The sequence below is a fragment of the Oncorhynchus kisutch genome, linkage group LG20 (genome assembly GCF_002021735.2).
Source record: "Oncorhynchus kisutch isolate 150728-3 linkage group LG20, Okis_V2, whole genome shotgun sequence".
Taxonomy (NCBI): Eukaryota; Metazoa; Chordata; class Actinopteri; order Salmoniformes; family Salmonidae; genus Oncorhynchus; species Oncorhynchus kisutch.
The window spans coordinates 38,941,613-39,012,565 of record NC_034193.2 but is presented as its reverse complement, the minus strand read 5'-3'; the positions used below and the strand labels follow the sequence as shown (position 1 = coordinate 39,012,565).

Here is a 70,953-nt window from a genome sequence, read left to right as displayed (position 1 = left end):
TGGAGTCTCCCGCCTGTTTAGCGCAGCCAGAGCCTTTCTCCTCTACAGCGCTGCCGGAGTCTCCCGCCTGTTTAGCGCAGACAGAGCTGCCAGCCTGCATGGAGCAGCCAGAGCTGTCAGTCTACATGAAGCAGCCAGAGCTGTCAGTCTGCAAGGAGCTGTCAGTCTGCAAGGAGCTGTCAGTCTGCAAGGAGCTGTCAGTCTGCAAGGAGCTGCCAGTCTGCAAGGAGCTGCCAGTCTGCAAGGAGCTGCCAGTCTGCAAGGACCTGTCAGTCTGCAAGGAGCTGTCAGCCTGCATGGAGCAGTCAGAGCTGTCAGTCTGCAAGGAGCTGCCAGTCTGCAAGGAGCTGTCAGTCTGCAAGGAGCTGTCAGTCTGCAAGGAGCTATCAGCCTGCATGGAGCAGTCAGAGCTGTCAGTCTGCATGAAGCAGCCTGAGCTGTCAGTCTGCAAGGAGCTGCCAGTCTGCAAGGAGCTGCCAGTCTGCAAGGAGCTGTCAGCCTGCATGGAGCAGTCAGAGCTGTCAGTCTGCAAGGAGCTGCCAGTCTGCAGGGAGCTGTCAGTCTGCAGGGAGCTGCCAGTCTGCAAGGAGCTGCCAGTCTGCAAGGAGCTGCTAGATCCGCCAGTCAGCCATGATCTTCTAGATCTGCCAGTCAACCAGATTCTTCCAGATCAGCCTGTCAACCAGAATCTTCCAGATCCGCCAGCCAGCCAGGATCTACCGGAGCCTACTACCTACCTGAGCTTCATCTCAGTACTGGGCTTCCTCTCAGTACTGGGCTTCCTCTCAGTACTGGGCTTCCTCTCAGTACTGGGCTTCCTCTCAGTACTGGGCTTCCCCTCTGTTCCGGGCTGCCCCTCAGTTCCGGGCTGCCCCTCAGTTCCGGGCTGCCCCTCAGTTCCGGGCTGCCCCTCAGTCCCGAGCTGCCCCTCAGTCCCGAGCTGCCCCTCAGTCCCGAGCTGCCCCTCAGTCCCGAGCTGCCCCTCAGTCCCGAGCTGCCCCTCAGTCCCGAGCTGCCCCTCAGTCCCGAGCTGTCCCTCAGTCCCGAGATGCCCCTCAGTCACGAGCTGCTCCTCAGTTCTGTGGGGTTCTGGGTGAGGACTATTAGGCCATGGTCGGCGGCGAGGGTGGATTATCCCAGGACGCGAAGGGGAGGAACGAGGACATTAATGAAGTGGGGTCCACGTCCCGAGCCGGAGCCGCCACCAATGACAGACGCCCACCCGGACCCTCCCTATGGTTTTGAGGTGCGTCCGGGAGTCCGCACCTTGGGGGGGGGGGTTCTGTCACGCCTTGGTCTTAGGTTTTTGTGTTTTCGTTATATATTTTGGTCAGGCCAGGGTGTGACATGGGTTTACGTGTTGTATTTCGTATTGGGGTTTGTAGTATTTGGGATCGCGGCTGATTAGGGGTGTTGTATAGGCTTGGCTGCCTGAGGCGGTTCTCAATCAGCAGTCAGGTGATTCTCGTTGCCTCTGATTGGGAACCGTATTTAGGTAGCCTGAGTTTCGCTTTGTCTTTCGTGGGTGATTGTTCCTGTCTCTGTGTAGTTTCACCAGATAGGCTGTAATTAGGTTTCACGTTCCGTTTGTTGTTTTCTGTATTTATAAGTTAGTTCATGTATCGTTCCGTCATTTGTTTCATTAAAGATCATGATTAACCACCACGCTGCATTTCGGTCCTCTCTTTCAACAAACGAAGAACGCCATTACATATTCAATGAACCTGACCATAAGTGGTTTTTCTTCAGATTTATTTTCATGAAAATACTCAAACTAAATGTATGCATCTTATGCATCTATTCATGGTTTCATTTACAAAGATTAAAAACAATTAAGAACAATTAAAAACCTCTTCTCCAAGACGTTTGGAGTGGACAGATAGTCATTGATGCAGAGAGAGAATAATAAGATCAGGGTTGAAGGATATCAGGGATGGAAGACCTAGAAGTATTGGACAAAAATGGAAACAAATGAGGGACAAGAAGATGATTATTGGATGACTGTTTATGCAGTTAGAGCCAGGGGCATTGTCATATTGTCCATCATTCATCCAGGTTTTTCTATATTTGGGTTCACCACATGTACCTTTAATATAACAGTAGAGAGGGAAATTTGAAACTGTCTTCACACAGGCTTTAGGAAGACAAGTTGAACTAACGAAACAAGAATAAGACTACAGCAAATGTGAACCAGCTTTCAGGTAATTCATTAAAAGTTGTTTGTGCATGGCGTCTTATCCACAGAGGGCCGGCGAGGGTGCATGTTTTTGTTATAACCAAGCAGTATCACTGACTCAACTTATCAAGTCTTGGTTGAAGTCTATGATTAGTTGATTAGTCGAATCAGGTGTGTTGGCATGAACAAAAGCCTGGGCACACATTGTTCTCTGCGGATACTATTGGACACCCACTTTTATGAGTGCTACACCCATGATGAATAGTATTGATCAGTTGATTTTAATAACTTTAGGGGAGATTACTATAATTTAAGTTTACATAAGATATGTCAGTTTGTAAGTTTTCAGCATTAGGAAATATATTTAAATAGATCATTTTAGAGGTGGGCTTATTTGGAACACCCATGGGCTTAAAGGGTACATTTTAGTACCCATTAAACCCAGTCTGGACTTTCCACATATTTTATCAAATATTTTTCTCTTATATTATTAACAAATGGTATAAATCAAGTCATACAATTTCACATGAGAGATTAATCTTTCATATTATCTCCACTTTTCTTACAACAATTAGGGCACGTATATGTTAGAAATGTCTAAACTTAGATTTTGGTGGGCTTAATAGGTACACTTATCCTATAGTCCGGAATCTCATCTTTGACAACTCTCTCACCTTACTCTGACCCAGACATTCTATAATCAAGCATTCAGTGTCTGCTGACCTCGGGACCACTTTTCTTTATCAGAAGAAACTCTCCTCATCTGTCCTCTCTTTCCTATTACTTTTTTTATTTTATATCTCAGTCTTTTTTAAATCATTTCTGTCTCTCCTATTAGTTTGTTTTAATTTGGATGTTTTCTCATTGTTTTTAGCATTGGCCAATAGTAAATGAAAAGATTATTGTTCAGTGTTAGTTGGACATTATTCAACTACGGTTTGTCCCAAACAAGCAGCAACACCTGCTTGGGGAAATAACTGTAATTAACATTAAAACACACACACTGTTGTTGTGTTAACATGTTTGATACAAAATAGAACAGGGATAACTTTGTAATTTCAAAGACATTGCATTCATTTTTTTAAGGTGGCATTTTCTCACATTGTGCACTAAAACAAAAACCCATGTGGTAAATGGATTGATATTAGCCCTTGTGCAAATCACGCTTCCTCTTTAATCAAATGCTATAAGCATGTACCAAACCTTAACCATCCATCTATGTTTGGCTGTTGGTGTGGCAAAAGCATTCTTATTCCCCCCTAAGATAGTGTTAAAATTATATTACTTCAGGTAAAGCCTACAGACCTTTTCTCCTGTGCTGTAGTTAGCAATATTATGCCTTTGTGACACCTTGTAAAACCACCCTCTCGCTTCTTCCAGGTAACTCATCATCATCACTTAAAGTGATGAATGTGCCAACACGCTACTTTTTATTGAATGAATGATCAACTGTCCGAAGCACCCATTTTTAATATTCTATTCGTAACCAAGCTAATTATAGAAAGGACCATCCCCCCCAAAGAACCATTGTAGTGTAGTGAATATAATGATCTGTTGCAACACATTTCTATGCTTTATCCATTGTGTTATTTTTACTTAGTCTCCATTTGGAGTGGACCATTGATATTCTTAACTAGGCAATTAGCAGGAAATGATAAAGAACTGGCAATAAGAACTAAGCCATAGAGCAGTGTTTTTGCAAATCGTAAAGGTAAGTTGTCTTGTTTGTGTATTTGATATTTGTGTAGAGGATTGCGAAGTTAGCATCTCACAGTGACATCACCTTCCAGGAGACCTGAACTACTAAAGTCCTGTCCAATCATGCCATGTTTTATGGGATGGCGGTAATGTCTGTGTCTTGTGAGTATTGCAGTGAGTGAGTATAGTATCAGATCCTGCAGTAGGATGGCACATGCTACAGATGCAACACATTACCATTCACATACAATACAAATTTGAAGCATCTCACTTCTCAAAACAACTTTTCCCCCTCCAACCAGACACCCTCATTGCCTACCTGACATGTCCAGATCGAGGTAACCAGGTATCCGTTGTCCCGGAACACATTGAAGATCTCCAGGATCCCTCTGGAGTAGCCGAAGACGGAAATACTGGCATCGGAGATGGCCAGGTTAAAGGTGAGATAGTCCGTGGGCTGCAGCGACGCACGCTGCTTGTACAGGACGAAGATCACAATACTGTTGCCAAACCACGACAGCCAACCTGATGAGGAAATAAAACATTGACATGCTAACTGATTGGCTTTATATAGCTCTTTTCCAGAAGCTAAAAACATTACATAGAGGGAAACTCACCACATCTATTACCAGTGTGTCCCAAAGTGCCTATGAGCAAAGGCCTTGTCAGTTTTGTGAAATGTAATGGAATTGTAGTCACACCATACAAAACGCAGCTCATAAAGCAGCATGATGCATTGAGGTGACAAAGTGCCTCATCTGTGATTTTAACCCTACTGACCTCTCTTCAAACACTGCATATTCAAATACTAAAATTAGCATAAACCTTCCTTCATGAAATTCCCTTTAGAGCTAATAGTAGGTATTTGTAAATAAAATGACAGTCACACTATTGATTTCAAAAATCAGGATCAAATTAAATAAATACAAATACATTTGCACCAATTAACAGGTAAATTACACGTCTTTCTGCCCTCTCTTAAAGAACGTCAGATTAGCTGGCTGCCATTCTTTCTTGATTGACGATTTCCACGGCTTAGACAGGATCTGAATGGTTGCAGGAGTCACCCCTCTTTGTCCTGGGCTACTTATATCACCAAACCCACCAACCGTTACCCATACACTACACTGACAGTAACAATAGTATAACAACTGCATTAACAACCGTTTCTGTTATTGGTGATTTGTATTCTGCAGTGCAATCGAACTCTTCATCCAATCGTTGTTTATTGCGATATCAAAATATGGTAGAGTAAAAAAAGATCAAGATAAATGTAGACTACTCTCTGGATTCTTTTTTGTTGTTGTAAATTAGTAAAAACTACTGTCATTCATCCTACCCTAACGTTTAGGTAATAAAATAACAATTATGAAGTAGTAACTAGCCATTAGTGACATATTTCCAGATTTTTTTGCCATGAAAGCAAAACTAAAAAGTATTTGCATCATAAAAGCAAAGCTACATTTTAAAAACGAAATTACATTCCAACAACTACATAAGCAAGTTCTCCCACCTAGCACCAGCAGGTATACTCCTATAATGGTCTCCCCTTGATCCGAGAACGGTGGGTCTTTATTCGACATGGTAAAATTGTTATTCCTCCATGGAATGTTAGCCACTTGAAAAGCATTATTGGCTGACATTTTGCTGTCCGAACGTTCCAGCTGCCGAGACATACACGGAGCTGCGCGCTCTCTACTTGCTAGGACACAAAGATGCTTCCTCTGAGAAAACACTTGACCGGCTCCTCTTTCTCTAAATCCAGTCTAAAAATATTATTCGGCGCACAGTGTGTTGTCTGAGAGGGATGACGTGTATTTAGCTAATCCCAATTATACCCCGAGGTTGATACCCTGCGGGGGGAAATCACTTGTTGTTTCTGACTTGAGCTATGTTGTTTTGTCCTCGAGGAATTTGATTTGCAACTAAGGAAACGTCCGTGTGTTATTGTATTTGGGTGAAGTTGTAGGCTAAGCACAAGTTGTTGTGGGTTTCATTTACTACATGATTAACTCAATTTAATAAAGCCCCGTGTATAATGAAAAATATTAGTCGAGTAGCCAGCCTACACGTTTTACAGGGACGCGCTGCCGTCAAATTGAGAGCAAGTCAGCAACTGCAGAGAAGGACTCCCATGTAGCCTAAAACCGCTGTCCAAGGTGCTGAAAATGAGAGCGCTTTCAATAAATTAGGCTTTTACTTGTCTAGATAGTCTAAATACGTTGTGTGCAGTGACCTAGTCAAATCAATGATATCAGATCAATTAGACCTACATTTCTTATGCCAAAATTATTTTAGGCATCTTAAATTCACGATGGCTTGGTACTAAAATAGTCTGTGTAATTTACCTTTTCGCCTTTAGAAAATGTATTTCAAAGTAAATACTTCAATCTAAAAAAATGTATTAAGGCTGCCAATAATATTTTTTAAGATTAACGGCTAGGGGTTCCGCTAGCGGGACCCCTCACGACATGAAAAGGCAGCATGTGAAATTCAAAAATATTTTTTAGAAATATGTCACTTTCAAACATTAACAAGTGCAATACATCAAATGAAAGAAACTTCTTGTTAATCTACCCATCGTGTCCGATTTCAAAAAGGCTTTACAGTGAAAGCACAACATATGATTATGTTAGGTCAGAGCCAAGTCACAAAAACACAGCCATTTTTCCAGCCAAAGAGAGGAGTCACAAAAAGCAGAAATATAGATAAAATGAATCACTAACCTTTGATGATCTTCATCAGATGACACTCATAGGACATCATGTTACACAATACACATATGTTTTGTTCGATAAAGTCCATATTTATATCCAAAAATCTCAGTTTACATTGGCACGTTACGTTCAGTTAATGTTTTGCTTCCAAAACATCTGGTGGTTTTGCAGAGAGCCACATCAATTTACAGAAATACTCATAATAAACATTGATAAATGTAACGGCATTCGTCTGTTGAAGGAGAGTCGGACCGAAATGCAGCGTGGTGGTTACTCATGTCTTTTAATGAAGAATAGCGATACATGAAATAACTATATATATAAACAAAACAACAAACGGAACGCGGAAACCTATTACAGCATATCTGGTGAAACTACACAGAGACAGGAACAATCACCCACAAACACACAGTGAAACCCAGGCTACCTAAATATGGTTCCCAATCAGAGACAACGAGAATCACCTGACTCTGATTGAGAACCGCCTCAGGCAGCCAAGCCTATGCTAGACACACCCCTAATCAGCCACGATCCCAATGCCTACAAAAAAACCAATACGACAACACAATAAACCCATGTCACACCCTGGCCTGAACAAATAATTAAAGAAAACACAAAATACTAAGACCAAGGCGTGACAATAAAAGATACAACTGTTATTCACAGAATTAAAGATATACTTCTCCTTAATGCAACCGCTGTGTCAGATTTTTTAAAAACTTTATGGAAAAAGCAAACCATGCAATAATCTGAGTATGGCGCTCAGAGAACAAAACAACCCAAACATATATCCGCCATGTTGGAGTCAACAGAAGTCAGAAATAAAATTATAAATATTAACTTATCTTTGATGATCTTCATCAGAATGCACTCCCAGAAATCCCAGTTCCACAATAAATGTTTGATTTGTTCGATAAAGTTAATCTTTATGTCCAAATACCTCCTTGTTGTTAGCGCGTTCATCCCAGTTATCCAAATTCATGACGCACGAGCAGACGAAAAGTCAGAAAGTTCCGTTACAGTCCGTAGAGACATGTCAAATGAAGTATAGAATCAATCTTTAGGATGTTTTTATCATAAATCTTCAATAATGTTCCAACCGGAGAATTCCATTGTCTTCAGAAATGCAATTGAACTCGAGCTAACTCTCACGTGAACGTGTGTCACGAGTTCATGGCACTCTGCCAGACCACTGACTCAGTCAGCCCTCATTCCCCCTCCTTCACAGTAGAAGCCTGAAACAAGGTTCTAAAGACTGTTGACATCTAGCGGAAGCCTTAGGAAGTGCAATTTGACCCCATAGACACTGTGTTTTTGATAGGCCAAGAGTTGAAAAACTACAAACCTCAGATTTCCCACTTCCTGGTTGGATTTTTCTCAGGTTTTCGCCTGTCATATGAGTCCTATTATACACACAGACATCATTCAAACAGTTTTAGAAACTTCAGAGTGTTTCCTTTCCAAATATACTATGCATATATATGATATACATATATTAGCAACTGGGACTGAGTAGCAGGCAGTTTACTCTGGGCACGCTTTTCATCCAAACGTGAAAATGCTGCCTTCTATCCCAAACGGTAGGCTATCTATAGGAGATGATGATAGGCTATTATAATGCCTTATAATGCACAGATAGGGCTACCCTAATTTCGTTGCTAGATGTTGTGTTAACTGTGCTAGTTCAGTGCTCTTAAAGGTTTAATTTTCAACTTTTATGCTAACGTTCCAGTTTTCCATGCTGCATGTAATATAGTGTGTTACATTTGTGTATTTGTGTGCTGAATTTCCATGTAAATGGACAATAAATTATACTGAACAAAAATATAAACGCAACATGCAACAATTTCAAGGACTTTACTGAGTTACAGTTCATATAAGGAAATCAGTCAATTGAAATAAATCAATTAGGCATTAATCTATGGGCAGGGGTGCAGCCATGGGTGGGCCTTGGAGGTCATAGGCCCATCCACTTGGCAGCCAGGCCAAAAATACCCACTGGGGAGCCAGGCCCCGTCAACCAGAACGAGTTTTTACCAAAAAATGGCTTTATTACAGACAAAAATATTCCTCGGCACCCCTCCTCAGATGATCTCGCAAGTGAAGAAGCCGGATATGGAGGTCCTGGGCTGGCATGGTTACATGTGATTGTGAGGCCGGTTGGACGTATTGCCAAGTTCTCTAAAACGACATTGGAACCAGCTTACGGTAGAGAAATTAACATTCAATTTTCGGGCAACAGCTCTGGTGGATATTCCTGCAGACAGCATGCCAATTGCACGCTCCAACAAAACTTGAGACATCTATGGCATTGTGCTGTGAGACAAAACTGCACATTTTGTGTAATTATCATGCTGTTTAATTAATCAGCTTTTTGATATGCCACAGCTGTCAGTCAGGTAAATAGATTATCTTGTCAAAGGAGAAATGCTCACTAACAGGGACAGGGATGTAAAACAAATGTGTGCACAAAATTTGAGAGAAATAAGCATTTTGTATGTAAGGAAAATGTCTGGGATTTTTCGTTTCTGCTCATGAAACATAGGACCGACACTTTTACATGTTGCGTTTATATTTTTGCTTAGTATATATTGTATCCTCAAAAGCTCAATTGAACATGGTAGACATAAAGCAGGGCTATTCAACTGAGGGCCCGCGGGCCAGATCCGGACCGTTTATTCATTTTGACTGGCCATTTGATCAATTTTGAACATGAATAAAAGATTTGCAAAAAAAATCCCCTCCAAAATCTAAACAAAAAAAGATAGAAATGCCAAAGGGGGTGGAGTTGCAATCTACTGCAGAGACAGCCTGCAGAGTTCTGTCATGCTATCCAGGTCTGTGCCCAAACAGTTCGAGCTTCTACTTTTAAGAATCCACCTTTCCATAAATATGTCTCCCACTGTTGCCGCTTGTTATAGACCCCCTCAGCACCCAGCTGTGCCCTGGACACCATATGTGTCCATACCATTAATTACCACCCATTTATCTTCAGAGTGTGTACTGTTAGGTGACCTAAACTGGGATATGCTTAACACCCCTGCCGTCCTTCAATCTAAGCTAGATGCCCTCAATCTCACACAAATTATCATGGAACCTACCAGGTACAACCCTAAATCAGTAAACATCTACCCTCGTAGATATCATGATGACCAACCTACCCTCTAAATACACGGCTGCTGTCTTCAACCAGGATCTCAGCGATCCTGCGTCCGTAATAGCTCCGCGGTCAAATGACTACCCCTCATCACTGTCAAATGCTCCCTAAAACACTTCAGCGAGCAGGCCTTTCAAATCGACCTGGCCCAGGTATCCTGGAAGGATATTGACCTCATTCCATAAGTAGAGGATGCCTGGTTATTCTTTAAAAGTGGTTTCCACACCATCTTAAATAAGCATGCCACATTCAAAAAATGTTGAACTAAGAACAGATATAGCCCTTGGTTCACACCAGACCTGACTGCCCTTGACCAGCACAAAAACATCCTGTGGCGTATTGCATTAGCATCGAATAGCCCCTGTGATATGCAACTTTTCAGGAAAGTTAGGAACCAATATACACAGGCAGTTAGGAAAGCAAAAGCACATTTTTTCAAACAGAAATTTGCATCCTGTAGCACAAACTCCCAAAAATTCTGATACACTGTAAAGTCCATGGAGAATAAGAGCACCTCCTCCCAGCTGCCCACTGCACTGAGGCTAGGAAACTAGCCTATGATAATCGAGATTTTCAATAAGCATTTTTCTATGGCTGGCCATGCTTTCCACCTGGCTACCCCTACACCGGTAAACAGCTCTGCACTCCCCACAGCAACTTGCCCAAGCCTCCCCATTTCTCCTTTACCCAAATTCAGATAGCTGATGTCCTGAAAGAGCTGCAAAATCTGGACCCCTGCAAATCAGCTGGGCTAGACAATCTGGACCCTCTCTTTCTAAAATTATCCCCCGCAATTGTTGCAACCCCTATTACTAGCCTGTTCAACCTCTCTTTCGTATCATCTGAGATCCCCAAAGATTGGAAAGCTGCCGCGGTCACTCTGGACGGTTCTGACTTAGAATATGTGGACAACTACAAATACCTAGGTGTCTGGTTAGACTGTAAACTCTCCTTCCAGACTCACATTAAGCATACCCAATACAAAAATTAAACCCAGAATCGGCTTCCTATTTCACAACAAAGCAGCATTCACTCATGCTGCCAAACATACCCTCGTAAAACTGACTATCCTACTGATCCTTGACTTCGACGATGTCATTTACAAAATAGCCTCCAACACTACTCAGCAAACTGGATGCAGTCTATCACAGTGCCATCTTTTTTGTCACCAAAGCCCCATATACTACCCACCACTGCGACCTGTATGCTCTCGTTGGCTGGCCCTCGCTTCATATTCATCGCCAAACCCACTGGCTCCAGGTCATCTATAAGTCTCTGCTAGGTAAAGCCCCGCCTTATCTCAGCCCCGCGCTCCAGCAGGTATTTTTCACTGGTCACTGTTAAGGAATTTTTTATCTATAATGACTAATTATGTATACATTTCAATCAGGATGTACTAATCAGAATACAATTATGGTACTGTATATGTACTAATCAAAATACTAAATGTTACTGTATATGTATGAATTTTCTTATCTGATCCCAGTACTGAAGTGAATGTGGTCAAGAGTTTAGTAACAATGACAGTCTGTTCATTGGTACAAATGAATCAGACTGGCTAGAATGCTTATCTACACAAGAAAACCTTGACTCGTAAATTATATTAAATTGGTAGGGAGACGGATGTGGGAAGGCTTGAGACACAGCCTTGTGGTACTGGAACGGAGGTGTGTGAACGTGGGCAAAAAGTAGAACAATGACGGTCTGTTCCTTTGTACAAATGAATGAACTATCTCCAGATGGCAGGGACGGACTATCTCCAGACTGTCTAGAATGCTTATCTACACGGACTGACCTTGGCTCTAGGCGAGGAGGGAAGGCTTGAGAACTATAGGGCCTTTCTACCAGTGTCAAGAAGAGACGGAACATTTAGAAAACGCTGACGTCATTTTCAGTTTATAACCTGTGGTAAAATGTGTATGAAGGTAGTACTCTCCTGAATTAAACGCTGTTACCTGACTTTTAAGACCGGGGCTCTGTCCATTCTTATTAAATAAGGGTCTTACAAACCCTTAATGCATTGACAGAGTGTTTAATTTTGATTGGGAATTAAAACAGAGGAATTTAGAATTCCTTCAACAGTCACCCCCAAAGCCAACTCCTCCTTTGGCCGCCTGTCCTTCCAGTTCTCTGCTGCCAATGACTGAACGAATTGCAAAAATCACTGAAGCTCCCTCCACTAACTTTAAGCATCAGCTGTCAGAGCAGCTTACAGATCATTGCACCTGTACATAGCCCATCTGTAAATAGCCCACCCAACTACCTCATCCCTATATTGTTGTTTTTTGCTCCTTTGCACCGGAGTATCTCAACTTGCACATTCATCTTCTGCACATCTATCACTCCAGTATTTAATTGCTAAATTGTAATTATTTCGCCCCTATGGCCTATTTATTGCCCTACCTCCCTAATCTTACTTAATTTGCACACACTGTATATAGACTTTTCTATCGTGTTATTGACTGTACGTTTGTTTACTCCATGTTTAACTCTGATGTTTGTGTCGCACTGCATGGCAGTTGTAAATGAGAACTTGTTCTCAGCTGGCCTACCTGGTTAAATAAAGGTGGAACTTTTTTTTTTCTTATGTTCTGTTTCAAAATGACAAGCACTACTGTGGTTATCTGTAGTGTGGCTTCTAGCGCCTATGTGGCATGTCGATTATTTTTTCTTCATATGAATTTGGCTCTAGCGTTTAAACGGTTTAAGTTACAAAAACTTATGACCCCATTCCTGAAAGCTACGACTCTCAGGAACCTGTACATGCTTTCTATTTTTCTTTCTGATGCTCACAAGGAAAAGTTGAAAGTTGAAAGGGAGTGTGAGGGAAATTAATTCAAAGCATACTTCCTTCAGATTGGAATTTGGCATTACCTGATTTGAGATACTTAGCTTTCAGATGATTTTAAAATGACCTAATTACTTTTAGTTAAAAAGCTTTTAATAGTTATTTAAATAAAAGAAAAATGGTGGGCGCTCGTTGTGCCTTTTCCTTTTCAATGATTGTTACGGATACAAGTGTTACGGCTACAAGTATCCTGTGTGTGTATCCTGTGTGTGTGTGTTTCTTTTCTCTCCTTCTCCCCTCACAGGTGAAAATCATCACTCCCCAATCAGTCAACAATCAATCATCAATCAGAAGACACACCTCCACCTATTTCCTACCCTATCACAGTTCCTTCCCCATGGTTTAAAAACCCCATCATTTGTTTGCTCTGGAGCTCAATCTCTCTGTAAATGCCATGTATGTAGATCTCTGTGTTTCACTCTCTCTTTGTGTCTTAAACCTCTCTTTTGTTTGAGCAGCGCCATAGCACTTTGTCAAGTGCCCATGGGCATACACTACCCGTAGGTGAACTTTTGTTAAATACACTAGTTAGAACTGGGCGGACCACCCACTTTTTGGTTAGTTAGTTAGCTGTTGTTAAAGTAGGCTAGTCTAGCTTAGGGGTGTTTTTGTATATTTATTGTTTCTTTCCTTGGGTCCAGCTCAGCCCCTTTTCCTGCTCCCCCCATTACCGTGTGTTTATAAATAAACTTTGAGTTTGACGGTAGATTTCAGTTTTCCTGGTTATTTCGTTCACCCTTTCACTTTGTCACAATAAAAATTTGCATGAGTTATGTTACGGGTCTCATTACCATCCCCCCTAGACTGTCGGGCCAAAAGGGATTCGTAACAATGATGATCAAATGTTTTGGTTGCACCTCGACTCATTGGTTGAGCACTCTCCACTTCTTTCCTAATGACTTTTATCAACATTTAATTTGAAGAAAAGTGCTTTATTGGTGTGTGTGCGTTGCTTTTTTTTTATACTGTTCATCCAAAGAATAATCGCATGTGGAAACTGTCTGCGGCCCCCCTGGAATTAACCTTTTTTACATCTGGCCCTTGTAAGAATATAGTTGAATATTTTTGGGGGATTTGAAACAATCTGCAGACCTTTTGTTTAGTTTGACCTTCCTTTGGTATCCGCAGTGCAATAACAAAACCATAATGAATAGCCTATGTTGTGTTGATTGTGACTTGTGTGAATATAAGATGCCAACTGTATTTAAGACCCAGTTTGTGGATTGATACATGCAGTAGCTGGTAGACATTTTATATAGTGGAAGATGCTCCGAATTCTTTGCCTTGTGAACTGCAAAGGGAAAAGTCCAAATGTGTACATAGGTCATCCCTTTACTGTCATGGCCTCTCTGCTAGGGTTAGACCCATTAGGAGCTTACTGAGCTAATGTGACCTCAAAGAGACATACTGCTTAAACTGATTGCTGTAGAGTAATGTTTAATGTTTAACTTTGGCACGGTGAACTGATCACAGAACTGTGCCTTGGGGCTACATACTTTCTACCTGGAGTAGAGCGGTGTGCAATCTCAGAACAAATTTTACACTAGTAAAATTTAAGCTGTGACATGGAAATGGACCTCATGAGCTGAACACACACACCAGCTGTGTCTTGATATCCATTGTTACACACACACACCAGCCAGCTCTTGATAGCCATTGTCCCTGCATGTTAACATCTGTAGCTTTCAGACTCATAGCAGCTGGGTTCATTCATAAAATGAATTATATTAAGTCATTCTATCAGACGTCAGCCATAACCAGGAAGCCCAGTCCTCCCTTTCACCTCAGCCAGTCTAAGTGCACTCCTAGACCACCTAATTGCACGTAACAGCTAGCCGAGCGCACCAAGCTTATGCACGGAAGTCAAATGAGGGCCCTTCATTTGATGAGTCATGGTTTATGAGTAATGTTCTGATGAATGGACGCCGCTATTCCTGTGTAGCAGTTTTCAATGAGGGCTCTTACATGCGTCAGCACCCAACCCATGCCTTGACCGCTGATTCTCTTTCTCTGTCTTTCTGTCTCTTTCTCTTGGACTCGTGGGTCTTTTTCTTTCTCTCTTCCTTTCTCCCTTAGAAGCCACATGTTTTTATTGAACTGTGTAACATATGTTGGAAGTCCTTGAAATGCTAAAAGGAAATTCACAAAAGAATGCACTATACACCATAAATACAAAAGAGTTTTCAGTTTTCTTGTACAGAGCATTTCCTACTGTACAAAGCCTCAATTTAGGCTAGCAATTTAGGAAGCTTCTTCTAAAGTTTAACTGTACCATAGCAACTCAAAGGAAATTGCTTGAGAAACAATTATATTGAAGATATTTTTACATAAGAAAAGTAACACAATTAATTGTCAAGAGTAGGTGTTATATCCAACTCCAAGTTGAAAGCACATTGAATGTGAACATCTGTCTCTCTTCACTCTCTCTTGCTCTTTTCTCTTTCCTTTTCTCCCTTTCTCCTTTCTATTTCTACAGTATCACCTTTAATGTGTCACTACAGGATTTATGTTCTTCTCTCTTCTAATGCGGTCGTACACGAATTCCCCTCTTTCTCCGTCTGACGGGCACAAATGGAAGCCGTTTGGCCTTCGCGAGGGGTGTTAATGACTCCCCTCCTGTGGCGTGTGTGGGGAGGAAGCGTGGGATGAGGGTTTCGGGAAGGGGGGGGGGGGGGGGGACAGGTCAATTTAACGGTGCAATTCATTAAATCCTACAATGTGATTTTCTGGATTTTTTTTTTCTTATTTTGTCTGTCATAGTTGAAGAGTACCTATGATGAAAATTACAGGCCTCTCATATTTTTAAGTGGGAGAACTTGCACAATTGTTGGCTGACTAAATACTTTTTTGCCCCACTGTATAATAAACATATATATATATATATATGAGTACAGGGAACATAGGGTTGAATATATTATTATGACCTACTAGATCTACTGTCTCTTTTATATTATGACATTTCAGCTAGATCTACGGTCTCTATGATATTATGACAGACCAGCTAGATCTACTGTCTTTATTATATTACAATAGACCAGCTGTATCTACTGTATCTATCTCCATTTCACTTTGGCCATTGTTGTGGGCCTGCCCTCCCCTCAACAGCCTCAAATAGGCTATTTCATGTTTTTTAATTTTTTTTATTTTGCCTTTATTTAACCAGGTAGGCTAGTTGAGAACAAGTTCTCATTTGCAACTGCGACCTGGCCAAGATAAAGCATAGCAGTGTGAGCATACAACAAAGAGTTACACATGGAGTAAACAATTAACAAGTCAATAACACAGTAGAAAACAAAGGGGGGGTCTATATACAATGTGTGCAAAAGGCATGAGGAGGTAGGCAAATAATTACAATTTTGCAGATTAACACTGGAGTGATAAATGATCAGATGGTCATGTACAGGTAGAGATATTGGTGTGCAGAAGAGCAGAAAAGTAAATAAATAAAAACAGTATGGGATGAGGTAGGTGAAAAGGGTGGGCTATTTACCAATAGACTATGTACAGCTGCAGCGATCGGTTAGCTGCTCAGATAGCTGATGTTTGAAGTTGGTGAGGGAGATAAAAGTCTCCAACTTCAGCGATTTTTGCAATTCGTTCCAGTCACAGGCAGCAGAGTACTGGAACGAAAGGCGGCCAAATGAGGTGTTGGATTTAGGGATGATCAGTGAGATACACCTGCTGGAGCGCGTGCTACGGATGGGTGTTGCCATCGTGACCAGTGAGCTGAGATAAGGCGGAGCTTTACCTAGCATAGACTTGTAGATGACCTGGAGCCAGTGGGTCTGGCGACGAATATGTAGCGAGGGCCAGCCGACTAGAGCATACAAGTCGCAGTGGTGGGTGGGGTGGGGCGGCAGACACACGCATCTAACATTTCATGATATTACATATTTATATATTGCTTCTAAAATGTAAAAAAATCACAAATAATAGGGCATTAGCATGATAAGAACTTACCAGTCCAAAACAATGTCCTCTCCCGTTCAAAGAATATTCCTCCACAATCTCTAAATTAATTGTCCTACAACAATCTGTCTCACTTTCCCAATCAATTTACTCTAAAATTGTGTACATCTGTATATCTAGTCGTAGATTTAGCTTTCCCTGACTTAGTCATCATACTGATTGATATATAAACAGCTGAATTTGTGCGTTTACCAAACAATGCAGTGCGTAATGTGTTTCTCCTTCCGGTATGAAACTTCAATAGCGAATTACTAAATATGACCTATTGCCGTTTACCTCAGCTCATTGGCTATCTACCCAGCTAGATTTCAAGACGATCAGTTGTCATTGCGTTAAAATACAGTCAATCAACGAAACAGCGGGCAAATCATTGGTGCACAATGATGTCATGACTTGTTGTCTTCAAATCGGTTTCTTTCAGTCAATACGAAATGACCCATCAGGTTTGATTGTGTTACAAACAAACCAGTTGATTGCAGTGAAACCAAACATGACTGGAAAAGTCACGTTCTGTGTGGATTATTTACCTGGAATGTGCCGTCAAATGGAATGAGACGGAAATCACGACACAAGCGGTTCACAAAATGTTTCGTTAGGCTATAAAAACAGATTTTATCAAACAAAAGATCATTCATTGTGTAACAATGAGCATTGGAATTGCAAACAGACGAAGATCGTCAAAAGTAAACAATTTATTTAAATGCAGTTTGTGATTATGTTACGCCTGTGCTGGTTGAAATAGTTGGTTTTTATGGGGCTCTATGCTCAGATAATCGCATCGTATTCTTTCGCAGTAAATCCTTTTTAAAATCTGACAACGCAGTTGTCAGTTGGATTAGCAAGATTCTAGGCTTTCCATACATGTGAGACACTTGTATTTTCATGAATGTTTAATATGACTATTTATGTAGGATCAGCGTATGTTGTGGAATTTCAGCCCGCTACCGGGTTCCATGCTCAGAGGTTAAAACATTCACTGCCTTTTTGCAGTGGAGGATTATTTATTTTTATTTTTTTGGTCTTTACAAAGATCAAACCATTGTCTGTTATGGAATAAAAACAGCCGTTTTGGGTAGCGGTCAACCGATTATGATTTTTCAACCCCGATACCGATTATTGGAGAACCAAAACATGTATATATATACAGTATATGTATATTTACTGTATATATATGTATATACAGTGTATATATATACATATATACTATATGTATATACAGTGTATGTATATACAGTGTATATATATACATATAGTGTGTATATATATATATACATATAGTGTGTATATGTGTATATGTGTATATGTATATATGTGTATATGTATATATGTGTATATATATATATGTGTGTATATATACTGTATATGTATGTATATACAGTGCCTTGCGAAAGTATTCGGCCCCCTTGAACTTTGCGACCTTTTGCCACATTTCAGGCTTCAAACATAAAGATATAAAACTGTATTTTTTGTGAAGAATCAACAAGTGGGACACAATCATGAAGTGGAATGACATTTATTGGATATTTCAAACTTTTTTAACAAATCAAAAACTGAAATTGGGCGTGCAAAATTATTCAGCCCCTTTACTTTCAGTGCAGCAAACTCTCTCCAGAAGTTCAGTGAGGATCTCTGAATGATCCAATGTTGACCTAAATGACTAATGATAAATACAATCCACCTGTGTGTAATCAAGTCTCCGTATAAATGCACCTGCACTGTGATAGTCTCAGAGGTCCGTTAAAAGCGCAGAGAGCATCATGAATTCAACCAGGAAGTGGCCTCTATTTTGAAAGCTCCATGTTTGATTGAATGCCTTCCCTCCATTTACTCCAGTACTAGCCTCCCTACACTGGCTTCCTGTCAAAGCAAGGGCTAATTTCAAGGTTTTACTGCTAACCTACAAAGCATTACATGGGCTTGCTCCTAACTATCGCTCTGATTTGGTCCTGCTGTACATACCTACACGTACGCTATGGTCACAAGACGCAGGCCTCCTAATTGTCCCTAGAATTTCTAAGCAAACAGCTGGAGGCAGTGCTTTCTCTTATAGAGCTCCATTTTTATGGAATGGTCTGCCTATCCATGTGAGAGATGTAAACTCGGTCTCAACCTTTAAGTCTTTACTGAAGACTCATCTCTTCAGTGAGTGTAGTCTGGCCCAGGAGTGTGAAGGTGAACGGAAAGGCTCTGGAGCAACGAACTGCCCTTGCTGTCTCTGCCTGGCCGGTTCCCCTCTTTCCACTGGGATTCTCTGCCTCTAACCCTATTACAGGGGCTGAGTCACTGGCTTACTAGGGCTCGTTCATACCGTCGCTAGGAGGGGTGCGTCACTTGAGTGGGTTGAGTCACTGATGTGATCTTCCTGTCTGGGTTGGCGCTGGCGGAGATCTTTGTGGGCTATACTCGGCCTTGTCTCAGGATGGTAAGTTGGTGGTTGAAGATATCCCTCTAGTGGTGTGGGGGCTGTGCTTTGGTAAAGTGGGTGGGGTTATATCCTTCCTGTTTGGCCCTGTCCGGGGGTGTCATCGGATGGGGCCACAGTGTCTCCTGACCCCTCCTGTCTCAGCAGATACTACTATGCTGTAGTAGTTTATGTGTCGGGGGCTAGGGTCAGTTTGTTATATCTGGAGTACTTCTCCTGTCCTATCCGGTGTCCTGTGTGAATTTAAGTATGCTCTCTCGAATTCTCTCTTTCTCTCTCTCGGAGGACCTGAGCCCTAGGACCATGCCTCAGGACTACCTGACAGGATGACTCCTTGCTGTCCCCAGTCCACCTGGCCGTGCTGCTGCTCCAGTTTCAACTGTTCTGCCTGTGATTATTATTATTTGACCATGCTGGTCATTTATGAACATTTGAACATCTTGGCCATGTTCTGTTATAATCTCCACCCGGCACAGCCAGAAGAGGACTGGCCACCCCACATAGCCTGGTTCCTCTCTAGGTTTCTTCCTAGGTTTTGGCCTTTCTAGGGAGTTTTTCCTGCATTGCTTGCTGTTTGGGGTTTTAGGCTGGGTTTCTGTACAGCACTTTAAGATATCAGCTGATGTACGAAGAGCTATATAAATAAATTTGATTTGATTTAAGATTGATTGTTGATTGTTTTTAGATAAGTTAAGATAAGTTTAATGCTAGCTAGCAACTTACCTTGGCTCCTCCTTGCAGCCACAGGTCCTTTTGATACTGCACTCACATAATAGGTGGTCAGCCTGCCACGCAGTCTCCTCGTGGATTGCAATGTAATCGGCCATAATCGGCGTCCAAAAAGGCCGATAACCGATTGTTATGAAAACTTGAAATCGGCCCAAATTAATTGGCCATGCCGATGAATCGGTCGACCTCTAGTTTTGGGAACATACTCGAACCAGTGTGCAGCCAAATGTATTCTGTTATTTACTTTAATACAGCACCTGCAGCTGCATGACATTTATTAAAATGTAGTTGACAACTCTGATGAAAGTATTTGGGGTAATACAGGGCCGTTTGTTGATCCTGGCTGTCTCGTATTTAACTCAATTAAAAAGCTTCTAACCCATCCCAGTCTGTCCTTGGAACTGTCCCATTATGTAGATTAGGTTTGGAGCGAGTCTGGAATGACACACCGTCCCATCGGCCTGCCCAAAAATCGTTGATATTTGATTGTATATCAGTGATGTAAACGATGTGTAATGCAGCCTGTGTCATGCACAAACCACTGATTAAATTCTAATAATTTGACCACAATGTGGAAATCCCCTTACCAATGTTGTAATTTCTTATGTGCAAATACATTAATGAATATAAACCAATCATATGGTGATATGTGGTACCAATAACTTTGAATGTTGATTTGGAACCAAACGTTGTAGACCTACAGTGTGATATGAAACCCTTTCAATAGTGATTTCAGACAATGTATATGCATCACCATCGAAGACGTCACTGGGCAGTCTTTTGGGAGAGCTAAGCAAACAGTCACACTCTGTGTGCAACAGCTGGCCAGTGCAGAGCTCACATCCTATCTACTCTATGATGTAATCAGAGGAAATGATGATCCGCTGGCATGGGGGAGAGGGAATGAGGGTCGCTTTCCGCTCTTGGCCAACGTTGCCCTCTAACACTACCGCTGCATCTGTGCAAAAAGAGTTCGGTCTGAACGTGTTTTCAATAGGCTTACAGAAGGCAATATTGTTACCACACTCCACAGTCTATTAAATATGGAAAAGGTGAACATGCTTGTGTTCCTTGCCAGAAACCATTAGGTAATCCCTGTGCCCAAGAAAGCGAAGGTAACCTGCCTAAATGACTACCGCCCTGTAGCACTCACGTCGGTAGCATTGCTTTGAAAGGCTGGTCATGGCTCACATTAACACCATCTTCCCAGAAACCCTAGACCCACTCCAGTAAAACTGCATAAGTGTTGCTCTTTACTTTCTGGAGGACCAAGTTTTACATCTTCAAACTAAGGGATACCATGGCATCCGTGACAGAGAGGGAGAAGCCATCCATGTAACGTAAACTCACGTAAACTTGTACATCGCCTTGGTCCGTACAATTGCCCTTATTTTAGCACCCCAAAAACGTAATACTGCCAGATCAACTCTTTTCCAACAATCAATTACATGACCTAAACACTGCCCGTTTTTGCATAATTCAAGCAGGCAATGAGCCCCGTCGGGTCTTTTTAAAAATGCCGGGTGGGGAAGCGAAACGAATGCGTGATAGTGAGAAGGAGAGATGTCGTGTGGGAAAATTCCTTTTTTACACTCGATCTGTCCAACTTATCACCTTATCGCCTCTAAAATGTAAATAAAACACTATAAAGAGTTTATATAATGTGTCATTACATACCCATTTGAAGGTTTGTGTCGAATTTGAATCTGGTTTTTAGGGCGGTGCTAAAGTGATCTTAGAAGTAAAGTGGCTTTGAGAATGATGATCACATGCAATGATGACGCTGTCACTGTCCATTTCTTGTTTTTAAAGGACGAGAGAAGTGCTACACCTGGTGGAGAGATTGTAAGACAGAAATAGTTGCTTTATGCCTGCTGTACGTTACGACATGACAAGTCAAGATGTAACGGAGGGTCAGTTTTTTTCAACTTTTATCCAATACTATAGAATCATTACCATGTCGATCAACGCTTGAATAGAAACCTAGTTCACACCCCCGATTTTGAAGTCAACAGTCTCTACAGTCCCATTAGTTTTCTTTAGCCATGTTTGAATGTTGCGGTTGCACACATTTGTACGGAATGGGCTGAGTTTACGTTATACGGGTAAGATAATCTAGCTAGCTACATTTTCAGATATTACACGCTTCTAATTTGGTCAAAGTAGTTTTCATTGCAAGTTAAAGTGTACTGTTAGCTAGCTAGCTAATGTTACGTGTATGATTGGTGTAGTAATATTATTTGTATCTCAGAGCCATTTGCATTGCTAGTTTAGCTAGTTAACATGGACACTGGTTGGTTAGCTACCTGCAGATTCATGCAGGGTAGTAACATTATGAGTTAGCTACATGTCTAAACAAAAGACTCCACTATGTATGTAACTATTTCAATATAATGTTTGATGCCACTGCGACAACTGTCGATAGACATAGCTGGTAAATTCGCTCTCTGGTAAATTACTCTGATTTCAGAGCGCTCTCATCGGAGTGTGCCAGAGCGCAGAATAACTGACAAATTTACTAACGCTCAACAACCGTTGAATATGGCCGGTGTCAGTAAATGTTGGCAAAGAAGCATACTTAAATTGTTGCCAGCAATACAGTTGCAGTCCCCAACACTCTGGATAACATAAAAGCTTAACCAGCTCTGCTAGGGCGAGTAAATGGTGAGTGAGCTGTTCTCTCAATTGTGACTAGAAGTAGCTAGCAAGCTAGCCAACATTAGCCAGTTAGCTTGGGTGCTTGACTGCTGTTAGGTCAGAACACTCGGACCAACCCTACACCTCGACCAGAGTGTCCAGTGTGCGCTCTGAGAGCGAAACGCTCTGAATTTACGAATGCCCAGAGCAAAATCTTACGAACAAACCCGTAGTATAAACCAGCTTTTAGTCTTGAAATCTTTGGTTGTTTAGTACATGGCCTCACATGTGAATCCTTAAAGCGATGGGTTGGGCTAAAGCTTAAAGAGGGTGTGAATGATGCTGAATGGGTGTAAACAAAGAGCTCTCCAGTAGGTACCAAAACATTCAAGGGACATGTTCTCAAAAGTGATGTTACAAATGTATCAACTTTTAAAGCAGAATTACTTTCCCATTGTTCCTCAACTGTAGTGTGTATGATATACAATTTTCTAGCTCTGAGTCGCTACTTTTATCCAATGTGAAAAACACCATTTAAAATGTTGCTTCATAAGATATAATGAAAATAAAAATAGTCCAAATGGATCCTCATTGCACTTTTTATGTTTCATTTTCAAAGCCTGTATACACAGCGTCTTTTTCTAACGGTAGAGTATCTCATAATAAGCTGTAGACCACAGTATTTACCATCTATTTTTCGTACCTGTATTTACCCCCACAAACCGATGCTGGCACTAAGACCGTACTCAATGAGCTGTATAAGGCTGTAAGAAAACAGGAAAACGCTCATCCAGAGGCGGCGTACCTAGTGGCTGGGGAGTTTAATGCAGGAAAACTTAAATCCTTTTTTACCTCATTTCTACCAGCATGTTACATGTGCAACCAGAGGGGGAAAAACTCTAGACCACCTTTACTCCACACACAGAGACACGTACAAAGCTCTCCCTCTCCCAAATCTGACCATAATTTTATCCTCCTGATTCCTGCTTACAAGCAAAAACTAAAGCAGGAAGCACCAGTGACTCGGTCAATAAAGAAGTGGTCAGATGACGCAGATGCTAATCTACTTGACTGTTTTGCTAGAACAGACTGGAATATTGTTATGGAAATTCTCACATAGGACACTAAGTCAATATTAAATTAATCACTCTTTATTGTCAGCAAGCTGGAAAGGTCACAGTCAAACTTAGATGCATAAGTACCGGTCAGATGTGAGCTCTAAAAGGGCGTTCCTTACATAGAGCAATATATACTGCCATCTAAACCTATGTAAACATGATTCATTGGATCAGTTCACATGTGACTGGCTCCATCTATCTTAACTTAAAGAACATATTCTGGGCATTCTGCCAGATGTTCTTCCAGAGAGGGCCCTCCCACTCCTCTCTTGACCAAACAGAGACAGGAACCAAGGATTGTTTATGACACCAAAGATAAGATTCACAAAGTAAATTTCATCTGTTATATTCCATACTTTAATACAATTTTAAAGTAAGCATTTAGAGTTTAGCTTCTATCAAAAGGAGGTTCTATAAAATTATATAATTATAATAAATCATAATAAAGCTAAAAGTGATAACCAACATGAGTGAGTATATAAAAAAAGAATACACACATACACAAGGGATCTGTAGATTCAGAGGTGAATAACTCTCTGGACAATTACAAATACCTAGGTGTTTGGTTAAACTGTAAACTCTCCTTCCAGATTCACATTAAGCATCTCCAATCCAAAATTAAATCTAGAATTGGCTTCCTATTTCGCAACAAAGCATCCTTCACTCATGCTGCCAAACATACTCACTTCATATTCGTCGCCAAACCCACTGGCTTCAGGTCATCTGTAAGTCTTTGCTAGGTAAAGCCCTGCCTTATCTCAGCTCACTGGTCACCATAGCAGCACGCACTCCAGCAGGTATATTTCACTGGCCACCCCCTAAGCCAATTCCTCATTTGGCCACCTTTCCTGTTCTCTGCTGCCAATGACTGGAACGAATTGCAAAAATCACTGAAGCTGGAAATCATATCTCCCTCACTAACTTTAAGCATCAGCTGTCAGAGCAGCTCACAGATCATTCCACCTGTACGTAAGCCCATCTGTAAATAGCCCATCCAACTACCTCATCCCCAAATTGTTATATATATTTTTTGCTCCTTTGCACCCGAGTATCTCTACTCGCACATTCATCTTCTGCACATCTATCACTCCAGTGTTTAATTGCTAAATTGTAATTACTTCGTCACTGTGGCCTATTTATTGCCTTACCTCCCTAATCTTACCTCATTTGCACACACTGTATATAGATTATTTTCTATTGTGTTATTGACTGTATGTTTGTTTATTCCATGTGTAACTCTGTGTTTGTGTCGCACTGCTTCGCTTTATCTTGGCCAGGTCGCAGTTGTAAATGAGAACTTGTTCTCAACTGGCCTATCTGGGTAAACGATGATGAAATAAAAAATAAATACAGGAGAATGATCACCTTATGGGGAGGATAGCTGTGCTGCAAGCCCAGCTTCAGACGCAATCGTTAGGCAAGGGTAATTTAAGTGTAGGAAAGGATGAAACAGTGTCTGTGCCACCAATAAGTACAGACAGTCGTATAAATCCCCTCGCATAGTCCCCGCAGCCAGGCAATTCTCTCATGGTTTCTGGAAGGAAATGCTGTAGGAATGCGCAACGGTGTCGCTCATTCAGCTGACAGATCCTTTCAAGCAGTTCTCCCCATTAAGCAACGAGTCGGAGTCAGAGTCTTCTCTGGTCTCCTCCACCCGTTACGGGGTCTGAGACGCCGAGGCCTCCCACCATTAGCTCTGACAAATTGAACACCCTAGTCATTGGCGACTCCATTACCCGTAGTATTAGACTTAAAAATAATCATCCAGTGATCATACACTTTTTACCAGGGGGCAGGGCTACCGACGTTAAGGCTAATCTGTAGATGGTGCTGGCTATGGCTAAATCTGGCGAGTGTAGAGAGTATAGGGATACTGTTAACCACATCAGCACCAACGCAACGCTGTTAGGTTGAAACAGTGAGGTCACCAAGCGCAACATAGCTTCAATGTGTAAATCAGCTAGAAAGATGTGTCGGCATCGAGTAATTGTCTCTGGCCCCTCCCAAAATATATAATTTGTAGTTAATTGGCCTTCTTTCTGGGACTCACCCACAAACAGGACCAAGCCTGGCCTGCTGAGGAGGGGTGCTCTCATCTTATCTATGAACATAGACAGGGCTCTAACTCTAGCTCCACAATGAGATAGGGTGCAAGCCAGGCAGCAGGCTGTTAGCCACCCTGCCAGCTTAGTGGAGTCTGCCACTAGCATAGTCAGTGTAGTCAGCTCAGCTATCCCCATTGAGACCGTGTCTGTGCCTCAATCTAGGTTGGGCAAAACTAAACATGGCGGTGTTCGCTTTAGCAATCTCTCTGGAATAAAGACCTCCTCCATTCCTGCTATTGTTGAAAGAGATTGTGATATCTCACATCTCAAAATAGGGCTACTTAATGTTAGATCCCTCACTTCCATAGCAGTTATCGTCAATGAACTAATCACTGATCATAATCTTGATGTGGCCTGACTGAAACATGACTTAAGCCTGATGAATTAAATGTGTAAATGAGGCCTCTCCTCCTGGTTAATCTAGTGACCATATCCCCCCGCATCCTGCAAAGGCGGAGGTGTTGCTAACATTTACAATAGCAAATTTCAGTTTACCCAACTGCTGGGGTTCGTTCCTTGTTCCTTGTCAATCATTGGCTCATTGGTGAAATTATCATTCAGACAATATCTTTAATTAAATCAATCAAGAACCTTTATTAATGCAATTGCAGACAGAAGTTGACAACAGGAACATAGCACGCATGTTTCCGAGTAAGTTCTGCAAAATAGAAAAGGGCCTGCAAATCGAAAGCAGTTCTGGAACGCCTTGGCTGTGAACAGCATTGCTGAGGAGTGATATGGAAGAGCACTGGAGAAGTTTTACTTAAAAATGAAAATGTTACAAAAAAATTAAATGTAACTATTGTTGGGTGTTGTCAACGGTAGCTAAATGCCATTTGGTCCTCTTATGAAAATGTAAATATGTTTAAAATTAATTCTTAGTGTCATGACTTCTGCCGATGTCGGTCCCTCTCCTTGTTCGGGCGGCGGTCAACGTCACCGGCCTTCTAGCCCCCGCAGATCCACTTTTAATTTTCCATTTGTTCTGTCTTTGTCTTTCACACATGGCTTCACTCAACCAATTACTTATTATTTAACCCTCTGTTCCCCATGTTTTGATTGTGAGTGATTGTTCTTTGTACATCGGTCTGTTTTTGTGGGCTCGCTATGTTGCTTTGTAATTTTGTAATTGAGTAAAGTACGTTGATTACTCATATCTGCTGTCCTGCGCCTGACTCTCTACACACAGGACCATTACATAAAGTTGTTATTTATTCAAAATGGTCTATGTAAGTGTCATTTGAAATAATAATCATATAAAATCTCATGGTAATTTTTTTAATAATTAGGATTACCCTACATCATACTTTTATCATGTTCCAATACATCATTATATATTACAAGATGTAATGTAATTCAAACAATTGCAGTGCTGCTTTTCACATTTATTCTTATAACAAGACATGGGCTACTTGTATAACACAATATGTAATGTGACTGACGCAGAACCTACATCTCCATGTAAATGCAACTGGTACGCAGTTTCAACTCTTGTTACACTGTAAGTAATTACACTGCTCTTTTATTAATAGCATAAATGAGAAGTATAATAAACTAACAAATGAAAATTGCAGATACTGCTCTTTGCTTTGGTATTACCCTGCAATTTGTAACATATTATGGCAAAGAAGAAGACAGTAACTGTCGTTTAAGGGTTAAAGGTCAAGTCAGAGACCACTATGAGTTTCAATGCTAGTTAAGGATACTATACTGCCCTTCCAAGCAAAAATGCAGTAACTGCTCATAGCATGGAACTGAGAAAACAGCTTAAAAGTTTAATTGTCCAGCCAAATTAATTATTGGGAGATCATTGGAGATGTAGTGATCTGATGTCTTACTATGAGTTAATGTCATAGTAAGACATCAGTATAGTATCCTTAACTAGCATTGAAAAAGATCATTCATGATTTTCTAATAAAAAATATCTCCCTAATTTCTGAATCATGCTTGTAACGTCAGTAGGCTCTAGTGGTCTATGCTTCAGAGGGGGAGGGGCAGGTAGACACACTGGCAAAGATTTTCAGCTGGCAGGCAGACACTGGAATAAGGTTCTGAGTGACAGAGCAATGGCTCTGCATAGGCACTTGGTTGCGGGTTTTTTGGGGACTGAAAAAATGCCTGGAATGTAAAATAACATTAAGAACCGGTTCCCATGATTGTTTTTTTGTTTTTTGATGTTCTTTTTCGGTTTTCGGTTCTGTTCTCTGAACCAGTTCCAACCCCTGGTTACAATAGCGTGCAAGTTGTGTAGTATAATGTTATTCAGTTATACAAAGTTTTATAGAGTTTAGGAATTTTCAAAGATTATGAACTGTCATTACTGATTGTAAGTAAGCTAGCTAGCTATCGTTAGCTTACTATAATGTCTGTCAATAATGAAGATCATTGGTTAAATAAAATGTGTGAGTTAAAATTAACAAGCAACCTAAGAGTATCAATCTTAATAAATATAATGAACAAAAATATCAAAGCAACAGGCAACAATTTTCTAAAATGTTACAGATCATAAGAAAATCAGTCAATTTAAAAAAATAAGTGCCCACTTCTTTGGCCGCTAGGCCCACCCACTGGGGAGCCAGGTCCACCAATCAGAATTTGTTTTTCCTCACAAAATAGCTTTATTACAGACAGAAATACTACTCCTTGTGGGGAAAACTAATTCTGATTGGCTGGATCTACTTATTTAAATTTTAGAGGAACGACGATTTTCTGATCTGTAACTAGCTAGCTAACATTACATTTTCAGATATTACACATTTAAAAATGTTGACAGAAAGTGGTTTCATTTCTAGCTAAAGTGTACTGTTAACGTTAGCTGGCTGGCTCCCTTCCCTAGCTGATGTTATTATTCGTTTCCCAGAGCCGTTTACTGTTCTAGTTAGAGCCTAATGTTAACTAGCTCACAACACTGTGGCATTTTTGTCACTGTTTATTGTTTAACTAGCTAACGTTGGCTGGCTGGCTCGTTAGCTAACATTACGTGACGTATATACGAAACCAGTTGAATTTAACTGGTGTCAGTAAACATCTGCAAAAAAGCGTAATGAAATTGTTACCAGCGGAGCTGGTTAGGCTGTTTTCATGTTATCCATTTCTGTGATCTTTTATTTGAGCTCATGAAACATGGGACCAACACTTTACATGTTGTGTTTATATTGTGTTCGGTGTACAGTACCAGTCAAAAGTTTGGACACCTACTCATTCCAGGGTTTTAGCTTAATTTTTATTGTAGAATAATAGTGAAGACTATGAAATAACACATGGAATCGTGTAGTAACTAAAAAACTAGCCACCCTTTGCCTTGATGACAGCTTTGCACACTCTTGGCATTCTCTCAACCTGCTTCATGAGGTAGTCACCTGGAATTCATTTCAATTAACAGGTGTGCCTTGTTAATTTGTGGAATTTCTTTCCTTCTTAATGAGTTTGAGCCAATCAGTTGTGTTATGACAAGGTAGGGGTGGTATACAGAAGATAGCCCTATTTGGTAAAAGGCCAAGTCCATATTATGGCAAGAACAGCTCAAATAAGCTAAGAGAAACAACAGTCCATCATTACTTTAAGACATGAAGGTTAGTTAATCCAGAAAATGTCAAGGACTTTGAAAGTTTCTTCAAGTGCATTCGCAAAAACCATCAAGCGCTATGATGAAACTGGCTCTCATGAGGACTGCCACAGGAAAGGCCCAGAGTTACCTCTGCTGCAGAGGATAAATTCATTAGAGTTAACTGCACCTCAGATTGCAGCCCAAATAAATTCTTCAAGTAACAGACTCATCTCAACATCAACTGTTCAGAGGAGAATGCGTGAATCAGGGCTTCATGGTCGAATTGCTGCAAAGAAACCACTACTAAAGGACACCAATAGGAAGAAGAGACTTGCTTGAGCCAAGAAACACCAGCAATGGACATTAGACCAGTGGAAATCTGTCCTTTGGTCTGAGGAGTCCAAATTTGAGATGTTAGGTTCCAACCGCTGTGTCTTTCTGAGATGCAGAGTAAGTGAACGGATGATCTATGCATGTGTGGTTCCCACCGTGAAGCATGGAGGAGGAGGTGTGGGGGTTCTTTGCTGGTGACACTGTCAGTGATTTATTAGAATTTAAGGCACACTTAATCAGCATGGCTACCACAACATTCTGCAGCGATATGCCATCCCATCTGGTTTGCGCTTAGTGGGACTATCATTTGTTTTTCAACAGAACAATGACCCAAAACACACTTCCAGGCTGTGTAAGGGCTATTTGACCAAGAAGGAGGGTGATGGAGTGCTACATCAGATGACCTGGCCTCCACAATCACCCGACCTCAACCCAATTGAGATGGTTTGGGATGAGTGAAGGAAAAGCAGCCAGCAAGTGCTCAGCATGTGAGAACTTCTTCAAGACTGTTGGAAAAGCATTCTTTGTGAAGCTGGTTGAGAGGATGCCAAGAGTGTGCAAAGCTGTCATCAAGGCAAAGGGTGGCTACTTCGAAGAATATAAAATGTAAAGTATATTTTGATTTGTTTAACACTTTTTAGGTTACTGCATGATTCCATATGTGTTATTTCATAGTTTGATGTCTTCACTATTATTCTACAATGTAGAAAAACCCTGGAATGAGTAGGTGTGTCCAAACTTTTGACTAGTACTGTATGTGATAAAGTGAACATCTGACCGTAACACACAAATATAGAAAATACACTGTTCAGTCAGATGTTTTGACAGGCCTTTTTAGATAGGCATGTTAAAATTTCCAACATTTTGGTAGTCTATTTGTTAGCCAACTTGTCTATAATTAGATACATGCAGCTTTTCTTCCGTCATTACTTGTTGCCCTAGAAGATGAAATAAACCCTTACTCACCAAAATAATGTCATAAATTGATAGAGAGAATGCATCAATCTAGTTGACATGGGTAAAGGTAGTCTTCTCTTTTCTTTCATCTCTCAAAGGAGCTGATCGTGGACTACAGGAAAAGGCGGGCCGAACATGCCCACATTAACATGGACGAGGCTGTAGTGGAGCGAGTCGAGAGTTTCAAGTTCCTTGGTGTCCACATCATCAACGAACTATCATGGTCCAAACACACCAAGACAGTTGTGAAGAGGGCACGACAACACATTTTCCCCCTCAGCTGACTGAAAATATTTTGCATGGATCCCATATCCTCAAAAAGTTCTACAGCTGTACCATCGAGAGCATACTGACCGGTTGCATCACCGCCTGGTATTGCTCATCACCACCTATAACTGCTCGGCATCTAACCGTAGAGCTACAGAGAGTAGTGCGTACAGCCCGAGTACATCACTTGGGTCAAGCTTCCTGCCGTCCAGGACCTACAGTTGAAGTCGGAAGTTTACATACACCTTAGCCAAGTACATTTAAACTCAGTTTTTCATAATTCCTGACATTTAGCCATAGTAAAGATTCCCTGTCTTAGGTCAGTTAGGATCACCACTTTGTTTTAAGAATGTGAAATGTCTGAATAATAGTAAAGATAATTATTTATTTCAGCTTTTATTTCTTTCATCACATTCCCAGTGGGTCAGAAGTTTACATAACCTCAATTAGTATTTGGTAGCTTTGTCTTTAAATAGTTTAACTTGGGTCAAATGTTTTGGGTAGCCTTCCACAAGCTTTCCACAATAAGTTGGGTGAATTTTGGCCCATTCCTCCTGACAGAGCTGGTGTAACTGAGTCAGGATTGTAGACCTCCTTGCTCGCACAAGCTTTTTCAGTTCTGCCCACACATTTTCTATAGGATTGAGGTCAGGGCTTTGTGTTGGCAACTCCAATACCTTGACTTTGTTGTCCTTAAGCCATCTTGCCACAACTTTGGAAGTATGCTTGGGGCCCATTGTCCATTTGGAAGACCCATTTGCGACCAAGCTTTAACTTCCGGACTGATGTCTTGAGATGTTGCTTCAATATATTCACATAATTTTCTTTCCTCATGATGCCATCTATTTTGTGAAGTACACCAGTCCCTCCTGCAGCAAAGCACCCCCACAACATGATGCTGCCATCCTCGTGCTTCATAGTTGGGATGGTATTCTTCGGCTTGCAAGCCTCCCCCTTTTCCTCCAAAGATAACAATGGTCTTTATGGCCAATTTTGTTTCATCAGACCAGAGGACATTTCTCCAAAAAGTACGATCTTTGTCCCCATGTGCAGTTGCAAAACGTAGTCTGTTTTTTTTATGGCGGTTTTGGAGCAGTAGCTTCTTCCGTGCTGAGCGGCCGTTCAGGTTATATCGATATAGGACTCGTTTTACTGTAGATATAGATACCTTTTGCACCTGTTTCCTCCAGCATCCTCACAAGGTCCTTTGCTGTTGTTCTGGGATTGATTTGCACTTTTTGCACCAAAGTACATTAATCTTTAGGAGACAGAACGCGTCTCATTCCTGAGTAGTATGACGGCTGCATGGTCCCATGGTGTTTATACCTGCGTACTATTGTTGTACAGATGAACGTGGTACCTTCAGGCATTTGTAAATTGCTCCCAAGGATGAACCAGACTTGTGGAGGTCTAGAATTTTTGGGTGACTTCTTTTCACTTTTTTGGGGGAAAAACTAGTTTTAATGACACCAACCTAAGTGTATGTAACCTTCCGACTTCACCTGTATATACTAGGTGCTATCAGAGGAAAGCACAGAAAATTTTCAAAGATTCCAGTCACCCAAGTCATAGACTGTTCTCTTTGCTACTACACGGCAAGTGGTACCGGAGCGCCAAGTCTAGGACCAAAAAACAGCTCCTAGACTGCTGAACAATTAATCAAATGGCCACCCAAACTATTTACATTGACAACCCCCCTCTCCATTAATTTTTATATTTCTGCTACTCGCTGTTTATTATCTACTCGCTGTTTATTATCTATGCATAGTCACTTTATCTCTACCTACATGTACAAATTACCTTGACTAACCTGTACCCCTACACATCGAATCAGTGCCGGTTCCCACTGTATATAGCCTTGTTATTGTTGTTTTGTGTTACTTTTTATAATTTTTTACTTTAGTTTCTTTTGTAAATATTTTCCTAACTCTTTCTTGAACTGCATTGTTGTTTGAGCACTTGTTAGTAAGCATTTCACGGTAAGGTGTACTGTTGTATTCGGCGCATGTAACAAATAAAGTTTGATTTGATGACCCTGGATCTGCAGACTGACCTGCATGGAGCAGAAGCAATCTACCTACTGCTGGCCTGCGGCCAGTACGGAATATTATAGAGGATACATTGATATGGACATGATATATTTAACAGTGTATTGTCATCTAACTTCCCTTTTTTCCCCTTCTCTCTCCATTCCTTCTCAGTCTCTCAGAAGCTGCTAGTGAAGGTGCAGGAGGTTGGACATTGGCCTATACTTTCCCAGTTACTAGATGCCAATTCCTTGAAAATGTATAAAAAACGAAGTCAACAAAAGTTGCAGCTGTGCATATTTGACAACTTAATGTCCACCCAGCAGTAGAAAAAGTATTGCTGTTGCACTTCTGTACCTTGGTGTAATAATTGTTGTTAACAGGAAGCTCATCTCAGAGGCAAGGTGTAAGGAGTATAGGTTCCCTTTCATGTACAGTGGAAAGAAAGTGTGAACCCTTTATAAATACCTGGATTTCTGCATAAATTGGTCGTAAAATGTATCTGATCATCTAGCTCACAACAATAGACAAACAGTCTGCTTAAACTAATAACACACAAACAATTATACATTTTCATGTCTTTATTGAACACACTGTGTAAACATTCAAAGTCCACGGTGGGAAAAGTATATGAACCCTTGGATTTAATAACTGTTTGACCCTCCTTTGGCAGCAATAACCTCAACCAAATGTTTTCTGTCAGGAGGAATTTTGGACTCTTTGCAAAACTGTTTCAGTTCAGAAATATTCTTGGGATGTCTGGTGTGAACTGCTTTCTTGAGGTCATGCCACAGCATCTCAATCGGGTTGAGGTCAGGACTCAGACTGGGCCACTTCAGAAAGCATGTTTTCTTCTGTTGAAGCTATTCTGTTGTTGATTTATTTCTGTGCTTTGGGTCATTGTCCTTTTGCATCACCCAACTTCTGTTGAGCTTGAATTGGTGGACAGATAGCCTAACATTTTCCTGTAAAATGTCTTGATAAACTTGGGAATATATTTTTCCATCGATGATAGCAAGCTGTCCAGGCCCTGAGGGAGCAAAGCAGTCCCAAACCATGATGCTCCCTCCACCATACTTTACAGTTGTGATGAGCTTCTGAAGTTGGTGTGCTGTGCCTTTTTTTCTCCATACATAGTGTTGTGTGTTCCTTCCAAACAACGCAACTGTAGATTCATCTGTCCACAGAATATTATGCCAATAGCACTGTGGAACATCCAGGTGCACTTTTGCAAACTTCAGACGTGCAGGGGATGGAGCTCAGCCATCCCCTCAGACACACCCAGAGGGGGATGTAAATGCTAAGTGGGATGCTTAGGATACCCAATCTGATTTCACTCTCTATTGAAGTTGAGATTTAAAAGTGTTAGGTTAATGTTAGGGTAGGAGGTTATGGTCATAGCAAGGATTTCAGTTAGCATATATTCTTTCATTTTCAAAAAGGCTTTTGTGGATAATTTGTTAGAGGTAACATCTCGGAAACAACATACAGTGAATTTGGGTTCCATGTAAAACCCTTTCCACAGAGGGATCTACCTGGAACCAAAAAGGCTTCCGCTATGGGGACAGCCGAAGAATCCCTTTGGAACCATTTCTTCTAAGAGTGCATGGAACAGTGGCTTCTTACAATAACAGTATACTTCTATGCTTACCACTTTCCACAGAATAAAGATATTAATACATTCAACTCTGCCTCCTGACTATTTGATGTAGTTTGGATGTGAATATTGAGTTAAAATAAAAAGATCCATGATTCTTACCTTGAAGCCACCTATATCCATCCAGTCAACCCTTTCTGCCTATCACGATGCCTATGCTCCCAATTGAAATGGCTAAATAGCTTTGTGTTTGCTCAATTAAACATATCACCAAGCAATAAAACAACTGTAATTTTTGTATTTTCTATTCATTAAAGGAAATCAACCTACCTGTCTCTGTGCACATATGTGCCCGTGACAACACAACATCATGACTGACTACACACTATTAATAAACGGTAATAAAGCCATCTCTCCGTCTGTGTGCATACGTTTCCGTGGCAGCACAACATGATGACTACACACAAGCACACAGCAGCTACATTGTAACTGTAATTGTGATACAGTTAGTTATGGGGTCAGCAGTATCTGATAAATATGACACTTAATCTCTGCCAAGCAAGCCAACTAGCAATGTAAATATGTCACATGTTTAAATACGTTGTTTAGTCTGTTGCCTCGCGTGAGAGTTGGATCGCAAGTTTGTAGTTCGACAAGACGTGAACCAATAACTGACTACCCGTAGAAACCCGTAGAAATAACCCGCCCACCTTTGGGTCTTGGTTCGAGCTACACGTTTAACCCCGCCTTGTTCTGCGGTCCGCGAAAGTAGCTCAGATGGTGATCCAGCAGCCAATAGGAGTCGGGGAGAAAGCAGTAGGACTTTAATCGTACCGGGGTTAAATAGCACTCCGAAATATCATTCCCCCCAAGCAGTTGTGGTTTAAACTTTTTCATTTAAGATGGACGAGGATAGAGGGAAAGCAAACGATCAAATGAAGTTATGGAAAGAGGGCCAAAGCGATAAGGTTTGTCAATTTTTATTCTTAGTTTGTGTTGTGCAGATCTGTTTAGAAATGAGTGAGAGATCATCCAGGGTCGCTTTCTGCCTCCTGGACTACTTAGCTATACTGTTAGGTAGTTAGTTAGCTACACATTTACTGAACCATTATACTGTTCAATTTCACAACCAAAGAATGCATATTTTGTATTTGAATTGTCTTTTTTTGATCGTGCAAGAATTGTTAGCTGGCTGCTGCCTACAACTAACGTTAGCCTATTACTACTAGCTAGCTTGGATTAGCAGCTGGTCGTTACTAGCTGCTATACCCACAATCACAAAGTCAAACCCTGCCCATTTCTAACAAACCCATGCAGTTCGAGCTTTCTTGACATTTGTAGAATACAATTCCAAAAATAATTCCAATGTTATCTAGGGTTTACTCCCATACTCTTGTAATATGTTGAGGTAACATAACTGCAGAGTAGCTATTTATTTTGATTAGCTAACTAACGTCAACTACCTACCTAATGAAATGCCAAGAAGAAGTTGACTGCTTGTGTTTTAATTTGCTGGTTTAACGTGAAAACATTGCAAGATGAGAATAGAATAATCAGTGTCACTAACTGGATGATTATGGACCTTGATTTGTTGGGATAAGAAATGTAGCTAGGCCATTGTCTTGCCTATAGTTTAGCTTGGACTTTAGCCATGTCAAATCATCGTTATCTAATCATTAGTGCGCAGGAAGGGCATATTTAATGGATCAACATTATGCAAGATTGTCAGTAAACAAGGGCTATTTCACACATACCTAATGGGACCATTGAGTCCTTTGCCCAGGCTATTAAGTGTCAGGTGCACAAAGTATACCTGTACATTACTAGTCTTATTGTGTGTGTAGTTATGTCTCCCGAAAACAAGTACATTAAGAGTGTAAGTGTAGCTGATGTGTAATCAGGGAAAGGACCTACTCTGTTGCCAAAGGAAAATAGAGAGTAGGCCTAATGACTGTGTGTAAATAAAGTGTGTAGTGCAATGTCTTATGTATGACGTCTGTCATTGCTTCCCCTTCAGAGGCCAGACAACCTGACCACTGGGGCTGGTCACCCGATAGGGGACAAGCTGAATATAATAACAGCGGGTCCCCGGGGGCCCCTCCTAGTGCAGGACACCCCGTTCATAGACGAGATGGCCCACTTCGACCGCGAGCGCATCCCAGAGAGAGTGGTACATGCCAAGGGAGGCGGTGGGTGTCCACCAATACATTTTAACAGACACTGATTAGCATTTATGCAATATACAGTGCACTCCATAAGCATTACATCCAACAAGTTTGTAAAGTCACAAGCTTGATGTAATCATTGTGTGTGGGGGGGGACCGACCATGTGCTGTCATTTCTAAACGGTTCACCCGATATGGATGAAAATACTCTCAAATTAAAGCTGACAGTTATTGTATCATTTCAAATCTAAAGTGCTAGAGTACAGAGCCAAAGCAACAACAAAAAATGGTCACTGTCTGAATTATTTTGGAGCTCACTGTATTTGTCAAATGTTTTGAAGACAGGCTGGAGAGAGTCAGACACTGCTAGATTTGTTCTTAAAAGTGGACCCTCACAAAGTAATGGTATAGGGAAATACTTCCCCAGACATGCCGATCACATTTGAAATAAACATATTAAAGTGTTGGCCTACTCCTGGCTCTAGGCCAAAATACCAACTCTAACTCGTTAGTCTACTCGGGGCAGAATATTATAGGACCATACTTGATCATGTGATGTTCTGTGTTGGTCCACTATACAGAAGGGTAAAGTGCACCATGTGTATGGCTTTATAAGTTTGTGTTTACTAACTAGCTAGCTGTACAGTACCAGTCAAAAGTTTGGACTCACCTACCTGTTCAAGGGTTTTTCTTTATTTGTACTATTTTAGACACTGTAGAATAACAGTGAAGACATCACAACTATGAAATAAACACAGTGTTAAACAAATCAATGTATTCTTCAAAGTAACTACTCTTTGCCTTGACAGATTTGCACACTCTTGGTATTCTCTCAACCAGCTTCACCTGGAATGCTTTTCCAACAGTCTTTGAAGGAGTTCCCACATATGCTGAGCACTTGTTGGCTGCTTTTCCTACACTCCTTCAACTCATCCCAAACCATCTCAATTAGGTTGATGTTGGGTGACTGTGGAGGCCAGGTCATCTGATGCAGCACTCAAGCACTCTCCTTTTTGGTCAAATAGCCCATACACAGCCTGGAGGTGTGATGGGTCATTGTTCTGTTGAAAAACAAATGGTAGTCCCACTAAGCACAAACCAGATGGGATGGTGTATTGCTGCAGAAAGTTATGATTGCCATGCTGGTTAAGTGTGCCTTGAATTCTAAATAAATCACTGACAGTGTCACCAGCAAAGCACCATCTCACCACCTCCTCCGTGCTTCACGGTAGGAACCACACATGCAGACATCATTCGTTCACCTACTCTGCGTCTCACAAAGACACAGCGGGTCGAACCAAAAAATCTCAAATTTGGACTCATCAGACCAAAGGACAGATTTCTACCGGTTTAATGTCCATTGCTTGTGTTTCTTGGCCCAAGCAAGCCTCTTCTTATTATTGGTGTCCTTTTTAGTAGTGGTTTCTTTGCAGCAATTCGACCATGAAGGCCTGATTCACACAGTCTCCTCTGAACAGTTGATGTTGACGTGTCTGTTACTTGAACTCTGAAGCGTTTATTTGGGCTTCAGTTTCTGAGGCTGGTAACTCTAATGAACTTATCCTTTGCTGCAGAGGTAACTCTGGGTCTTCCTTTCCTGGAACCAAGGACCGGCGCCGACAGAGATGGCTGCCTCGCTTCGCGTTCCTAGGGAACAATGCATTTTTTTTTTTTTTTTACGTGTTATTTCTTACATTAGTACCCCAGGTCATCTTAGGTTTCATTACATACAGTCGAGAAGAACTACTGAATATAAGATCAGCGTCAACTCACCATCAGTACGACCAAGAATATGTTTTTCGCGACGCGGATCCTGTGTTCTGCCTTACAAACAGTACAACGGAGCGGATCCTATGCAGCGACCCAAAAAAACGACTCCGAAAGAGAGGGGAAACGAGGCGGTCTTCTGGTCAGACTCCGGAGACGGGCACACCGTGCACCACTCCCTAGCATTCTTCTTGCCAATGTCCAGTCTCTTGACAACAAGGTTGATGAAATCCGAGCAAGGGAAGCATTCCAGAGGGACATCAGAGACTGTAACGTTCTTTGCTTCACGGAAACGTGGCTCACCGGAGAGACGCTATCCGAAGTGGTGCAGCCAACGGGTTTCTCCACGCATCGCGCCGACAGAAACAAACATCTTTCTGGTAAGAAGAGGGGTGGGGCGTATGCCTTATGGCCAACGTGACATGGTGTGATGAAAGAAACATACAGGAACTCAAATCCTTCTGTTCACCTGATTTAGAATTCCTCACAATCAAATGTAGACCGCATTATCTACCAAGAGAATTCTCTTCGATTATAATCACAGCCGTATATATCCCCCCCCCAAGCAGACACATCGATGGCTCTGAACGAACTTTATTTAACTCTCTGCAAACTGGAAACAATTTATCCGGAGGCTGCATTCATTGTAGCTGGGGATTTTAACAAGGCTAATCTGAAAACAAGACTCCCTAAATTTTATCAGCATATCGATTGCACAACCAGGGGTGGAAAGACCTTGGATCATTGTTACTCTAACTTCCGCGACGCATATAAGGCCCTGCCCCGCCCCCCTTTCGGAAAAGCTGACCACGACTCCATTTTGTTGATCCCTGCCTACAGACAGAAACTAAAACAAGAGGCTCCCACGCTGAGGTCTGTCCAACGCTGGTCCGACCAAGCTGACTCCACACCCCAAGACTGCTTCCATCACGTGGACTGGGAGATGTTTCATATTGCGTCAGATAACAACATTGACGAATACGCTGATTCGGTGTGCGAGTTCATTAGAACATGCGTTGAAGATGTCGTTCCCATAGCAACGATTAAAACATTCCCTAACCAGAAACCGTGGATTGATGGCAGCATTCGCGTGAAACTGAAAGCGCGAACCACTGCTTTTAATCAGGGCAAGGTGTCTGGTAACATGACCGAATACAAACAGTGCAGCTATTCCCTCCGCAAGGCTATCAAACAAGCTAAGCGCCAGTACAGAGACAAAGTAGAATCTCAATTCAACGGCTCAGACACGAGGCATGTGGCAGGGTCTACAGTCAATCACTGACTACAGGAAGAAATCCAGCCCAGTCACGGACCAGGATGTCTTGCTCCCAGGCAGACTAAATAACTTTTTTGCCCGCTTTGAGGACAATACTGTGCCACTGACACGGCCTGCAACGAAAACATGCGGACTCTCCTTCACTGCAGCCGAGGTGAGTAAGACATTTAAACGTGTTAACCCTCGCAAGGCTGCAGGCCCAGACGGCATCCCCAGCCGCGCCCTCAGAGCATGCGCTGACCGGTGTGTTCACGGACATATTCAATCAATCCCTATACCAGTCTGCTGTTCCCACATGCTTCAAGAGGGCCACCATTGTTCCTGTTCCCAAGAAAGCTAAGGTAACTGAGCTAAACGACTACCGCCCCGTAGCACTCACATCCGTCATCATGAAGTGCTTTGAGAGACTAGTCAAGGACCATATCACCTCCACCCTACCTGACACCCTAGACCCACTCCAATTTGCTTACCGCCCAAATAGGTCCACAGACGATGCAATCTCAACCACACTGCACACTGCCCTAACCCATCTGGACAAGAGGAATACCTATGTGAGAATGCTGTTCATCGACTACAGCTCGGCATTCAACACCATAGTACCCTCCAAGCTCGTCATCAAGCTCGAGACCCTGGGTCTCGACCCCGCCCTGTGCAACTGGGTACTGGACTTCCTGACGGGCCGCCCCCAGGTGGTGAGGGTAGGCAACAACATCTCCTCCCCGCTGATCCTCAACACTGGGGCCCCACAAGGGTGCGTTCTGAGCCCTCTCCTGTACTCCCTGTTTACCCACGACTGCGTGGCCACGCACGCCTCCAACTCAATCATCAAGTTTGCGGACGACACAACAGTGGTAGGCTTGATTACCAACAACGACGAGACGGCCTACAGGGAGGAGGTGAGGGCCCTCTGAGTGTGGTGTCAGGAAAATAACCTCACACACAACGTCAACAAAACTAAGGAGGTGATTGTGGACTTCAGGAAACAGAGGGAACACCCCCCTATCCACATCGATGGAACAGTAGTGGAGAGGGTAGCAAGTTAAGTTCCTTGGCATACACATCACAGACAAACTGAATTGGTCCACTCACACAGACAGCATCGTGAAGAAGGCGCAGCAGCGCCTCTTCAACCTCAGGAGGCTGAAGAAATTCGGCTTGTCACCAAAAGCACTCACAAACTTCTACAGATGCACAATCGAGAGCATCCTGGCGGGCTGTATCACCGCCTGGTATGGCAACTTCACCGCCCTCAACCGTAAGGCTCTCCAGAGGGTAGTGAGGTCTGCACAACGCATCACCGGGGGCAAACTACCTGCCCTCCAGGACACCTACACCACCCGATGCTACAGGAAGGCCATAAAGATCATCAAGGACATCAACCACCCGAGCCACTGCCTGTTCACCCCGCTGTCATCCAGAAGGCGAGGTCAGTACAGGTGCATCAAAGCTGGGACCGAGAGACTGAAAAACAGCTTCTATCTCAAGGCCATCAGACTGTTAAACAGCCACCACTAACATTGAGTGGCTGCTGCCAACACACTGTCAATGACACTGACTCAACTCCAGCCACTTGAATAATGGGAATTGATGGGAAATGATGTAAATGTATCACTAGCCACTTTAAACAATGCTACCTTATATAATGTTACTTACCCTACATTATTCATCTCATATGCATACCTATATCGACTGCATCCTTATGTAATACATGTATCACTAGCCACTTTAACTATGCTACTTTGTTTACATACTCATCTCATATGTTATACTGTACTCTATATCATCTACTGTATCTTGCCTATGCTGCTCTGTACCATCACTCATTCATATATCCTTATGTACATATTCCTTATCCCCTTACACTGTGTATAAGACAGTAGTTTTTTTGGAATTGTTAGTTAGATTACTTGTTGGTTATTACTGCATTGTCAGAACTAGAAGCACAAGCATTTCGCTACACTCGCATTAACATCTGCTAACCATGTGTATGTGACAAATAAAATTGGATTGGATTTTCCTGTGGCGGTCCTCATGAGAGCCAGTTTCATCATAGCACTTGATGGTTTTTGCTGTTGTATTTGTTTTATTTATTGAAACTTTTTTTAAGGGTGGCGAGATGTGGATTAGTGAGGAAGGGGTGCTGAGGTTAGGTCACGTTAAGGGATAAGGAACAGTTTATTGCCCGCGTCACTTAATTTCCGGCCTAGCAACAAATATGTAATGTTTAGAGGAGGAGAATCCACCTCAAATTGGGGTATATACATACTACCACTGGCAGAACCATGCCTTTGTCTTATGCAGTTGTATGACCCAATGGGTGAATAGACTTTGTTTAAGCTTTACTAATCGTACATGAGTTTTACTAGGCTCATTTAGAACGTAACACTTATTTGAGCTGTTCTTGCCATAATATGGACTTGGTATTTTACCAAATAGGGCTATCTTCTGTATACCAACCGTACCATGTCACCACACAAATGATTGGCTCAAACACATTAAGAAGGAAATAAATTCCACAAATTAACTTTTAACAAGGCACACCTGTTTAATTAAAATGCATTCCAGGTGACTACCTCATGAAGCTGGTTGAGAGAGTGCCAAGAATTTGCAAAGATGTTATCAAGGCAAAGGGTGGCTACTTTGAAGAATCTCAAATATAAAACTTTTTTTGGTTACTACATGAATCGATATGTGTTATTTAACAGTTTTGATGTCTTAACTGTTCTTCTACAATGTAAAAATAAAGAAAAACCTTTGACCTTTTTTGCCTCTTCCTACACAGGAGCTTTTGGGTACTTTGAGGTGACACATGACATCTCTCGCTACTGCAAGGCCAAGGTGTTTGAGCATGTGGGCAAGACCACACCTGTCGCCATTCGCTTCTCCACCGTGGGTAAGACATTAGCCTACATTACATTTTCTTTTAACATACATTTTTTCCCCTGGTATTTTGAGGGCGCTCGCTCCGGTTTTTCTATAAAACTGCTACGAACTGTTACTTTTGTTTCCTTAAGGACATGCAAAAAGAAACACTCGGATTTGCTAGCTACCAATTTGACTACTGCCACTGTACAGGAAATGACTAAGAGCACGCTTGTCTGCAAGAGCAGTGCTTGCCGATATCTGAAGAATTCTGGACAGTCAGGTCAGTCAGTTAGCCTAGTGGTTAAGCGCGTTAGCCTAGTGGTTAAGCCCAATAACCAAAAGGTCGCCGTTTCAAATTCCGAGCCGACTAGGTGAAAAAGCTGTCGATGTACCCTTATTGCATTTCATACTTACAGGAGCAATATATACACTAGATTACTGACAGTGGTGCTTTCTGAAGTCAACCCGCCTCCATCTTGGCACTTCCCCACCATTGTAAAAAAAAATATAGAAATGCATTTAATGTCTAAATATGTTTTTGCCATATTGATCTTTGACGTTATGGGGCTATTTTGCTTCAACTGGTCCTGGGGCTCTTGTTAAGGTCAACATTATCATGAACTTTACCCAGTACAAGAATGTATAATGTAAGTAGGTGATGTAATGACGCCACGGAAAATACAGCGCTACACAGAACAAAAGCAGAAAAATATTAGGCCCACACTTCCAACAAGTTCAAGTCGAGCAGTCATTTGAAAGAATAAGAATATTTCAGTGAACTCAAAGGCAAAACCCATTAACGCCAAGATAATGGAATTCATTGCCCTTGAAAATCAACCATGCTCTGTCGTGGATGTTCGCTTTTGCCAACTGGTCGAGCCCCGGTACACACTATTTTTCAGATGTTGCCCTACCGGAGTTACACAATATTGTTGAAACTTGCCTCCATGAGAGTCACTGCTATTAGCTTCACAACTGACATTTGTTCAAGCAATGTCAGCCCCATGAACATTGAGTCTGACAGCACAGTGGGTCAACAAGGATTTCATACTGAGGAAAGCCATATTGCATGCTCAAGAATGTGCTGGTTCTCATACCGCTGCTGGCATTTGAGAACATGTTTGAAACTTGGAAACATGAACACTCCAAGCTCCATTCGAAAAACTGACTTGAGAAAAAAGCTCAACTGCGTCTGCAGCAGACGCGATACCCTGTCATGGCATTGAAACTACTGCTCAACAAAACTGCCGACAGACCGAGGGGTTAAAACGTACAAAAGTACTCTGCTGTGAACAAGCGATTTGGTGGCATTCTCTCTGAGCCTCTATTGTGTCACCACCATGCTCAATGCTATGTACAAGGACCGCTACTTCGACGCAGGCAAGAAACAGGGTTTACGTGAAGTGTTACATACACAGCTGGACAAGATGGAAACGGACACCGTGACAGTACGCACCGAGGAAGAGGCCACAGACTAGTGGTCGACGTTTAATCGAAATGGCTGATTAATTGGGGCCTATTTCAAGTTTTCATACCAATCGGGAAACCAGTGTTTTTAGACACCGATTTGGCCTTACATTTTTTTAATATATATATATATATATATATATATATATATATATATATATATATATATATATATATATATATATATATATTTTATTTAACTAGGCAAGTCAGTTAAGATCACTGTTCTTATTTTCAATGACGGCCTAGGAACGGTGGGTTGACTGCCTTGGTCGAACGACAGATTTTTACCTTGTCAGCTCGGGGATTCAATCTTACAAATTTATGGTTAACTAGTCCAACGCTCTAACCACCTGCCTTACATTGCTCTCCACGAGGAGCCTGCCTGTTACGCGAATGCAGTAAGAATCAAAGGTAAGTTGCTAGCTAGCATTATACTTATCTTTATAAAAAAACAATCAATCATAATCACTAGTTAACTACACATGGTTGATATTACTCGTTTATCTAGCGTGTCCTGCGTTGCATATATGCGGTGCGCATTCGCGAAAAAGGACTGGCGTTGCTCCAACGTGTACCTAACCATAAACATCAATACCTTTCTGAAAATCAATACACAAGTATATATTTTCAAACCTGCATATTTAGTTTATATTGCCTGCTAACATTAATTTCTTTTAACTAGGGAAATTGTCACTTCTCTTGCAACAGAGTCAGGGTATATGCAGCAGTTCGGGCCGCCTGGCTCGTTGCGAACTGTGTGAAGACTATTTCTTCCTAACAAAGACAGCCAACTTCGCCAAACGGGGGATGATTTAACAAAAGCTCATTTGCGAAAAAAAGCACAATCGTTGCACGACTGTACCTAACCATAAACATCAATGCCTTTCTTAAAATCAATACACAGAAGTGTATATTTTTAAAGCTGCATATTTAGCTAAAAAAAATCCAGGTTAGCAGGCAATATTAACCAGGTGAAATTGTCACTTCTCTTGAGTTCATTGCCAGCAGAGTCAGGGTATATGCAACAGTTTAGGCCTCCTGGCTTGTTGCAAACTAATTTGCCAGAATTTTAAGTAATTATGACATAACATTGAAGGTTGTGCAATGTAACAGGAATATTTAGATTTCTGGATGCCACCCATTAGATAAAATACAGAACGGTTCCGTATTTCACTGAAAGAATAAACGTTTTGTTTTCGAGATGATAGTTTCCGGATTCTACCATATTAATGACCTACGGCTTGTGTTTCTGTGTTATTATGATATAATTAAGTCTATGATTTGATAGAGCAGTCTGACTGAGCGATGGTAGACACCAGCAGGCTCGTAAGCATTCATTCAAACAGAACTTTCGTGCATTTTGCCAGCAGCTCTTCGCAATGCTTCAAGCATTGCCCTGTTTATGACTTCAAGCCTATCAACTCCCGAGATTAGGCTGGTGTAACCGATGTAAAATGGCTAGCTAGTTAGCGGGGTGCGTACAGAGAAATGGTTCTATAATTCCTATACTAACTATAACCTAAAACTTCTTACCTGTGAATATTGATAACTCATGTTAAAAGGAACCACCAGCTTTCATATGTTCTCATGTTCTGAGCAAGGAACTTAAACGTTAGCTTTCTTACATGGCACATATTGCACTTTTACTTCTCCATCACTTTGTTTTTGCATTATTTAAACCAAATTGAACATGTTTCATTATTTACTTGAGGCTAAATTGATTTTATTGATGTATTATATTAAGTTAAAATAAGTGTTCATTCAGTATTGTTGTAATTGTCATTATTACAAATGCATTTAAAAAATCGTCCGATTAATCGGTACCGGCTTTTTTTGGTCCTCCAATAATCGTATCGGCGTTGCAAAATCATAATCGGTCGACCTCTACCACAGACGGACTAAGCTGAAAAGCTTCATTGCTTGACACGCATGATGAAATCCTGGTTGAGAATGAAATGACTGAACAAATGAACAATGAAACGGCACAGCAAGTAAGTGAAAGAAATAGGTTTTGGTTATGTTTTACTGGTAATGGGGACATATATAAATGCCAACAAAATAACAATTGTTTTGTGTGTGTAACCTTTATTTAACAAGACAAGTTAAGAACAAATTCCTATTTACAATGGCGGCCTACCCCGCCCTATGGGACTCCCAATCATGACTGTGTGTGATACAGCCTGGAACCAGAGACTGTAGTGACGCCTCTTGCACTGAGATGGTGTGTGTGTGTACTATTTAACTACTAGAATGCTTAAGGCCGCTAAAATTGTAAATATCAGAGATCGGTATCGTTTATTTATTTTTTTGCAAGGAAAATATTGGGTATCGGCCAAAGATGTCATATCGGTGCATCCCTAGTATACAGTCATTTTTGCTTGTGTTTATCAAGGGAGTCGATCATTTCAGACCCCCACTTTACACCATTGAATAAATACCAGAAAATACACAATGTCATATTTTTAGTCTGCAAATAGTGTATTGTGTTAACTGGTTGTCCATGTGTTTCTTATCAACCTATTTTTGTCTCGAACTCATGTAGCTGGGGAATCGGGCTCAGCGGACACAGTGAGAGACCCACGTGGCTTTGCAGTCAAGTTCTACACTGACGAGGGCAACTGGGACCTTACTGGCAACAACACCCCCATATTCTTTATCAGGGATGCAATGCTGGTGAGTTCAGACGTGTGAGTCAAGATTGCGTCTGGGTGTGCCTTGCTTAGATTCAGTCTTTGACACATGACATGGAGTACAAGGAGTGGAATGTTAGCTGAACAGACTGGCAACCAGGCTAGTACATTAGTCTATCTCCCCGTATGATATTAAATACCATTACCACATCTCTCTAATTTCCCTTTGTTTGTGCAGTTCCCATCCTTCATCCACTCTCAGAAGCGCAACCCCCAGACTCACCTGAAGGACCCAGACATGGTGTGGGACTTCTGGAGCCTGCGGCCTGAGTGTATGCATCAGGTACTGCATCTGCTCCTCTACTCGCCACCAAACCTGTACACGCACGATAGTTAGAATCAGAAAATGCATTGTATTTTCTGATTTCACCCCACACTAAGCCAAATTCTAGTAAGAACATGTCAATAACAACTTAAAAGCTGTGCCAGTATATCTAGAAATGGTGGTTGCTGCATTAATTTAAATAGATTATTATATAATTCTTCTAATCTTATTTACTTATCACAATGGCTAAATTGCTTATGACTATGTGCCTTTGTTCATCATTTTGTCTTAATCTCTGTGAAGGTGTCCTTTCTGTTCAGTGACCGTGGTCTGCCCGACGGCTTCCGCCACATGAACGGCTACGGATCCCACACCTTCAAGCTGGTGAACGCCGACAGTCAGCCCGTCTACTGCAAGTTCCACTACAAGGTTAGAGCATAACTAAAAAAATATAATCACATTTTATTGGTCAAATACACATGGTTAGCAGATGTTAATGCGAGGGTAGTGAAATTCTTGTGCTTCTGCTTCTGACAGTGCCGTAATATCTAACAAGTAATCTAACAATTTCACAACAACTACACACAAGTGTAAAGGAATGAATAAGAGTATGTACATATATGGATGAGACATGGCCGAGTGGCACAGGCATGGTTAAATAGATGGTATACGGTACAGTGTGTATATACATATGAGTAATGTAAGATATCTTAACATTTATTAAAGTGGCATTGTTTAAAGTGACTAGTGATCCATTTATTAAAATGGGCAGTGATATGAGTCTCTATGTAGGCAGGAGCCTCTGAGTTAGTGATTTTGGTTTAGCAATCGGATGGCCTTGAGATGGAAGCTGTTTTTCTGTCTCTCGGTCCCAGCTTTGATGCACCTGTACTGACCTCGCCTTCTGGATGGTAGCCGGGTGAACAGTCAGTGGCTCGGGTGGTTGTTGTCCTTGATTATCTTTTTGGCCTTCCTGTGACATTGGGTTCTGTAGGTGTCTTGGAGGGCAGGTAGTTTTCCTCTGGTGATGCGTTGTGCAGACCACACCACCCTCTGGAAAGCCTTGCGGTTGAGGGCGGTGCAGTTGCCGTACTAGGCGGCGATACAGCCCGACAGGATGCTCTCGATTGTGCACCTGTAAAGGTTTCTCCGGATTTTAGGTGACAAGCCAAATTTCTTCAGCCTCCTGAGGTTGAAGAGGCACTGTTGAGACTTCTTCTCTATGCTACCTGTGGGTGGACCATTTCAGTGTGTCTGTGTACGCCGAGGAACTTAAAACTTTCCACCTTCTCCACTACTGTCCCTTCCATGTGGATACGGGGGTGTTCCCTCTGCTGTTTCCTGAAGTCCACAATCTTCTCCTTTGTTTTGTTGCCGTTGAGTGAGATTGTTTTTCTGCCCTCGCCTCCTCCCTGTAGGCTGTCACGTCGTTGTTAGTAATCAAGCCCGCTACGGTTGTGTTGTCTGCAAATTTTATGATTGAGTTGGAGGCGTGCATGGCCACGCAGGAATGGGTGAACAGTGAGTACAGGAGGGGGCTGAGCACGCACACTTGTGGGGGGGCCCCAGTGTTGAGTGTCAGCAAAGTAGAAATGTTTCCTACCTTCAGCACCTGGGGGCGGCCCGTCAGAAAGTCCCTGACCCAGTTGCACAGGGCAGGGTTGAGACCCAGGGACTCCTGAATGATGAGACCCAGGGACAGCTTAATGATGAGCTTTGAGGGTACTATGGTGTTGAGGGTACAATGAACAGTCAATGAACAGCCTTCTTACATAGGTATTACATAAGATGACAGAAGTGAGTGCTACAGGGTGGTAGCCATTTAGTTTGCTTTGCCTTGTGTACAGTAGCAATGGTGGCCATCTTGCAGCATGTGGGGACAGCAGACTGGGATAGGGAGCAATTTAATAATGTCCGTAAACCCTCCAGCCAGCTGGTCTGCGCATGCTCTGAGGACGTGGCTAGGGAGGGTTAAGCCTAGCAAGGGTTAACACGTTTAAATGTTTTTACTCACTTATAGGAGTCGACTATACTTAATTAACTGAAGGATGAAAGAGAGTAATAGTGGGAAGAAGTAAACCTAGTTCGATAAATTGGGACTTGTCCATAGTAACCCATAGCATCCTTCCTCTGCTCTCCTCAGACCAACCAGGGTATCAAGAACATGAAACCTGAGGACGCCGAGCGCCTGGCCTCCACCGACCCGGACTATGCCATTCGAGACCTTTACACCTCCATAGCCAACGGCAAATTCCCTTCCTGGTCATTCTACATCCAGGTCATGACCTTTGACCAGGCCGAGAAGTTCCAGTGGAACCCCTTTGACCTGACCAAGGTAGCATAGAGATACAATTTTAATTTATTAAATTATGTGGGGACCCTAACCCTTATAGTAGGTGCATTCCTAAACATTTGATCAATACTTTGTTGTTTTTTAAAGAATGTGACAAATACCTGAAATGTCTTAATATTGTACTTTGTTAGCAATTTTAACAAGATGTCCCCAAAAATATTCTGTCCATACATATGCAGTACTCTGACTTTTCCACCAGAGGGGGGACTCACTCCACATAACCTCTGAAAGTGGTCTGAGCTCTGTTATGGTGTCATAGTGTTTGTGAAGGGTAGAATAATGGGTAACTGACTGAATAGCTGCAGTCTTTTCAGGATAATTATTAGGTGAAAATATAGGGTAGGGGTCATGCATGAATGCATAAAAAAAAATCTTGGCTAGAAATCTCTTGCACATCTATGCACCTTGGTTGGCCTGAGAAGTAGCAACACTTCTCTTTTTCCTTAGGTGTGGTCTCACAAGGAGTACCCCCTCATTCCGGTGGGGAGGTTGGTGCTCAACAGAAACCCTGCCAACTACTTTGCTGAGATCGAGCAACTGGCCTTTGACCCCAGCAATATGCCCCCTGGCATCGAGCCCAGCCCCGACAAGATGCTGCAGGGGCGTCTGTTCTCCTACCCAGACACACACCGCCACCGGCTGGGAACTAACTACCTGCAGCTGCCCGTCAACTGCCCCTTCAGGACCCGTGTGGCCAACTACCAGCGAGACGGGCCCATGTGCATGTTCGACAACCAGGCTGGCGCTCCCAACTACTTCCCCAACAGCTTCAGTGCTCCAGAGACCCAGCAACAGCACGTGGAGACCAGGTTTAAGGTATCCCCAGATGTGGCCCGCTACAACAGCGCTGACGACGATGATGTCACACAGGTAATGTATCTATGTAGCACACAATGGATTAGTTCACTGAGATGGGCGTGAATCAAACAGGTGTCTCGAGTGCCATTTAAAAAAAGAAAGTGTGTGTGTATATGTATATATGTATATATGTGTGTGTGTATATATATGTGTGTGTGTGTATATATGTGTGTGTGTGTATATATTTTTATATATATATATATATATATATATAATTTTTTTTAAATATATTTTAATATATTTTTATATATATATATATATATATATATATTTTATATAATTTTATATATTTCTGCTTGACAAAATAAAATCTTGGTCGACCAACAGCCTATCGACCAGTCGACTAAATGGGGTCAGCCCTAGTTACATTAAAGTAAACCAACGTTTTGGAAATACACTGAACAACATAATAAATACAACACATAAAGTGTTGGTCCCCTGTTTGATGAGCTGAAATAAAAGATCCCCGAAATGTTCTTCTTTCATCCTTGTTACTGATCATTTCTCATTTGCCTAGATAATCCATCCAGTCGACAAGTGTGGCATATCAAGAAGCTGATTTTAAACAGCATGATCATTACACGGATGCACCTTGTGGAAGGGACAATTAAAGGCCACTCTAAAATGTGCAGTTTTGTCACGCAACACAATGCCACAGATGTCTCAAGTTTTGATTAAGTGTGCAATTGGCATGCTGACTGTAGGAATGTCCACTAGAGCTCTTGCCAGAGACTTGAATGTTAATTTTTCTACCGTAAGTCTCCTCTCTGTTCATCTTTGCCTCAACCCTGACTAGTCTCCCAGTACATTCAGGTCAAAGAGTTCAATCTTGGTTTCATCAGAGAAGAGAATCTTGTTTCTCATGGTCTGAGGGTCTTTAGGTGCCTTTTTGGCAAACTCCAAATGTGCTGTCATGTGGCTTCTGTCTGGCCACTCTACCATAAAGGCCTGATTGGTGGAGTGTTGCAGAGATGGTTGTCCTTCTGGAAGGTTTTCCCATCTCCACAGAGGAACTCTGGAGCTCTGTCAGAGTGGCCATTGGGTTCTGGGTCTCCTCCCTGACCAAGGCTCTTCTCCCCCGATTGCTCAGTTTGGCCAGGTGGCCAGCTTTAGGAAGAGTCTTGATGGTTCCAAACTTTTTGCATTTAAGAATGATGGAGGCCACTGTTCTTGGCTCTTCAATGCTGCAGAAATGTTTTGGTACCCTTCCCCAGCTCTGTGCCTCGACACAATCCTGTCTCGGAGCTCTACGGACAATTCCTTCGACCTCATGGCCTGTTTTTTTTCTGTGACATGCACTGTCAACTGTGGGACCTTTTTTAAATTTATATAGACAGGTCCAAGATCTGCTTATTTTTTAGAAATGTAATGAACTTTGTCATTATGGGGTATTGTGTGTAGATTGATGGGGGGGGGGGGGGGGGAAGAGAGAAGTACTGTCTTTTAAAGGCTGTAATGTAAGAACATTTGGGAAAAGGAAAGTGGTCTGAATACTTTCCGAATATGGAAAAATACAGCAATCGATTGTTCGAAAGAACAGGCAACTTTTTTGTTTGTCTGGGACAACCCTAGATCAGTCAGATGCAAGCCAGTGATCTGCAATGTTATCTCGGCTTCAAGGAAGAAAGACAATTTCTAAGAGGAACATAAAACATACTTTTCAGTAACCCCAACATTTTACCAGGCTTGTGTTTTGATGCGCTGTCAGGCAATGTGTTTTAGAAAAATGCTTGCCACTTAATGTAGTCCAAAAAAGGTTTGTGGATCTGGACTTTACCCGTCATACTGGAGCAATGGGCATTCTAGCTCTGGCTCTTCCAGGATGTGTAGATTGGGGCCATATCCTGGCCCTGCTGGTCAATCCTGGCACTTCAAAAGGGGCTCGGCCTGGCCACCGGGGTCAACCAGCGTTCCTGGTCGCGAGAGGCTGATGGGCTTCTCTCCAGTAGAGAGGGTTGCACTGAGGTGACCTGAGGGTGAATTCATACACATGGAGATCTGTGTGCACTGCCAGGCACAACGATGATACGCTCTATATAGAACTATAAATCTCTTTTTAATTTAATTTTATTTTAAGCAATACTACTTTGTTTCTGTGTTCAAATGTTTGGCTTTGTAATTTATAAATTGTAAAAAATCCTTAACTGTAATGCTTATAAATGATTACAAATAATGAAATATTTATTGATAGTTTAATTGTTTATTAATGCGCGTGTGTGACCAGTTGCTTGACCTTGCGTGCGTATTGCAGGTGCGTACCTTCTTCACTGAGGTGCTGAATGAGGAGGAGCGCCAGAGGCTCTGTCAGAACATGGCTGGGGCCCTGAAGGGGGCCCAAGTCTTCATCCAGAAACGCTGGGTGAGTTCTCATCATTATGATTGTTTAAGTCACCATTTTCATCATTGGGCTCAGCAATCATGTTATTTCTATCATGTTTTTTTTATCATTACTATTCAAATCAAACTCTCCTCCACCACACTGTCATCAAAGTATTCACACCCTTGACTTTTAACACATTTTGTTACAAAGTGGGATTACAATTTTATTTAATTGTCTTTTTTTGTCAACGGTCTACACAAGTCTGTGGAAGAAAAAAAAAGTATTTGTAAAAACACATTTTTTATATATATGAAAAATAAACCCCATTATATCTTGATTACTTCAGTATTCAACCCCCCCCCCCCCGAGTCAATACATGTTAGAATCACATTTGGCAGCAATTACAGCTGAGCCTTTCTGGGTAAATCTCTAAGAGCTTTCCACACCTGGACTGTGCAATATTTGCCAATTATTATTTTCAAAGTTCTTCAAGCGCTGTCAAATTGGTTTTTGCTCATGGCTAGACAACCATTTTCAGGTCTTGCCATAGATTTTTCAAGCAGATTTATGTCAACTGTAACCCAGCCACCCAGGAACATTCACTGTCTTCTTGGTACTGTGTGTAACTCCAGTGTAGATTTGGCCTTTTTAGGTTATTGTTCTGCTGAAAGGTGAATTCATCTCCCAGTGTCTGCTGGAAAGCAGACTGAACCAGGTTTTCCTCTAGGATTTGTATTCTTTCGACTTCTGTTTCACTCTGTCAGTAAGATTAGTATTGTGGAGTAGAGGTCGACCGATTTATGATTTTTCAATACCGATTATTGGAGGACCAAAAAAGGCGATGCCGATTTTAAATAAAATAAAATAGTTGTAAAGTAACTGTAAAGTTGCAAGATAGGGTCCCCCGAGCTGACAAGGTGAAAATCTGTCGTTCTGCCCCTGAACAAGGCAGTTAACCCACCGTTCCTAGGCCCTCATTGAAAATAAGAATGTGTTCTTAACTGACTTGCCTAGTTAAATAAAGGTATATAAAAATCGGCAAATGGGCGCCCAGAAATACCGATTTGTTATGAAAACCTGAAATCGGCCACACCGATTTAATCAGTTGATGTTGTTGAGCCATACTTGGAGTTTAATGGCTGTGATAGCAGAAAACTAACTGTTTTAAAGTCACCATTGGCCTCATCGTGAAATCCCTGTGCGGTTTCCTCCTTTTCTTTCAACTGAGTTAGGAAGGACGCCTGTAAATTTGTAGTGACTGGGTGTATTGATACACCATCCAAAGTGTCATTAATAACTTTACCATGCTCAAAGGGATATTCAATGTCGTTTTAAAAAATATTTAATCTACCAATTAGGTGCCCTTTGCAAGGCATTGAACAACCTCTCTGGTCTTTGTGGTTGAATCTGTTTGAAATTCACTGCTCGACTGAGGGACTGAGATACTTTTATGTGTGGGGTACAGAGATTAGGTAGTCGTTAAACAATATTGCACAGTGAGTCCATGTAACTTGTTAAACACATTTTTACTCCTGAACTTGTTTAGGCTGGCCATAACAAACAGGTTGGATACTTATTGACTAAACATTTCAGCTTTTCATTTTGTATTAATTTATAAATATCTAGAAAAACAATCCATTTTGACATTATGGGGTATTGTGTGTAGGCCAGTGGGATTATGATATATATTTTTTAAATTCAGGCTCTATAACACAACAAAATGTGGAAAGTCCAGGGGTGTGAATACTTTCTAAAGGCACTGTATATTTCCCAGCCATCTTCCTCACTACCACGAAGGTCATCTTTGCAATGCAATATTGTATAATGTATCTATTTTACTGCCATCGCTATTAACACTTCTGACCATCTCTCCCTGGTCTTGCACCCTGTTTTTCCAGATTCAGAACCTGATGGCTGTGCATGCAGACTATGGAAACGAGGTTCAGGCCCTACTCAACAACACTGAGCCCACGAAGGTAAGTCCATTCATTCTTGTCAGCGGACACTAAAGCTTATGTCATTTAAAAGGGCATTTGCCTATTTCAATCAAAGTATAGTTAAAATAGGAAAAGCATGTATTTTTATTTTAAACATGTAGAACATGTTTACTTTTTTCATATTCCTTTACATTTAGTATATATTTTTGTTGTAACTTTCTCTCAGGACCCCTCAAACAAGATTGTGTTTTACTTGTTTATATCCATAATTCTCGTCAAAAGAAATTAATAGAAGTTTAGCATTGAGCGCTAACTTATTTTTGTCATTCTCTCCCTTTTGTCTCCTTCCCTCCTCCTCTCTACCAGGACACTGTGAGAGTGTACACTCGTGGCGGTGCCTCTGCCGTCGCTGCCTCCTCCAAGATGTGATGCCTTAACTTCCACCTGGGGGCAGTTCTACCTGTTGCACTTACCATCCGCTATAGAAGATCTTACTACAGGCCGTCAGTAAATACTATAGCTAATTAAATGGCAAACTATCATGATTGTTTTTGTAATTCCTCAGGCTACTTGTTGCACAGATGACATGAGACAGCATTGCTGTCCGTTCTTACATGTAATTTCCTGTCCATTTTTCCTAAGTTCACACAGAAATGAATATGGTCAGACTGCAGCCCTATGGGAGAAGATTCTGTCCCCAAATCAGTCAAATACACTGGTGCTATCTGAAAATCCTTGCCTTTATTCAGTTGCTTATAGTATAGTTTTTCATTCCATTGTCAGTATAGTGTTTCATCTTTTTCCCAATGACTGGTTTGTGTATCCAGGCCTTATGTATGCCCTGATAGTTAGCTTAATAAACAGGTATGCTAGCCTATTTGAAAAATATGCACGAAATATGGCATTTAAACAAACCACCAACATCTTCAAATAAGATTCATAATTATTTTATATTATTTAGCTGTTTAAACTTCTGAGTTCTCTTAACATGTTTCAGTGCTTATGCCTTAATCATATTTCTTGGTTGTATCAGAAATGGTTTCAGGCCATCGATTAGTGCGATTCACTAAATGTTTTCTGTAGATACTCTGTACCAGAATGAATCACTGAAGAGATGTCAGTTGAGTTGGGGCTGGGGAATTAACAACCACCACTGTTTCCTGGGAAGGAAACTTAGTCGTTCTCTTCTCGCAAGCCTCCAGACTCGATTGCTATTTTGCGCCTTATCGCTGTTAATGTTTCTATGTTAGGTAGCATTCCCGCTCATATCGCCTGTCTGAAGAGAAGTGATTTGTTATATGAATGTAAAACTTTTTTTTTAAACCACAAAATGAGATTGTAATAAATCAAAAGGTAATGCTCTATGTGTGGTTTTGGTATGTCTGGTTTAAAGCAGGCTGATCTTAACTCCAGGGTATGCGGGCTTTTGTTACAGGCCAGGACTACACCTGATTCTACATATCGAACCCTTCATTAGTTGATGTGTGTTACTGGGCTGGAGTAAAAGCCTGCACACCCTGTTGGTCTCTCGGACCAGGGTTGAATACATTGAGCGTGTTTATGGGGTTGTCATCTATGATGCAGTTCAAACTGTGAATGATGGTTTGGCCTTTGGAGGGCCCAGCATTTCAACAAGTCATTCAGCTCCATTAGATTTACATATGCAAACAGACATGGGAGAGTGGCTAAGACTAAAGTAAGCATACCAGACACTCAACAGAGTTAAGGGTAAACACTTTGACAATGACTGATTTCAACTGTATAAAACATTCAAGCCAGGTTCACACTTAGTTCCCATCAATACATTGAACTGTATGCCTAAATTGTCTGACTAGTAAGTAGGTAGCAGCATTTTCTTCAGTGTAAACAGTTGATAACATTTTATAGGTAATGTGGGGGAATGAGTTGGCTTTGTTGTATATTTCCCCCACCTTGCTTTATAATGTACTTGGTTACACTGTATCAATGAATCATAGCATCTCAATTGCCATGGTACCAGACTTTATTTTTCAAATATGTAAAAAAAAAAAACTTTTGTGCCTGTTTGAGTTTGCATAATGTAGCAGGAGTAAAAGAGCTAGTCTTAATACACCAATAGAAATGTCCCAACCCTGTAACCCAGGCCTGTCTAGCACTCCATGCAGACTCAAGCAAACACTCATTGGAAAGGAATTTAAGTATTTTGAACTCTGTTATACAGTGCCTTCAGAAAGTATTCAGACCCCTTGACTTTTTCCACATTGTGTTAGGTTAAAGCCATATTCTAAAATTGATTAAATGTTTCTCATGAATCTGCACACAATAACCCATAATGACAAAGCAAAGAGGATTTTTAGACATGTTTCCTAATTATTTGTTTTAACTGATCACATTTACAATATTCAGACTCTACTTTAACTGATCACAAGTATTCAGACTCTTTACTCAGTACTTTGTTGAAGCACCTAGGGCAGCGATAATAGCCTCAAGTCCTGGGTATGGCGCTACAAGCTTGGCACACCTGTATTTGGGGAGTTTCTCCCATTCTTCTCTGCAGATCCTTTCAAGCTCTGTCAGGTTGGTTGGGGAGCGTTATTTTACCTCTGACTTTCTGCTAGTGAGTGAGGTTGATGGTTCCAAACTTCTTCCATTTAAGAATGTTGGAGGCCATTGTGTTCTTGGGGACCTTCAATGCTGTAAAATAAAAATGTACCCTTCCCCAGATCTGTGCCTCAACACAATCCTGTCTCGTAGCTCTACGGACAGATCATTCAATCTCGTGGCTTGGTTTTTGCTCCGACACATACTGTCAACTGTGGGACCTTACATAGAAAGGGTGTGTGCCTTTCCAAATCATGTAGAAACATCTTAAGGATGATCAATGGAAACAGGATGCACCTGAGCTCCATTTTGAGTCTCAATGCTACGGGTCTGAATACTTAACTTTTTTTTTCTTCTAAAAACCTGTTTTCTCTTTGCCATTATGGGGTATTGTGTGTAGACCACAAGGCAGAGTGCCTAGGCACAGCCCTTAGCTGTGGTATATTAGCCATATACCACACTACCTTGGGCCTTATTGCATAATGATATCACGGCGATTGTCACTTGTAGAATATCTTTGACTTTGGGAGATCTGACATGTATTCATGTGATATCACTTAGCAAATGTTTTAATTGCTTAAGTTAATAAATCATAATTCAGAACCATAACCTTGCCTTCATAGGAATGCAGCTTTGAAAGATTTTACATATTTTACAGGGGTAAAATACACTCTCACTGAAAATCCCTCATTTTTATTTATTTATTATTTTAAGATGTATTACATTACTTTCAAGACTGAATTATATTGTATTTATTTTCTAATTTGTGTTAATGCTGTGATGTCATCAACGGGAGCCATGCTCTGTGTTGCCAACTTACAGACTTTGTCGCTATATTTAGCGAGTATTCAGACCCCTCTAGCGACTCATTTTTAAAAAATCGACTAGTGACAAATCTAACAACTTTTTCTGGTGTTATTGGAGACTGACGTGAAAGCATGTATCGTTCTTACTCTTAGGCCCCCGTCCCAAAGCACTCACAGGTGGCCCAGTCCTCTTGCAGCAGTCCCTCCCAGCTGCAGTCAGAGCAGGAGATGTTCACCCCTCCCCGGCCAGACTGCAAATGAATCGCGCATGCGGGAAGCCGCCGCTGGCTGATCCCGCCCTGGCTTACATTTAGGGCGGGATGTAAATGTAAAATGTTCTTTGTCTAAAATAAATCACTGCATTTGACTCACACAGCCTCAGTCACTTACTCACCTTGTCCAATGTGCGTGTGCCTCTGTGACATAAGCTAAACATCCAGCTGGTTAGCTCATCATGTCTGTCTAAACTGTACACTCCAAAATACAGAAAGGAGTGGGAATCAAAGGTTGGTTGAAGCCGTTTATTGGAGATGATACACGGGCTGATTTAAGGCTGTAAGGCTGATTTCTACGCTAAACTTAGTGATGTAAAAAAACAAACATAAAAACTCAAAAGGCAAAACAGTTCCACCCAAAACAAGCTGCCATTTATGGTTAAAAAAATTGACTGCCGAAAAGGCTGTGGCCACCATGGCATTAGCTATCGCTGAACACTGTTCCATGCTGGCATGTGATCACATTGGAGAAGCATGTAGAGCTGCTTTCTCAGACTCCACTGCTGCTACCCACTTCAAAATGCACAGGACAAAGTGCACAGAGATGATTAATGGTGTTCTAGCACCATACTTTCTGAAAAAGCTAGTCGCAGATGTGGGTGACCAGCGTTTCAGCCTCCTCCTCGATGAGCCCACGGATGTAAGTGTTTCTAAGTACCTGGGTGTTGTGATAAGGTACTTTAGTGACACCAAGCAGACAATTATATCAACATTTCTGGGGCTTGTTGAGTTGGAGGGAGAAGATGCCAAATCTATAGCCCGTGCTGTTGTGGCTTTTCTGAGGATTCTGTGTTATGCAATATAGACCGTTACCATATATGTGATTGAATATTATCTGCTGTTGGCTTATGTGGATGTATGTGTTATGCAACATAGCTGACTTGAGATATTGTTAACAGTTTCAGGGCCATGGGCCTTTCTCATGATGGAAAAATACAGAATAACATGAAGACAGGAACTGTGCAATGAGTTGGGGGGGCACATTCAGAACGTAGTGTTGCGAGAACAAACGGTCTTTTGTTAGATAACAGGAGCCAGGTGCCTGATAACTGCATATTCTACACAGCTACAATGACTGACCGCTGAAGCGCCTAGGGGGCTGGGACCAGCTCGGGCGCCAACAATCAATGATAGGCTGAGTGAGTTTAAACCACGCCCAGTCTCTACTCTGACAGGCCGGCTCGGAAGCAGGAACTACTTCTGTCATGCTTCTGAGTATATTATAATACTTTTGTCAGGAACAAGTCAGTTCTCTGTTTGCCCTGTGAGGTGTGACAGAGAGCCAGTATATACGAAAATTGCATTTACCACTTATTGCTTAGCTAATAAAAAATACATAGCATACAATCGGTGACTCAGTGTCATACTTATCCTGATACCAGATTCGAATTGACGCAACCCTTAACAAATGTGGCGATTTTGTATTTCATGTTCAATATGCCTAGTTAGCTGTCGTTAATTTTGTTACTTGCCCGGGCATGTTAAAAATGGTGTTGTTGCTCCATTGGTATGCTTCAGGTATAATGGTACAATAGTACACTCTCTAAGAAATATTTTGCACTTATTAGCAAATTATTGGTGTACAACATTTAGAAAATGTAATGAGTCTTGAAAATATGAACATGTACATTTTGTACAATGTATTTTTTGTTTATACTCTTACTACGGAGTTTGCTCCGAGCGTGATGAGGAGAGGCAAATATACTTGTATGGATTCCAGACTGCAGCAGTATTTTTGTATTTGTATCCATTCCATGCAGTCATTAAAAGAGAGACAACTGGCTGAATTGTGTCCAGAGCCTTATCTTCCACCTACACCTTACCAGAACACAATGCAGAAATGTACCGGTGAAGAACCGTTTACACTAGCATAGCTAGCTAGCCCCCATTTAGCTAGCTAGCAACCTCACTAGCAGAAAGTCTGAGATGAAATAAATGCTTGCCAGCTAGTTAGCATAAAATGATGTCTGCTAGCATAGCTAGTTAGCGGGATTAGGATTAGAATAGGGGTTAGGTTTAGATTAGGGGTCAGTCCTCCACTGTTTCTAAAATACTTAAAACGTACATATTTTCAGATGAGAGTTTACAAGAAAATATGTGATCATGGTGGCTATGGCTAAGATGTGCTTCGTTGTGCCCTGAATGCTATTGAAAATGGGCAGGGCATTAAGATAGATGCCCATGCTTTTAATGTACCACCCAAAGCCCTGAGGCGCCACCGAGACAAGCAAGCCAAAACCCCAGGCCACAGCCATTTGGGTGGGTTTACCAGTCTTCACTATCTCTTTCAAATGTGACCTGGTGAGTCATATCCCAAAAATGTAAAGAGACCTTTTTGGACTTACATCATGTGATGTGAAAATTGACCTTTGACCTAGTGGAGTGGATGGGAATACAAAACACATAAAATAAAGAAAGGCAGTTGGCAAGCATAGACTGGTTTTACAGTTTTATGAAGCAGCACCTAGGGTAGATGAGCAAAATGCCCCTTTCCTAAAAATGATTTTAGGATTATTATAATTATAATAAATTATTATTATTAATTAACTATTATTAAATAACTATTATTAAATATCTAAAAGTCTGTTAAATATAGCCATTTATTTCCTTTATAGTTTGTTACACTAAGCATCACCATCATCCACCTTTGCTAATCTGTGTCAGCAATTAGACATTGATCTTAGGAGGGGGGGGGGTTACCCTGTGATTGCTAGTTAGACTATTGCAAAACTGGACAAATGATCCACTTACCACTATTGTCACTATGAATGGTAGATAGAGGGCAGGATAGACAGACTGGTATTAGTGCTGAGTGATTAGTGCTTTCTAAGGTTGTTTTGGTTTGTGTTAAATTATTCAAAAATGGTCATGTTTTTTTATTACAAATTATATATATTTTTTACATTAAATGCACTATGCATTATGTGCGTTAGATGCTGTAACACAGAATAAAACAATAGAAGTCCCATGATGGTAGTGACTGCCCTTTACTGCTTATCGCTTACAGTTGAAGTCACAAGTTTACATACAGTTAAGTTGGAGTCATTAAAACTCGTTTTTCAACCACTCCACAAATTTCTTGTTAACAAACTATAGTTTTGGCAAGTAGGTTAGGACAATTACTTGGTGCATGACACAAGTAATTTTTACAACAATTGTTGACAAACAGATTATTTCACTTAATAATTCACTGTATCACAATTCCAGTGGGTCAGAAGTTTACATTACTGTGCCTTTAAACAGCTTGGAAAATTCCAGAAAATTATGTCAAGGCTTTAGAAGCTTCTGATAGGCTAATTGACATAATTTGAGTCAATTGGAGGTGTACCTGTGGATGTATTTCGAGGCCTACCTTCAAACTCAGTGCATCTTTGCTTGACATCATGGGAAAATCAAAATAATTCAGTCAAGACCTCAGAATTTTTTTTGTAGACATCCACAAGTCTGGTTCATCCTTGGGAGCAATTTCCAAATGCCTGAAGGTACCACGTTCATCTTTACAAACAATAGTACACAAGTATAAACACCATGGGACCACGCAGCCGTCATTCCGCTCATGACGCGTTCTGTCTCCTAGAGATGAACGTACTTTGGTGCAAAAATTGCTAATCAATCCCAGAACAACAGCAAATGACCTTGTGAAGATGCTGGAGGAAACAGGTACAAAAGTATTTACATCCACAGTAAAAGGAGTCCTATATCGACATAACCTGAAAGGCCGCTCAGCAAGGAAGACTCCACTGCTCCAAAACCGCCATAAAAAACAGACTACAGTTTGCAACTGCACATGGAGACAAAGATAGTACTTTTTGGAGAAATGTCCTCTGGTCTGATTAAACAAAAATAGAACTGTTTGGCCACATTGACCACTGGTATGTTTGGAGAAAAAAGGGGGAGGCTTGCAAGCCGAAGAACACCATCCCAACCGTGAAGCACGGGTGTGGCAGCATCATGCTATGGGGGTGTGGCAGCATCATGCTATGGGGGTGCTTTGCTGCAGGAGGAATTGGTGCACTTCACAAAATAGATGGCATCATGAGGTAGGAAAATTATTTGGATATAATGAAGCAACATCTCAAAACATCAGTCAGGAAGTTAAAGCTTGGTTGCAAATGGGTCTTCCATATGAACAATGACCCTTAGCATACTTCCAAAGTTGTGGCAAAATGGCTTAAGAACTACAAAGTCAAGGTATTGGAGTGGCCATCAATCCTATATAAAATGTGTGGGCAGAACTGAAAAAGCGTGGGCGAGCAAGGAGGCCTACAAACCTGACTCGGTTACACCAGCTGTCAGGAGGAATGGGCCAAAATTCACCCAATTTATTGTGGGAAGCTTGTGGAAGGCTCCCTGAAATGTTTGACCCAAGATAAACAATTTAAAGACAATGCTACCAAATACTAATTGAGTGTATGTAAACTTCTGACCCACTGGGAATGTGATGAAATAAATAAAAGCCGAAATAAATCACTCTCTACTATTATTCTGACGTTTCACATTCTTAAAAGAAAGTGGTGATCCTAACTGACCTAAGACAGGGATTTGTTACTAGGATTAAATGTCAGGAATTGTGAAAAACTGAGTTTAAATGTATTTGGCTAAGGTGTGAGAGGAAGTCTAGTGTGAGAAGATGGAACTAGGTGAAACTTGGCAGACATTCTAACCAGTTAGAGGGCAGGATAGACAGACTGGTATACCACAGACAGAAGTGGTAACCCAGACACGTCACAGGAGCTATAAAGCTGAAGCATCCGTTCTTAACGTTATCTCATGACCAAATATGGTAGTGACAGGAAGTCCAGTCAAATATCTTTGGGTATACACTCCCAAAAGCAGCACAAAAAGTTTGACAATCCTGCTATTGTGCAAGAGAGGGGGGAGGGCCTCCAGAAATCAAAACATACACATTTACTGGAAACAGTGCTAATGACGCCATAGTTCACCACCCACTCCTCTTATAAACCCTCCACCTCACCTCACAAAAGAAACGTCTCTTTGGGTCTCTCTTTCTCGTTTGCACTAGAAGCTTTGATTATTTTTTAACACGAGGCTAAATAAGTAGCTATATTCGCTTGCCATGGATCAACCACCACCGTACCAGCCAGAGTTTGTCCCAATGAAAGGAAATAAGTACATGCGTCTTGAAGACACTCACGGAGCGCCCAAGTTCCAACATACCGTCGTCTTGGGACAGCCACAGCACGTTGTACCTCATCCCAGGGATCACATTATCTGGTCACTTTGCAGCCTCGTGTACGGCAACCCATTCTGTCTCGGAATGTTAGCGGTGTATTTCTCTATAAAGGTGAGTTGGAATTCTCCTTATATAGCTTTTTATAGCAATGTCAGGTGTTGGTGCTTGTATTGTCTGGATTTTGAAGTTGAGCAAGTTATTATATAGGCGACCAACTTTGAACTATGGAAGGAGGACAGCATAACAATTATCTACATTTGCGTTTCGTTTTCTTATATCACACTGTTATAAAAATGTGTAGCCTATACTTCATCAATAGGCTCTATAGATCTTTACTACAAAATAACTATTTTATGGAGTATTAAACCACTAAGAGGGTAATTCATTACTGAGGTCATCTCATTAGTGTGAAATGTCATGTGTGCATGTTGTTAACTAATATGCATAGCTACATAAACACAATCAGCAACACATGAAGGATTCTATAATATAAATGATTCTACATTTTGTCTTCCAGTCCAGGGACAGGAAGATGGTTGGAGACTTGGAGGGAGCAAGAAAACACGGGAAGACTGCATGCTGCTTTAATACTGTGACTCTGACTTTGGTAATCCTCGGGCTGCTCTTCTTCTTCATCACCTATGGTATCATCATCTACCAAGTTACACACTGAGGAGATCCAGTCTTTGCTTTTGTAAAAACGTTTTCATTTGAAGTCTTGTCAGGTGTTATACACCTCTAGGATTGTGTCCTGATACATTTCAGCTCATCTCCTAAACACACACACACACACCATAGAAGCTCCTTCAGCACTGTGTACCAGATCTTATTTGCTCTTCTTTAGTTTTGTGTTTTAAGGACGCAAGATGATTATTTTGAAGTTCCATTCAAATGTAATTTTTTATTAATAAATTCAACCTTTTTGTAAATGCATTACATTTCAGTTTTTATAGCTGTGAATGGATGTTAACGACTCTGTGAGACTCATCCCACATAGACATACACTCATTTAACAAGAAAACAATTCCCTTTGCTTTGTATCTACTTGGCAGAGACAGCGTAACAGAACTTGGCTCGGGTCAGCAATTAAACTGTTTACTGAATCTGAGAGGTCCATGAACATACGTATCCTGACATGGCTTGTCTTTGTTGTCGCTCTCCAACCAAGTTTAAGCCACAATCTGCACTATTTATGGTTGCTAAGATTACTTGTCCTTGTGTGATATAAAGATGTAGGAATTAGAGTATGTTGAACAACTGTATCAACCCCAAGAATGAACAGTATTAGGTATTTGTTGACTTATTACTCTGATACAACATCAACATCTGTTAATAATTTGTAAAAGTGGAATTTCCAGCGGTGTAGAAAGTCCAGGCCTGGTTTCCGGAGACAAGCCATGTTACCAAGAATCCCTGGCTGGCTGTGTCACAGTACTCTTGAATATCTATTTCCCTTTGGAGAAATATACTGTGTAGGTTTGATGGGTAAAAAAAAACACCATTCAATTCATGGCCCTGTTAAAATACTTACATTTATCATTCCTTCTATCCTTCCCCTTCTTTCTGCCTTATCTGACAAAGGTGGATTGGTGAAAGCAATAGCTGCAGACTTTATCCATTTATACACAGCGATTGCTTACTTTAAGATGGGGAGGAAGGAGACAGTAGGGCTTGTAACAAGGATGCATTTTTATAGGGATTCACACAGGTTTCCTCTTGTCAATATAGTTCTTGAAGGGAAGCAGATCAGAAGAGTGAGTTGATCTAGATCAGATGATTGGGACAAAGCTAAAAAAAAATATATATATAAAAACATCTCCAAGGGAATGATTGCATTATCAGTGAATTCTATAAATATTTTCAGGAGGATATTATTAAGTTTATATTCAATGTTTTTAAGGAGGCAATTGATTTAGGGGTCCTGCCTGTTTCTATGACACAAGGCCTAATTTCTGTAATACCCAAACCAAACAAAGATTCTATGATGTTAGAAAATTGGAGACCAATCACATGAATGAACAATGATGGAAAGCTACTTGCATCCATCTTTGCTGAAAGACTTAAAAGTCTTGACCAAATCATTGATGAAACCCAGTCTGGTTTTATGAAGGGCAGACATATGTAATAATATTCAACTAGTATTGGACTTGATAGACTACAATGAGCACACTATGGAAGATAGCTTAATTTTATTTGTAGACTTTTACAAGGCATTTGATACCGTTGAACATTACTTTATTTTTGAGACTCAATGATTTTTTTGGTTTTGGTCAATATTTTCAAAGTGTAATTAAGACACTTAAGACACAATAGTAAAGTCTCTGTTAAATTATCCCATGGAACTTCACAAAGATTTGACATTAGACGTGGATTTAAACATGGATGCCCAATTTCTCCTTTCTTATTTTAATTGGTCACACAAGTTATTGCACCGCATATAAATAAGGATAGTTTTAGGGGTATTCAGATACAAGACAAAGAGATAAAATGTTCACAATTGGCTGACGACACCATTTTAAAAAAAAAAGATCATAATGAAGTCAAGAAAGCATTGAGTGTATTATGCCTTCACACATGTATAAGGTTTATCTTTGAATATTAGGAAATGTGAATTATTTGCTTTGAAAAGATGTGACTTAAACCTAGTATGTAATATCCCTGTAAAAGATGTGATCACATATCTTGGTATTACAGTTAGCAAAGATCAGAAAGAAAGGGCCAACTTAAATTTCTCAAACTATTGTAGAGGAAATTGGAAAGAGATTTAACTCCTGGTTATTAAGAGATCTTTCTTTATCTGGACGTGTACTTTTATCAATCTGAAGGTCCAGATTAGTTTATACCTCCATTGCCTTGGATGTTCCTCTGTCAGTAACTAAAATGGTTGATACTAAATTATTTAACTTCATATGGAGGAATAAACCTAATTATTTAAGAAAATCGGTAATATGTAGCACCCAAGGTGAGGGAGGGTTGAATACTCTGGATTTTAATACCTCGAATATAATATTTAAGTTTAAATGGATACAAAACTATTTAAGAGATTGTCACGACTCCTACCGAAGGTGGCTCCTCTTCCTGTTCGGGCGGTGCTCGGCGGTCGTCGTCACCGTTCTACTAGCTGCCACCGATCCCTTTTCTATTTTCTGTTTTGTGTCTTTCTGCACCTGACAGGACTGTTTCGGTTTTCGTTCATTCTCTTTGTTATTTTTGTTATTTCAGTGTTCAGTTCTAATAAAAGCGTGAACATGTACCACGCTGCAACTTGGTCCTCTCCTTCCAACAGCCGTTACAGAGATAAGGTTTGCATTTGGAATATCATCCCTAATTTAATTTTCCAACAGATTGGTGGGCTAGAATTCTTACTCAAATGCAACTTTGATATGGGTAAAATCCCTATTATGCTTGCAAACTTTCATAAACAAGTACTTCTAACTTGGAACCTCATGTACAAACACAATTTTTCCCAAAATAGGTGTCACGCCCTGGCCTTAGCTATCTTTGTTTTCTTTATTATTTTTGTTAGGCCAGGTTGTGACATGGGTGATTTATTGTGTTTGTCTTGTCTATGTCTAGGTAAGTCTATGGTTGCCTAGAGTAAGTCTATGGTTGCCTAGAGTGGTTCTCAATCAGAGGCAGGTGTTTATCGTTGTCTCTGATTGGGAACCATATTTAGGCAGCCATATTCTTTGGGTATTTTGTGGGTGATTGTTTCCTGTCTTTGTGTTTTATGCACCAGTTAGGACTGTTTCTTTCGGTTTTCGCGTAAATTTTTTTGTAGTTTGTTCATGTTAAGTGTATCATATTAAAGAACCATGAACTTCAACCACGCTGCGTTTTGGTCCGCCTCACCTTCGCAGGAAGAAAACCGTGACAGAATCACCCACCACAACAGGACCTAGCGGCATGGTGAAAAGCAGCAGCAGCAACAACAGCAAGAGAAGCAGAATCTGGACTATACGACTTGGGAAGAGATAGACAGGTGGGCGGTCGACCCAGGGAGAGTCCCGGAGCCCGCCTGGGATTCACTGGAGCAGTGCGAAGAGGGTTATAGGAGAACGGAGTTGGAGGAACGAGCACGGCGGCGCGGTAGGAAGCCCGAGAGTCAGCCCCTAAAATTTATTGGGCTGGGGGCACACAGGAAGTATGGCGAAGCCGGGTAGGAGACCTGCGCCAACTTCCTGTGCTTACCGGAGAGCGAGAGAGACCGGGCAGGCACTGTGTTATGCTGTGGAGCGCACGGTGTCCCCAGTGCGGGTGCATAGCCCGGGCTGTACATACCAGCTCCTCGTATCGGCCGGGCTAGAGTGGGCATCGAGCCAAGTGCCATGAAGCCGGCTCTACGCATCTGGTCTCCAGTGCGTCTCCTTGGGCCGGCGTACATGGCACCAGCCTTACGCATGGTGTCCCTGGTTTGCCTGCACAGCCCAGTGCGGACTATTCCACCTCGCCGCACTGGCAGGGCGACCGGGAGCATTCAACCAGGTAAGGTTGGGCAGGCTCGGTGCTCAAGAGCTCCAGTGCGCCTGCACAATCCGGTCTATCCAGTGCCACCTCCACGCACCAGCCCTCCGATGGCAGCTCCCCACACCAGGCTTCCTGTGCGTGTCCAGAGCCCAGTACTCCCTATTCCTCCTCCCCGCACTCGCCCTGAGGTACGTGTCCTCGGCCCAGTACCACCAGCGCTGGCACCACGCACCAGGACTACAGTGCGCCTCGTCTGTCCAGAGCCGCCAGAGTCTCCCGTCTGTCCAGAGCCGCTAGAGTCTCCCGTCTGTCCAGAGCCGCCAGAGTCTCCCGTCTGTCCAGAGCCGCCAGAGTCTCCCGTCTGTCCAGAGCCGCCAGAGTCTCCCGTCTGTCATGAGCCGCCAGAGTCTCCCGTCTGTCATGAGCCGCCAGAGTCGCCAGTCAGCATGGAGCCGCCAGAGTCGCCAGTCAACCAGGATCTTCCAGAGTCGCCAGTCAGCCAGGATCCGCCAGAGCCGCCAGTCAGCCAGGATCCGCCAGAGCCGCCAGTCAGCCAGGATCCGCCAGAGCCGCCAGTCAGCCAGGATCCGCCAGAGCCGCCAGTCAGCCAGGATACGCCAGAGCCGCCATTCAGCCAGAGTCAGCCAGGATCCGCCAGTCAGCCAGGATCCGCCAGAGCCGCCAGTCAGTCAGGATCCGCCAGAGCCGCCATTCAGCCAGAGTCAGCCAGGATCCGCCAGTCAGCGAGGATCCGCCAGAGCCACCAGTCAGCCAGGATCCGCCAGAGCCACCAGTCAGCCAGGATCCGCCAGAGCCGCCAGTCAGCCAGGATCCGCCAGAGCCGCCAGTCAGCCAGGATCCGCCAGTCAGCCAGGACCCGTCAGAGCCACCATTCAGCCAGGATCCGCCAGTCAGCCAGGATCCGCCAGTCAGCTAGGATCCGCCAGAGCCGCCAGTCAGCCAGGATCCGCCAGAGTCACTATTCTGCCATGATCTGCCAAAGCCGTCAACCTTCCTGAGCTACCTCTTAGTCCTGAGCTACCCCTCAGTCCTGAGCTACCCCTCGGTCCTGAGCTTCCTCAGTAATGAGGCACCCCTCAGGCGAGGTTCGCCACTCAAAGGACGCTAAAAAAGCGGACTAAGACTATGGTGGAGGGGGGGGGTCCACGTCCCGCGCCAGAGCCGCCACCGTGGACAGACGCCCACCCAAACCTTCCCCTATGGGTTTAGGTGTGCGGCCGGGGGTCCGCACCTTTTTGGGGGGGTACTATCACGCCCTGGCCTTAGTTATCTTTGTTTTCTTTATTATTTTGGTTAGACCAGGGTGTGACATGGGTGATTTATTGTGTTTGTCTTGTCTAGGGGTTTATTAGAATAATGGGGTTGTGTTCAGTTTAGTTGTCTAGGTAAGTCTATGGTTGCCTAGAGTGGTTCTCAATCAGAGGCAGGTGTTTATCGTTGTCTCTGATTGGGAACCATATATAGGCAGCCATATTCTTTGTGTATTTTGTGGGTGATTGTTTCCTGTCTTTGTGTTTTATGCACCAGTTAGGACTGTTTCGGTTTTCACGTTTATTGTTTTGTAGTTTGTTCATGTTACGTGTATCTTATTAAAGAACCATGAACTTCAACCACGCTGCGTTTTGGTCCGCCTCACCTTCGCAGGAAGAAAGCCGTGACAATAGGTATACAATCTGGAATAATAAAGACATCAAATACAAAAACGATTCTTTGTTTTTCCAGAACTGGTTTGGCAACAACATTATTTGGGTTAAACAATTGTTGAATTTAATTGTTTTATTTTTTTTATTTAACTAGGCAAGTCAGTTAAGAACAAATTCTTATTTTCAATGACGGCCTAGGAACAGTGGGTTAACTGCCTGTTCAGGGGCAGAACGACAGATTTGTACCTTGTCAGCTCAGGGATTTGAACTTGCAACCTTCCGGTTACTAGTCCAATGCTCCAACCACTAGGCTATAATAATCATATATTCAATAATTATCCATCATTATATATATATATATATATTATATAATATATATATATATATTATATAATACATGATTAACCGGAATGTATTATTATTGAATAATTATTATTGAATAATGATAAATAATTATTGAATATATGATTATCCAGAATTTATTAGAACACACAATGTTACATTCACTCCTGATGAGTATCAAATTGTTGTTAGAGCCATCCCTAAAGGTGCTATTCTTCTTTTAGGAGAATATAACAAGACTCCAAGTGCAATTGTTGAGGATTTTGTAGCCTCAATACAATTAGGAGGAATTGACATTTTAAACTATAAATGTAATAACATGTAAATTAGGAAACTATGTCAATATGTTACAATTCACTCTGCCAAAATGTACTGGAATGCAGCTCTAGGACAAGTGAACTGGAACAAGGTTTTGTTATCTGGTAAATATTGTATATCTAATAAGGTGGAAGAAGTATCATACAAACTCATTCATAGAATCTACCCTGTAAAGACCTTTATTATACACATATTTAAAATAGCTATTGATAACAAATGTGTATATTGTGGTTGTGACCCAGAGACTCTTGACCATTTATTTTGGGACTGTTCTTATGTCAGAATATTTTGGCGTGAGTTAGAAGATTTTATTTGAAAAGAAACAACTATTAATGTTAATTTGAAAGACTCTGATATGATGTTTTATTTTGATCCAAATGATTTGCACCCTGATTTAACTTTCATTGTTCATTTGTTTATCTTTCATGTAAGATTCTTTGTCCATAAATTAAGTGGGTGGAGAACAAACCCCTCTTCACATGATTTAAGATATAATTTAAATATTATTTTGAAGTGATCAGTAAATATAAAAACAAAAAAGCAATACGCATCATAAAAGTATTTAACAAATTAAAAAATAATATTGATATGTAGTACCCCTGTTTGTTAGGTTTATGTACTCTTGTTTGTATGTTTCTGTTTTTTTTTGTATTTGTTGTGTTCATAATAAAAAAATTATAAATTAAAAAAAAGGGTTAGATTAGGGACCAGGGTTAGGATTAGAATAGGGTTTAGGGTTAGGTTAGGGTCATAATAGGGGTTAGGGGTCAGTCCTCAACTGTTCATAAAACACCTTAATAATGTGTTTTGAACATCTTGGCCATGTTCTGTTATAATCTCCACCCGGCACAGCCAGAAGAGGACTGGCCACCCCACATAGCCTGGTTCCTCTCTAGGTTTCTTCCTAGGTTTTGGCCTTTCTATGGAGTTTTTCCTAGCCACCGTGCTTCTACACCTGCATTGCTTGCTGTTTGGGGTTTTAGGCTGGGTTTCTGTACAGCATTTTGAGATATCAGCTGATGTACGAAGGGCTATAT

The 70,953-nt window shown here is 41.6% G+C and overlaps 3 protein-coding genes across 3 annotated transcripts in view; 2 read left to right on the top strand and 1 right to left on the bottom strand.

The window, feature by feature from the left end:
• LOC109865263 (opsin-5-like) overlaps positions 1 to 5,636 on the bottom strand; it is an 11,413-nt gene extending 5,777 nt beyond the window's left edge. Inside the window, exons 1-2 of the mRNA XM_020453367.2 lie at positions 5,388 to 5,636; positions 4,194 to 4,399 (exon numbers count right to left, since the gene is read on the bottom strand). Of these exons, the coding sequence (XP_020308956.2) occupies positions 4,194 to 4,399; positions 5,388 to 5,550 (369 nt within the window). The 5' untranslated portion in view covers positions 5,551 to 5,636. The remainder of the gene's footprint in view (positions 1 to 4,193; positions 4,400 to 5,387) is intronic.
• A 29,399-nt stretch (positions 5,637 to 35,035) lies between these two features.
• LOC109865651 (catalase-like) lies at positions 35,036 to 55,634 on the top strand. The gene is made up of 11 exons (XM_020453980.2): positions 35,036 to 35,272; positions 36,322 to 36,493; positions 42,295 to 42,405; positions 46,390 to 46,520; positions 46,716 to 46,820; positions 47,106 to 47,231; positions 48,946 to 49,137; positions 49,603 to 50,025; positions 52,265 to 52,372; positions 54,232 to 54,309; positions 54,637 to 55,634. Exons 1-11 carry the CDS (start codon positions 35,207 to 35,209, stop codon positions 54,697 to 54,699), a joined length of 1,575 nt encoding a protein of 524 aa, XP_020309569.1. The 5' UTR covers positions 35,036 to 35,206; the 3' UTR covers positions 54,700 to 55,634.
• Positions 55,635 to 62,808: 7,174 nt separating this feature from the next.
• LOC109865878 (dispanin subfamily A member 2b-like) lies at positions 62,809 to 64,058 on the top strand. The gene is made up of 2 exons (XM_020454369.2): positions 62,809 to 63,236; positions 63,643 to 64,058. Exons 1-2 carry the CDS (start codon positions 63,009 to 63,011, stop codon positions 63,796 to 63,798), a joined length of 384 nt encoding a protein of 127 aa, XP_020309958.1. The 5' UTR covers positions 62,809 to 63,008; the 3' UTR covers positions 63,799 to 64,058.
• Positions 64,059 to 70,953: the final 6,895 nt, after the last annotated feature.

Coding starts and splice junctions, on each gene's coding strand:
- LOC109865651 (XM_020453980.2), top strand. CDS start 35,207: ATGGACGAGGATAGAGGGAAAGCAAACGATCAAATGAAGTTATGGAAA. Junction 46,521..46,715: donor TTATCAGGGATGCAATGCTG/GTGAGTTCAGAC, acceptor TTGTTTGTGCAG/TTCCCATCCTTCATCCACTC. Junction 47,232..48,945: donor ACTGCAAGTTCCACTACAAG/GTTAGAGCATAA, acceptor TGCTCTCCTCAG/ACCAACCAGGGTATCAAGAA.
- LOC109865878 (XM_020454369.2), top strand. CDS start 63,009: ATGGATCAACCACCACCGTACCAGCCAGAGTTTGTCCCAATGAAAGGA. Junction 63,237..63,642: donor CGGTGTATTTCTCTATAAAG/GTGAGTTGGAAT, acceptor TTTGTCTTCCAG/TCCAGGGACAGGAAGATGGT.